At 49.3% G+C, this 59930-nt stretch overlaps 1 protein-coding gene across 5 annotated transcripts; it reads right to left on the bottom strand.

The window, feature by feature from the left end:
- Window positions 1–866: 866 nt before the first annotated feature.
- TRPV4 (transient receptor potential cation channel subfamily V member 4) lies at window positions 867–49764 on the bottom strand. 5 transcript variants are annotated; one of them, XR_014541269.1, is made up of 17 exons: window positions 49657–49764; window positions 46278–46576; window positions 29612–30026; window positions 26717–26889; window positions 24442–24594; window positions 23109–23249; window positions 18373–18671; window positions 17092–17271; window positions 16819–16977; window positions 14089–14181; window positions 12280–12353; window positions 11597–11762; window positions 10251–10317; window positions 7205–7521; window positions 6189–6266; window positions 2630–2751; window positions 867–1680 (listed from the first exon to the last, which is right to left on the bottom strand). XR_014541269.1 is itself a non-coding variant. In XM_083583831.1 (17 exons), exons 3-17 carry the CDS (start codon window positions 29986–29988, stop codon window positions 1523–1525), a joined length of 2607 nt encoding a protein of 868 aa, XP_083439957.1. In that variant the 5' UTR covers window positions 29989–30026; window positions 46278–46576; window positions 49657–49762; the 3' UTR covers window positions 867–1522. The 5 variants fall into 5 exon arrangements, 4 of the variants coding, with proteins under 4 accessions (XP_083439957.1, XP_083439960.1, XP_083439958.1 ...); XM_083583831.1 differs by having other exon boundaries at window positions 6189–6316; window positions 49657–49762; XM_083583834.1 differs by lacking the exon at window positions 46278–46576 and adding an exon at window positions 49140–49219 and having other exon boundaries at window positions 6189–6316; window positions 49657–49721.
- Window positions 49765–59930: the final 10166 nt, after the last annotated feature.

Below are 59930 nucleotides of genomic sequence, written 5' to 3'. Positions count from 1 at the left end.
TTGTTTTCCCCTGCTCTGGAGGTGAGGATCCAAACCAGTGGAATCCACTTACAAGAAAGGAGATTCTGACTAAGCATTAAGGAGAGTAAGAGCTGTTCAAGAGTGGAACAGACTCCCTGGGAAGGTGGAGGACTCTCTTTCCTTGGAGGTTTTTAAGCAGATGTTTGATGGCCGTCTGTCAGGGATTCTTTAGCTGTGATGTCCTGTATTGCAGGGAGTTGGACTAGATGACCCCCGGGGCCCTTCTAACGCCACCATTATCTGATTCTAGTATTCTGATTCTGGGAATGGCAGCATGCAGCTGAGCCCCACCACCCCATCAGCTGGACCAGGGTGGTGCAGGTCTTGCTAGAATCAACCACCTCAGAACTGCATTGTTTTAGCAGAAGCTTTTTACCAGGCAGGGTCCCAAAGTCCAGAATGCGGACGAGGAAGCCTGTAGGCCTCCTGATGTTGATGGACTGCAACGTCCACGATCCCTGACCATTGGAGTTGGGAGTCCAACAACATCTGGAGGGCCGCAGGCTCCCCACCCCTGGCACACACAAGCCCTGCACTATTTCTAAGCATAGGACCACATGATTGTGCTGCTCACACAACTCAGCAGCCGTTGGGGGGGGGCAGACTAAACAGATCTATTTGGAAGAACAGTGTCTCTGGATAAAAAATGGCACAAAGAAACTTTGGGTTTTCTGTGCAAACTGAGCAGCTGAGAGGGAGAAAGAGGCCTCCTTGGGAAGGGGCTGAGGGGCTCAACATGGGGTGAGATGCAGCAGTGTGACTTGCTCACAGTGACCCGGCAGACTCCCTGCCTGTTGCACCCTTGCACCCCTCTCTCTCCACCAGGCAAGACAAGGAGGGGCAGCTGACATACTTTGGCTTTTATTACTAAATAAATAATCAGATAAAACCTTGTGCAAAATAAAACTATTTGGAGTAAGAAATGCAGCAGCCCTTGGGCCATTTGCCCCGGCTCAGCATCACAGAAGTTAACCCTGAATTTAGAGCCCGCTTGGACGCAAAGAGCCACTCCAGGAGTCACTGGCCACTTCAAACAGCCCCCGCAAGAGTCACTGTTGCCACCCAGCCTCCTGTAACGTCAGCGCCATGGAGCTCATAGCCATGCGGCCATGGAGCCTCCATGCGGTCGCACAGGATGATGTTCCCAGTCACCAGCCTCTGCAGCTTCCACCCACTGGCGCATAATTTGGTATTGTGACAACTCTGTTTTTTGTGTTCAAAAGCAAACCCATAAAGATGTGCCTCTGCTGTCCACCTCAAGTTGATAACCTGGGGAAGGCTCCTCCCGCTGCACGCTGCTCTGGAGGAGGCAGGTGGGCCACATTCTGCAGACTACAGGCGGGACCCTCGCGTGAAGGTGCAGGAGCAAGAGGAAGCTCCCTCCACACGGGGTCCAAGCGGTGCTGTGCCCGCCAAGCGCTTGCAGTGGCAAAGAGGCCGGGCAGCTTCTTGATCCCAGTCCAGAGACCCGCTCCCTCTGCCCCTGCTCCTTGCGCATCCATTAGATGTGGGAGTCCTCCTTTCTCCAGCTCTGGGGGTAGCTGGGCTTGTGCTCATTTGCCGCAGGGGAGCGCATGCTGTCCAGGGGAACCACCACCTCATCTGGCTGCGAGTTCTTGTTCAGCTCCACCACCCGCGGCACCACGGTGGACCACCGATCTACAGGGAGAGAAAAAGAATCACAGAATCATAACACTGTAGGGTTAGTCCAATCCCCTCAATGCAGGAATCTCAACTAGATCATACATGACAGGTGGCCATCCAATCTCTGCTTAAACACCTCCAGGGAAGGAGAGTCCGAGGTTGTCCCTTCCACTGTCCAACAGCTCTCACTGTCAGAAAGTTCTCCCTAATGTTTCGTTGGGATCTCCCACTTTGCCATTTGAGTGCATTGGTTTGGGTCCCACCCTCTGGAGCAGGAGAAGACAAGTGGGCTCCATCTTCCAAGTGATGGCTCTTCAGATGATTGAAGGCAGCTATCCTATCCTGTCCGTCTTTCAGTCTCCTCCAGGCAAAACCTTCCCAAATCCCTCAGCCGTTCCCCACAAAGGAGGCTTGGCCTCCACCGTTCCACTTGGGCAGAGAAGAGAAGCCTGCCCAGCTCCCTCCCTGGGTTCTGCACAGCCTCCAGCACCAAGTGCCTCTGATTTGGGGCAGGACAGCTGCCTCTGGACTTCTTCATCCCCCCAGCAACACTTTTGCTGTTTCTACCAACCTGGTGCCTTCCAGGTGTTTAGAACTACAACTCCCAACCACCAGATCTGCTGCAGGGCTCCAGGATGGCAAAGCAGTGGATCACATCCCCCATCCAGCTGCCAGAGCCTCTGTAACCCTCATCTCCAGCAACTGGCATCGGGAATCCTTCCTGCCTCCAACTGCAGAGTCAGCGCAGCCGCTGGAAGCCTCATCCTCTTCCATGAATTTGTCCTGTCCTCTTTTGAAGCCATCCAAGTGGGGGGGCATTGCTGCCTCTTGTGGGAGCAGGTTCCTCCGTGCAGACTCTAGAAGCACCCCACTCTCCTGTGAGCAAGCTGACAACGCCTGCTTCCAGAATGCCCCCCAACCCATGACCCCTTCCAGCCCCCCTCCTGCAATCAGCAGCACCTACCTCTGCGGAGGCGGCCCACTGTGTGGGAAAAGCCATAGTACTGGTAGGTGTCGCTCTTGCCGGGGTCCTCATTGATGATGCCCAAGTTCTGGTTCCAGTGAGACCAGTTCACCTCGTCCACTCTAGGAAGGAAGCATTGTGGCATTTGAGGTATTGGCAGGGGGAGCGGGGGGAGAGAGGTCATCCTGGGCGGTCTGAAATGTTTAGCAGACCTGGTTTAGCAGACCTGGACAGTGCTATAGAGTGGTTAGAGTGCTGGACTAGGACTCCCTGCTCAACTGTAAAACTAACAGTGTGACCGTGGGACTGTCACAGTCTCTTGGCCTCACCTACCTCACTGTACCTCATTATCACAACACATAAAAAGTTGTGATAATTACTTAGACTGTAATATCTGCAAGGAGGTTAAAAGCAGGGCTTGCCCAGTAGCAAGAGCAAGCCAGAGAGAAACCAAAAAACCACTGGAGTTGATTCATGCTGATGTAACTGGTCCTTTTCCACCAAGTGTCTCCCATAACAAGTACTGTTTGATCCTAGTGGATGACTATTCTAGATTTGGCTGGGTCTATCCATTAAAGCAAAAGTCTAACGTTGCCCAAACTTTGAAGTTCTGGGTAAGAAGAGTAGAAAGGCAACTTGGCGAAAAGGTGTGCTCTATTCAGTCAGACAGGGGAGGAGAGTTTATGGCAAGCTCCCTAAGAAACTGGTTTCGTTCCCAAGGGATTAAACATAGGCTTACCAATGTGGCGACGCCTCAGGAGAACGGAGTAGCAGAGCGTAGGGGAGGTGTCTTGCAGACACAAATGAAAGCATTGTTAGCAGATGCAAATCTTCCAATTAAGTACTGGGCTGAGAGTATTAAGACCACGAATTATATTGGGAATCGCTTATGGTCAAGGGTACTAGATGACATACCCTATAAAATTCTCTATAACAAAAGTCCCAGTCTGCAACATTTGAGAATCTTTGGGACAAAGGCATGGGTTGACATACCTGTAAAAAACCGAAGAAAAGGTGGGAAAAGGGCACAGCAGTTGCTATTTCTTGGGTATGAAAGTGGTACGAAAGCCTACAGGTTTGAAGATGATAAAAATCTTTTGAGTTATAGTCGATCAGCCAGCTTTAATGAGCAAAGAAATTGGCCCAAGATACATGCAAACCTGCTGCCAGACAAAGTTTTACTGCCGAGCGTACCTGATAAGGCAGTTGAAACAAAGCTAAGAATTGGCAGCTCTCCCAGAGAAACTGAAAGGGAGGAGGTAAAGGTTGAGCATTTTTCTCCAGCTGCTAGTATGGAGCAGGGGAGAGAAGAAAGTGCAACAGGGACAGGAGGAGGTAGATCTACAGAGTCAATCCACCCCAAAAGCAGTCCTGAAGGTAGCCCAGGGGGTGAGATTAATGAACCAAGGAGGTCTACAAGAAGTAATAAAGGCCAACCTCCAGCCCGTTATGGGTTCCCAGCCACCATAAACCAGGTTTGTGTAACTGAGCCAGAAAACTTTGAAGAAGTGCAAGAGTTACCTACTCTAGAGAAAGAGGCGTGGTTAAAGGCAATGCAGGCAGAGTATAACTCTCTGCTAAACAACAATGTGTTTGTACCTACAGAATTGCCTGAAGGTAAAAAGCCCATAAGCTGTAAGTGGGTTTTTAAAGTGAAAAAGCTGGCTGATGGTAGTTGTCAGAGGAAAGCCAGGTTGGTTGCAAGGGGCTTTACACAAAGAAAAATGATACATTATGATGAAGTGTTTGCCCCAACAGCAAAGGCTGAAACAGTAAAATCAGTTTTAGCAATGACAAGTCTGAGAGGGTTAAAAGTTAATCATTTTGATGTTGCCTCAGCATATTTAAATGCTCCTATTGACGCTGAGGTGTATTTACAGCAAATACCAGGTTATGAGCTGGAAAAAGACAGCATGGTGTTAAAACTGCAAAGGGCACTATACGGTTTACACCAAAGTGCACGTCTATGGCATGAATGCATAGACACAACTTTGAAAAAAATGGGATTCAAACAAAGCCTGGCTGATTCCTGTTTATATTCAGCAATGGTGCAAGGAAATGTTTGTTATTTACTTTTGTATGTTGACGATATCTGTCTAATAACAACTGCACAAAAGCAAGTGTCTTGGTTTATAAACAGCCTAGGTAACAAATACAAACTGAAGTATTTGGGAGAGATTCAGAATTAGTTAGGAGTAGAGGTTCAGAGAAATGAAGAGGGCATCTACTCTCTGAGTCAGAAGGAAAAAATCGAAAAGTTACTGAAGACATATGGAATGGAGAGGGCAAATGAGGTTGACACTCCCATAACTACCCAATAAAAAAATGAACCAGAAGGGCAAAAATGTGAGAATGCAGCAGCGTTTCATTCTCTGTTGGGTTCTCTGTTATATTTAAGTTGTTGGACAAGACCCAACATAACACTGGCAGTGCACATGTTAAGCCAAAGAAGTGCAGTCTCCAGCAGCATCTCCAGGGAGGGCTGGGAAAGGCTCCCTCTCTGAAACTCTGGGGAGCCAGTCAGTTAGATCTGACTCTCTGCAGAAGGCAGTGCCCTGCACTCCTGTGCCAAGAAAGGGCCTGGGACCAGTGGCGTAGCGTGGGGGGTGCAGGGGGGCTGGCCGCACCGGGCGCAACATCTGGGGGGGGCGCACTCGCACTCGCATCTCTCTTCCCCTACCTGGCTCACTCGGGTTAGGGGGCGCAAATTACTTGCCTTGCCTCGGGTGCTGACAACCCAAACTACGCCACTGCCTGGGACCATCTTCCCTCAAAGCTTCAGACCTGGTTCAGGGTCTAAATTCTCACCCCACCACTCCAATGCCATCCCAAACACCCCTCACTTCTGGCTCTCCTATATTCCTTCGTTGCTCTCTCTGCACCATGAAGGGTACTGACAAAAAAACAGCTGGTTTGGGAGCACTGTCTAATTTAAAACAGGCATTGCCTGCCCTGGTCTTAAAATTATAGGGCAGAATACAAAAAAGAAAAAAGATTCCATTTTGGAGAGCACCTTCTAAATGTTGGAAAGATCTCTCTCTGCTGATGTAAGGCTTTTTGCAAAGCGTCCAGAACCCGCAGCATTTCCTGAGGCAAAAAGGAAGGCTGTGCGTGTCAGAATGGGTGCACCCGAGGCTTTTTTCAGCCAGAACTGACCAGAACTCAGTTCTGGCACCTCTCAAGGGGGCACCATTGCCATTCTAAGAGAACAAGGGAGGCGTTCATGGCAAGTTCTGGTGCCTCTTTTTCTAGAAAAATAGCACTAGGTGCACCTGTGTGCCTGTAGGAGTGCAGAAAATGTAACCCTAATCCAGGATGCAGTTCCCTGAGTATCTCAAGTGCCTAGTCCTCATGGGTGTGATGAGATGGGTGGTTGGGAGGGCATGGGCAATGCCTGCTGACACCCCAGGTGGGGGGAGGTTTTCCTTGGGGCAAAATTTGGTTTGTCACCCAGACTGGCGCAGAATTTCCAGCAGACAACTCTGGCTCAAGGGCCTAATCCAGAAATGGAAAGCATTTAGTCAACGTCTCCCTCTCCCATGGGGACTCTTGCCCTTACCTGAAACACCACCTCCGGTCCGGCGTCCCATCCAAGGACTTTCCAACGGTGACCATCTCTCCTGAGCGGAAGGCTTTCCTGACAAACACGGGGAAGAACCTCTCAATATCCAGGATGGTGGTCGCCCACTGCAAGCAGAGAAGTCAGGAGAAGTATGAGAGTCCACTCCTGACCGGGTTTCAGTGGCTCTACTGATCCAGATGTCAGTCTCAGGATGACACCCTCAGGCTACTCCAAGGGCAATTCAGGCAACCCACTTGATGCAAAGAACTTGTTAAATTATTTTTTTGAGTATTTGAATTATAGCAAGTCAAAACTATGTTGTTGGAAGTGGTCTATTGCCTCTGCAGCCTTTTTGGATGCTACCAATGCTGAGGTCATCTTAGCATGGAGCCAAACCACACAAGAAAGTCCATTTGTTGGAATCAACCTTATTCAAACTCAATTTCATACTATGCATGAAAACAGCAAAAAACAAACATCAGCAACAAATCCCCACCATAATGTCTTCTACAACTTTTGCCTACACTATAAAGCTCCAAATTTCTCAAATCATACTAATTTTTTCCAAGAAATGATAAATGAATCCCGCATTGCAAACCTGTGATTTCTTGTATTGTTTTGACAGTGCACTGCCTTTTACTAAGCCACTCCCTTACAACTGGGTTTTGTCCAGGCTTTAATTTAGATCTGAATGGGGAACCGGCGGCCCTCTTGCGGGATTCCTCTCTGCCCCAATCAAGCAGGACGGGAGTTCAAGTCTAGAAGCAATGGAAGAGATGCAAGCGTCCCATTCCCGTGCTATGAAACTTCAACCTATTACTATCATTTATTACATTTGTTACCTGCCCTTCACTAGCAGATTCCAGGGTGGGTTACAGCAGCTTAGAATTCAGAACTCAAGACAGTTAAATTGCATTGCATTCACGAGCACAGGGGGGTGTTCCAGAGCATCAAGGTGTGTTCTGGGCTCTTTGCAAGCCCACCGGCTGACTCCACCGCAGCAACTCGCCTACCTGCAGCTTCCAGATCTGCTTGCTCTCTTTGGACACCTGCCCCACGGTCTCCCCCATGAGGGCGATCAGCATGTTCAGCAAAAGGACGAAGGTGAGGATGATGTAGGTGACAAGGAGGATGACAAAGACCCCAGGGTACTTGGCGTTCTCGATCATCTCCAGGTCCCCCATTCCGATGGTCAGCTTGAAGAGGTCCAGGAGGAAATTGCTGAAGGTCTTGCTGTCCCGGCAGGAAGGGTAGGCAGGGGCTGTGCAGTTGGAGCGCTCCTCGTTGCAGGCCTCGCTGCTGGGGCAGGGGTTCAGCAGGGAGACCAGCGCTGCAGGAAAGCCAAGGAGGCACTGAGCAGTTGCACTAGCCAAGGGAGTCTCCCTGGGAGAGCTGCTAGGCCAGGAGTTACCATCCAGGGGCCCTCTGGGTGCTGCACACTGAGCACTGGCCATTGGCTGACTGGGGCTGATGGGAGCTGGGGTCTAAATGATCTGGAGGGCACCACGTCGCCTTCCTCTGGATGAGAACGTGGTGTCAAGGCTAAACAGTCCCAAATACATTCACACTTCAAAAGCTGCATTCATAGGACAGTTTAGTCCATTTTATTCTTATTGTCATTTCATCACTGAATTTATATTCCACCTTTTTTTCTCCAAGGAGCTCAAGGTGCACGGGTCTCCTCCTCCTCCTTTAACTCCCTCAACAATCCTGTGAGGTAGGTGAGGATGAGAGTCACCCAGTGAGCTTCATGGCCAAGTGGAGATTCGAACTCTGGTCTCCCAGGTTCGATCCCAACACTCTAACCACTGCGCCACACCACCTCCCATTTTCCTGAAGTTTTCCTAACTGCTCAATTTCTGCCTCATATTTGGGCTTTCACGTGATGTAAAAGCCACTGCCAGAAAACTAATGTGTTATTTGATTCCAGCAAAAAACAAAAATGGCGCCGATTGTCGGGCCTCCCCCCCCCAGCATGAATGAAATTTAGCACATATTGGTCACAAAGCCATAGTTCACAGCAACAGGCATGCCGTGCAGAAGGCTAATCAGAAAACAGGGCAGGAATTCTAACCTCAGGAAAATTTGCACAATATTCACAATGTCTGAAGGCACCCAAAGTGGTGTTGTCCCTTCTTTGAATATTTTTTTACAGCAGTGCTCCTAGTTTTAAATATTGTTGGATTTAGAAGCTGGGAGGGGGGAGAAACAAGGTTTTAAAATACCAAGCCTGTCATCAAACTCCAAATGTTTATCTATAGGAATTAAACCTGCCTGCCGACTGAGCGTCAGAAAAAGTTCAACCAATTTGAGCATGAAAATTTACTCTATTGAGCATGCAAAATTCAAATCTCAGCTTTAGGTGGGCAGAAAATAGCAACACTAGGTCATCCCATTTATTTTGAACAGAACCATTTTTAAAAATGCTTCTCCAAATGATTTTAAATATCGACCAAAATGTGGCAATGCAACACAATCCTGAGGGTGACCAGAGTGCAGAAGAAAAAGGACTCATTTGGGAAAATATGGAAAGTGTTTGTTTACTATACAATTGTAAAGGCTAAGTCTGCCCCCCACCCCGATATACTCTATCCCAGTGGCTCTCCCCTTAATTCCATAAACTCGTCCCCAGCACCCCTACCTTACCCTATAGAAAGCATTATTCAGTATAGCGGGTTGCATGACCCACCAAGGAAGGTATTAACAAAAGAAAACCCCAAACCACAACAATTAGTTGCGCCTTTATTCAAAATCCATTAAAAACTATTTTGTTTAATTACGTCAATAAATTGATGGACTTGCTGCAGTGATGGCAGCTTACGCCTCCAGCGCCCCCTGCTGCCTGCCTGCCTCTTATGTCAGGGACTGGACTGAACAGGAGGAATGGGAAGTGAGGCCTCATCTGATCGGCTCCTCTCAAAAGAGGAGGAGGAGGAGTGGGACGTTTCGACCCTGTGTCTCCAGCAGTTTCAGGAGGAGAGGGAGACAGGTTGATGTACAGATGAATGAGAAAATCCCTAGTTACAAGATGGGGGGGGGGGTTAGAGAGCAGACAGCAGAGACCTCCCTGGAGCGTCTGGGAGGCCCTCCTGGTCCAAGGGCTGGCCAGTCCCTCCGCATTCAAGAACAGAAAATGCGGGGATGTGACTCCTGCGACTTCCCGTAGGTTTCCAGGATGTTGTGGGAGACGGAAGAAGAGGGACTCAGAGAAGCCAACGTCTCCTATGCGTGGAGACATGGATCCTCTGTCTTGCAACCAGATGACTGAATAAAAAACCATAAAATACGAACTGTGTGTTCTTCTTTCCTCTGAGGCTGCTGGGGGAGGGGAGGATACTCCACGACTGACATCTTAGCACCCCTAGGAAATCCCACGGCCCCCCAGTGGGCAGGAGACCCTTTTTGGACATTCTGAGTTATCTCTCCATTTCAAAACTCCATAAAATACAGAGGAAGGAAGTTATAAGGTTGTCTAGTTATTGAGCTGCTTCAAAACTCCAACACCAGTAACTCACCCTTTGCAGTTGTCTCATTTCATTTTTAATTTGTATTTCATAACTATTCAATAAATGAATATTTTTAAAACAAACCAGCATCTGCCTGGGTGAGTAAGTTCATTCAGGAAAAGCAGTCGCAACTTGGCTGTTCAGGAATGTGGTTGGGTGACTGAAATGTTCTTTCTGTTTTGCTGCTAACCAGACTTGTTAGATTTGCTGTTTTGAGTTTTGTGGTTTCCAAATTGTAATTGATTTGTTTTAATTTATGTGCTAATTGATTGCTTGATGTCCAAGTCTCACTAATAAACATTTGGAAGCGCCATAGAGCAGCTTGTCAGAGTCAGCATCTTTTACACCTTGGAGGCTGTTTTTGAAAACCTCAAAATCCAACAGTATTTGTGTCAAGGAATGTTGCTGCCCAAGAAAAGCCTTGGCGATGCCCATTTCAAACTTTGCAGGTATGTGAGGAGCTTGCTCAGCTGAGCAGCAGGACACAGATTTTCAAATATAGGAAAACCAAGGAGCCCAGAAACCAGCACTCCGAAAAGGGCAGCCATCTTACCAGACGCGTAGCCAATCATGAAAAGCACATAGACCAGCAGGAAGCGGAAAAGGTCCTTGAACAGGATCTGCAACCAGAGAGGGAAGGCAGCCACTCAACACACCAGGCTGAACGTTTGCAGGCAAAGGCTCAAGGCAGCTGCTTCTGGGGTGAGCCCCACATTAGTCGTCTAACAGTCTGAAGCCAGAGTGAGAAATTCAAGGAGAAATGTGTCCTTCAGTGCCGCTCCCTTCGGCCCTGATTCACACCCCCGTGTTCCTTCCTGACTGGGATGTGCTCACCTGTTGCAGAGGCAGTAAAGCACACCTGGAAACTGCCTCTTGGCTATGGCCAGAGATGTTGGCAGGCCCTGGGGGGCCAAAATCTGGCCCTCTGTGCTGCTCTGTCTGGCCCTCAGAACCCTCCCCAGGGCACACCTTTCACCGGCCCCAAATGGCGGCCTGGAATGTGTCTTTGACCTCTGGTCAAGCCTCTTGTTTGCCAGGAGGGAGGGGGGCATGGGAGCATGTGTAGAAACGGAAGATAAAAATGGCATTTGTTGCTCTGCCCACTTCCGCCTCCAGCCCCACCCATCACTGCCAAGCGGCCCTTGGGAGGCTGTCCAGAAGGGAAAGTGGCCCCTGGGCTAAAAAGGGTTCCCGCTTCTGATCTGAAGGAACGTTTGCAGCAAGGAGCCAGAGCGAATCTTGAACGATTGGAGGGGTGGTGGCAACACCCCACATTCCACAAGTGTTCCACAACTTGGGGACCAAAACAGCTGCTTGACACCATCAGTCGAACCAGGGAGTGACCCTCAAGTCCTTAACCTCCAGGAATCAGCAGCTGTATATCTGAACACAGGGCATGTGCAGAGGTTTCTTTGGTCCCCCCTGTCAAGCAAGCGCAGGGTGGGGGGCGCTCCACTCTTGTTCTCCAGCAACGCTGGGGGAGGTTCTGAGGATCATGCCAGCCCCTGCGCTGCAGAGTTCAGCACTGCCCAGAGTGCGGGGGGGGGGGGGACCAAGGCTTCACAGTGCCCTTAGGATAAAGTTTGTTTGAGACTCTGTTTACTAAGGCAAGACGGTTGCCCCAGAGAAGACCCCATCAGCCACACACTCTTCTGAGCAGATTGACAGGGTGCTCTGCTGAAGCTTTTAGAGGGATGACAAAGTTAGCACAACTTGGTTTCTAAGAAACCATGAGAAATTGGTTTTGCAAGGATAAGCACACAGGAATGCAGCCTTGCTGGTCAAAACCCTCAGGCATCCCACAGTCCCTTCAGCTTTTCACCCACCTTCAAATGACCGGCCAGACCTCCAGCCCAAGGTCCTCACAGGCCCCGGACACTGCGCTCTGCTTTGGCTCACCTTCTGGATCATGATGCTGTATGTGCCAGTCAGCTTGAGGCCACGGGTGAAGTAGAGGGCATTCATCCAGCCCAAGACCAGGGCAAAGACCATGACAGCCAGGTAGGCTTCGATGCCCGCCAGGTACAGGGCAGCTGCCACTAACACCAGGACCGAGTAGATGAAGCTGGAGGCAAGAAGCATCAAAGCCCAGTCAGGGGCGGACAGGTGGGGAGCAGCGGGGCAACACTGCAACCACCAGGTAGCCTCACCCAGAAGGGCTCCCAAAATCTATGGGCAGATTCACACCTTAGTTTTCAAGCACATCTAATGTGCATTTAAAGCACATGCTACCCCTCCCATGCAAGAATTGTGGGAACAGTTGTTTAACCCCTGGCAGAGCTGCAATCTGCCAGTCCCCTTAGCAAACCACCACCCCCAGGAGTCTTTGGGGAAAGTCATGTGCTTTAAATGTGCATTGGACGTCTTTTTTGGCTCCCTCCCCCAAATGAATTGAGGGGGGAGCCAGAAAGCACCCCAGCAGATGCCCTGGAATGTGTGGCAAAGGGGCCCCCCACTCTTAAATGCAGGGGTGGCTAGCCTTTTGGCCTGAGGGCCACATTTGCCCCTGGTTGACCTGTCGGGGGCCACACACAGGCCGCAAATTTGATTCTGCTGCACTCTGGTTTCTTTCTTTTACTTACTAGAGCAACTGAAAGGAGCCATCAATGAAGAAAGAATTCACCCCGGGGCACTTCTTCATGAAGAGGTCTTTTATCTGGGGAGGAAGAGAAGACAAAATGTCCACAATGGAGAAGAGGCAGAAGCTACTCAAGGAACTTGGCATTTTTAGTCCAGCCTTCGTCCACCTGATTGCCCTCTGGACATTTTGCACAGCAACTTCCACCCATCTGAGCTTAGCCACCCAACTCACTTCCCAGGGAACTCTGGGAATTGTAGCTCTAGGAAAGTAACTGGGGTCTCCTCACAACTCTCAGCGCCCTCAACAGACTACAGCTCCCAGAATTCTTTGGGGGAAGCCATGAATGGGTGGCTTGGGGGGGGGCAGAGTATCTTTGTTGACTTTTACCATATAACCCAAAAACCAAATTGGAACTTCATGAGTCAAAAGCATAAAAGTTAAACCAGCCCAAACCAAGGTTGGCAGGGGATGTTATATTCACAAGAAGAAAAGATAAAGCTGGTTATCTGGATGTTTGCGATGAGATACAGACAGGTAAGTGGAAAGAAACATCCTAAGAAACAGGAGCTCAAGCGAGGTGGCACCAGGAGACGCCAGAGACACAGAAACATGAACGTAGGACTGAAAGAATAAAAGGCTCTCTATCACATCAAGAAATGTATCAACCAAGCAAGTTACTTATTCCAGATTTTTTGACAGATTTGTGGAAGAGACAAATGCAAATTTTCTTTCTATGTATTCAATAAAATCACACCAAAGTGAGACAAAAGAGGTTAACTTTGTTTTTCCTTTAAAAAAAAAAGGGTGCGCCAGGTAAACCAGGACTGTTTAAAGTAGTACCACAGAGCTTTAAACGCATGGTGTGGATGTAACCTTTGTTCCTTCAGTCCTGCAACTTTGTTAAGAACCAAAGCTACATTATCATCCTCAGATCCAAGCAAGGCCCCTTTGCAGTGGCCAACCAGGTGCCCCAGTGCAAGCATGCATGGTGCGCAAGACTGAGTGAGATTTGATAAATCCTATTCACACCGTGACAAGGGACGCAGGTGGCGCTGTGGATTAAACCACAGAGCCCAGGACTTGCCGATCAGAAGGTCGTCGGTTTGAATCCCCGCGGCGGGGTGAGCTCCCGTTGCTTGGTCCCTGCTCCTGCCAACCTAGCAGTTAGAAAGCACGTCAAAGTGCAAGTAGATAAATAGGTACCGCTCCGGTGGGAAGGTAAACGGCGTTTCCGTGCGCTTCTCTGGTTTGCCAGAAGCGGCTTAGTCATGCTGGACACATGACCCGGAAGCTGTACGCCAGCTCCCTCAGCCAGTAAAGCGAGATGAGCGCCGCAACCCCAGAGTCGGTCACAGCTGGACCTAACGGTCAGGGGTCCCCTTACCTTTACCTTTTATGCACACCATGAAAGTAAAGCACTCTGGCAGCCCTGCAAACAGTCATGGCTAAAGAGGGACCCCTACTTCCCGCCCCACAGAGCTACCATTTCCACAGAGGCTTAACTGTCAATCCTTCTTCCCAGGGATCTCTGAGAATCGTAGGCCTTTGAGGGGGAACAGGGACTTGCTCACCACTCAGCAACTACAGCTCCCAGAATTCTCTGGGAGAAGCCATGACTGTTTAAAGCAGTATCAAAGCACTTTAAAAGTATGATGAGAATGTGGCCTGCAAGCTCTGTAATCAGGCCACAGAATGGCAGGAGGAGCCCACAAAAAGGGAAAAAGAAAAACACATCTGCTAAATTGGCGAGGAAGAAGGGGGGAAAGGAGGAGGAGACCCCTTTGCCAAGTAACGCACGGCTCATACTTACGTTGGTGAAGAAGAAGAGGACGCCCGTGAAGAGTGTGACAATCTCCCCGGCGAGTCGCAGATAGTCGGTGGTGGTGGTGTACGGGTACGGGGGCTACAGAGGGGAAGAGACATTGCTGGGAGCTGTGCCAAAAGACACCTGCTAAGCACGCGGCAATGGCCACGCTCCAACGGGATGGCCAGCTTCAGCATGTTGCTTTCCCAACAGCAGCTGGGTAAAGAGCACCTCTGGGAAGGTCATAAGGTGATGGAAGGGACTCATGGGGTCATCTAGTCCAACCCATTGCAATGCAGGAATCTCAGCTAAAGAATCTCTGGCCACCCAACCTTTGCTTAGAAACCTCCAAGGAAGGAGAGTCCTCCACCTTCCAAGGGAGTCTGTTCTACTCTTGATCAGCTCTTACCCTCCTTAATGCTTAGTCTGAATCTCCTTTCTTGTAACTTGAAGCCATTGGTTTGAGCACCCCCCCTCCAGAGCAGGAGAAAGTGATCTCCCTCCCTCTTCCCTGGGACAGCCCTTGAGATATAGGAAGATGGCTTTTGTGATGCTCATGTGATGGAAACAGCTCCCCCTTGGATGATGGACTCAAGGGCATCCTGATCAAATTTGCAGATGACACCAAACTGGGAGGGGTGGCTAACACCCCAGAGGACAGGATCACACTTCAAAACGACCTTGACAGATTAGAGAACTGGGCCAAAACAAACAAGATGAATTTTAACAGGGAGAAATGTAAAGTATTGCATTTGGGCAAAAAAAATGAGAGGCACAAATACAAGATGGGTGACACCTGGCTTGAGAGCACTACATGTGAAAAGGATCTAGGAGGTTGACCACAAACTTGACATGAGCCAACAGTGTGACGCGGCAGCTAAAAAAGCCAATGCAATTCAGGGCTGCATCAATAGGAGTATAGCATCTAGATCAAGGGAAGTAATAGTGCCACTCAGTGGCGTAGCGTGGGTTGTCAGCACCCGGGGCAAGGCAAGTAATTTGCGCCCCCTAACCCGTGGATTTGCGCCCCCTAACCCTAACCCCCAGATGTTGCGCCCGGTGCGGCTGCCCCCCCCTGCACCCCCCACGCTACGCCACTGGTGCCACTGTATTCTGCTCTGGTCAGACCTCACCTGGAGTGCTGTGTCCAGTTCTGGGCACCACAGTTCAAGAAGGACACTGACAAACTGGAACGTGTCCAGAGGAGGGCAACCAAAATGGTCAAAGGCCTGGAAACGATGCCTTATGAGGAACGGCTAAGGGAGCTGGGCATGTTTAGCCTGGAGAAGAGGAGGTTAAGGGGTGATATGATAGCCATGTTCAAATATATAAAAGGATGTCACATAGAAGAGGGAGAAAGGTTGTTTTCTGCTGCTCCAGAGAAGCGGACACGGAGCAATGGATCCAAACTACAAGAAAGAAGATTCCACCTAAGCATTAGGAAGAACTTCCTGACAGTAAGAGCTGTTCAACAGTGGAATTTGCTGCCAAGGAGTGTGGTGGAGTCTCCTTCTTTGGAGGTCTTTAAGCAGAGGCTTGACAACCCTGCTTCACTCTCAATCCCAAGTGTCTAATCAATGGAGGTGGATTGTCTTTGAACCCGGAGGTGCCATTCTTTCCCTATCCATAGATACAATGTCTAATACAGACTTGTTTTATAAGTCAGAGTTTATTCATTGGTGATTTATTTATCTATCCTGAGCTTGACCCTCTCCAGGGAACTTACAAACTTGTGAGGTAAGTCATACACATACACACCCTCCCCGTCCCTTTGAACCCATGTCTCTCTGTGCTGGAGCTGCTGCACTAAACTAGGGTGTTTAATTAGCAAGGCCAATTAGGAGCCCGTTGCTTGCCTCCCTTAAGCCTGAGGGACTTCCTCCATTTCACTCAACTCCAATACTTCCCCCGCTCCAAGTTAAAGAAGCATTTAGAGATTGTAGACTCATAGAATGATGGAATTGTAGACTTTGAAGGAAACCCAAAGGTCCCCTAGTCCATCCAGCGGCGTAGCGTGGGTTGTCAGCACCCGGGGCAAGGCAAGTAATTTGCGCCCCCTAACCCCTAACCTGCCGCCGCTGCCAGCTTCTTCTTGCTGCTGCCTGGTCTGGTCTGGTGTGGTTCTCTCCCGTGCTCAGCGCTGCGCTGGGCGGCCGCTGCACTGTCCCTCCCCCAGATAGTCCCTCGCTCTCTCTCCGCACCACATGCCTGCCACCCACCCCCTCCACAGTGGGCGGCAACCCGGCGGCTCGGATCGGATTCGCACAGCCAGCACTGCAGTGAGAGAGAGTGAGTGAGCCAGGTAGGGGCAGAGAGCTGCGAGTGCGAGCGCGCCCCCCCAAGATGTTGCGCCCGGTGCGGCCGGCCCCCCTGCACCCCCCACGCTACGCCACTGAGTCCATCCCCCTGAAATGCAGGGCTTTTTCACTCCCGATCACTACTTTTCTTGCGGAATTGCCAGACTGAAGTTCTGGGTATAAATAAAGCAAGCTGATAAGTCACGGCTTCCTCGTTATTTACCATGTTCAAATGCCTGAGAGGATCAAAGCAAATCACCGCACGTTTACCAATCTCTTACCAGCCCCAGCACAGCACAGAAGTTTTTTGCTAGGGCATCATGGGAACTGAAAATGGGAGGCTGCGCCCCAAACCTCAGAACCCTAATTTAAATCACAGCCACTCTGCCCCGCTCGGCAGCCTTCGTGAGCTCCATGGTGGAGTGGGTGCAGTACTCACAGTGCCCTCCAGGGGGCGGTAGTAGGCCACCATGGTGAAGATGATCATGGCACAGAGGTAGGAGACCACGCTGATGTAGAATGAAACGGCCCCAAACTTCCGCCACTTGTCCCGAAGCAGCTCGTTGATGGGCTCCACGGCCAACATCTCGTGGCGGTTCTGCGGGGAGAGGGGCCCGGTGAACAAAGATGGCGGCAGCCCCCGCTTGCCCCATCAAAGGCCCAGCACCATCAACCCAAGCTGCCTTGATCTGCAGCTTCCTTCTCTGCCCACCTCCATCTTGCTGTTGTACACCAGGATCTCCAGCACGGAGACCTCCTCCCCACACGTGTCCAGCGAGGAGAGGTCGTAGAGGGAGGAGTAGACAGGGCCATAGGCCCAGTCCTTGAACTTGCGGGAGAGGTGCCGAGCATCTTCGTCTTTGATCTCCCGCCGGATGATGTGCTGGAAGGTCTGCAAGACAAGGGGGGAGCCGGGTCAGGCAGATGACGGGAAGGCCCTCCCCTCGCAGCGCAGAGCTGAACTGCGGAACTCCCTTCTGCAGGAGGCAGCCATGTCCACCAATGTGGAAAGGCACCCCAATTGCAGGGCATCCTCTGGGACCTGAAACGGAAGATTCAGGACAGTGAAAGAAAGGGCTCCTTCACCATGCAGTGCATAGTTAAGCTCTGGAGCTCGCTTCTGCAGGAGACCACGGTGGCTTTGGAAGGGGAGTGGAAAAATCCATGGGAGAGAAAGCTATGGAGGGCAATCAGCTGGGAAAGCCAGTTGGAAGAAAAATGTCTTCAGCTGTTTCCAGAAAGTGGGAGCCTGTCCTGCCTCGACAGGGATGCTGTTCTAGAGAACAAGAGCAGCCACACGACAAGTCCTGCCCCCGGTCACATGACGGCTAGGGCTGATGGGAATTGTGTTTGAAGGGTGCCTGGGGTGGAAGGCAGAGACTCCACAGGGTCTCTGGCCGAAAGAGGCCCCTTTCTTTCACCCGCCCGCTCAGAAGCTCCTCTTCCCTAGAGATGCTGCCTGGGCAGCCCACCTGCTCCCCTGTGGAGCATGACTCCTCCCTACACCCTCTAAGTCGCTCGGGACTTTCGGCATGGCTCCCCCCATGATTATTTTAATTTAATTTATTTATTTCATAAAAGTTATATACCCCATGACTGTCAAAGCAAACCCTCAAAGTGGTTTACAAAAAGAATGAAACAAAAAAATTAACAGGAAAAGGATTTAAATACAGCAGATTTAAATATTCAAAAAGTAATTAAAATCAGTGATAAGCTGAAAAACAAACAAACCAGATGGCAACATTCCCCATATCCAAGGAGACTTGTCTAAACACAAATATTTTTGTCAGGAGCTGAAAGAGTGGTGTGAAGAAGCCTCCTGGAATCCATAGTCAGGCAGTTCCAAAGCGGCCACTTCTTACATTCCTATCCTCACAACAACCCTGTGAGGTTGTTCGCCCTGGAGCACCTGGTTTGCCCCCGGGCCTTGGGCCAACAGGGCTGGTTTTTTTCCAAGCAGCTCCCTCCCCCCACCCCCAGGGAGGGATCTCACCCCAATCTTGCCCGTCTTGGCAGCCATCATCAGCGGCGACAGACCGTCGTTGTTCAGCAGAGCCTCCAGGTTGGTGTCTGGGAAGAGCTTGGCGCATTTGATGAGGAGCAGGTCATACATCTTGGTGACAAACTTGGTGTTCTCACGAGTGTTGTCTGCGATGGCCACCAGGGCGTGGAGCACCGTGTTGCCACGAGAGTCCTGGCGCCGCAGGTCGGCCTGCTTGTGGGCGTTCTCCGTCAGGTAGTGGACGATGTGCGGCTGGTTGGTGCAAGCCGCCAAGGAGAGGGGCAGCTCACCTGGGCAGGAGGGCGGAAGGAAAGAGGGAAGATGGAAGACGGAAGATGGAGCAAGCTGGTTTTCTGCTGCTCCAGAGCAGGGGACCGGAGCCAACAGAGTCCAATAACCAGAAAGGAGATTCCGACAAGCCGTTAGGAATAACTTTCTGGTGGTCAGACTGTTGCACAGTGGAACAGACCCCCCCCCAGAAAGGGGTGGGCTCTCCTTCCTTGGAAGCTTTTTAACAGAGGTTGGGTGACTGTTGGTCAGCAATTCTTTAGCAGTGACTCCCGCACTGCACGGTTTGGGCTAGACGACCCTTAGGGTCCCCCTTCCAACTCTATAATTGTATGATTCTATAGTACTATAGAGTCTTGAAAGATTGGTTAATTCGACCACTAATGGAGGTATGCAATGAGATACTAGAGGGGAAAAAGGCGCCGGAGTCGTGGCAGGAAGCCTATATTACACTTATACCAAAAACTGAGTCTGAAAAGACGCAACTTAAGAACTACCGCCCCATATCCCTTCTTAATGTGGATTACAAAATATTTGCGGACATTTTGGCAAATAGACTAAAGAAAGTACTACTGGAAGAGATTCATAAGGACCAAGCGGGCTTTCTCCCGGGTAGACACTTGTCGGACAATACAAGGAACATAATCAATATCTTGGAGAAGTTGCAAGTGAATATAAACACCAAAGCAGTTTTAATCTTTATAGATGCGGAGAAAGCCTTTGACAACATTTCTTGGAGTTTTATGAAGAAAAATCTTCAGGGGATGGGGGTGGGTCAAGGGTTTGAAAATGGTATAAGTGCAATTTACTCAGAACAAAAGGCTAAATTAATTGTGAATAATATGGTGACAGAGGGATTTAAGATAGAGAAAGGTACACGACAAGGCTGCCCAATTTCCCCATTGTTATTTATCACAGTCCTGGAGGTATTATTGAATATGATTAGAAGGGACCGTTTGATAAAAGGCATTCAGGTCGGAGCTAAGCAATATAAATTGAAAGCTTTTGCAGATGACTTAGTTTTAACATTACAGGAGCCAGAATCTAGTTCGAAAAGAGTTTTGGAAGTGATCCAAGAATTTGGGCAGATGGCTGGTTTTAAGCTGAATAAATCTAAAACAAAAGTTCTTGAGAAAAATTTAACACCGATTGAGAAGGACAGGTTTCAGAAGGAGACAGGCCTAACAATAGTAAAGAAGGTTAAATATTTGGGGGTTAATATGACTGCTAAGAATCTAAACTTGTTTAAAGATAACTATGAGAAATGTTGGCTAGAAGTGAAGAAAGATCTAGAGATATGGTCAAACTTGAAGCTTTCCTTGTTGGGAAGAATTGCGGCTATAAAGATGAATGTACTGCCAAGGATGTTATTTCTGTTTCAATCTTTGCAAATTGTGGACAAGATGGATTGTTTCAAGAAGTGGCAGAAGGATATTTCTAGATTTGTCTGGCAGGGCAAGAAGCCAAGAATAAAATTTAAAATACTAACCGATGTAAGAGAAAGAGGAGGTTTCGCCCTGCCAGACCTGAAACTCTATTATGAATCGGCCGCATTTTGCTGGCTGAAAGAATGGCTGCTTCTTGAAAACACAGACATTTTGGATTTAGAAGGTTTTAATAATGTCTTTGGGTGGCATGCATATCTGTGGTACGACAAGGTCAAAGCTCATAAAGCATTTAAAAATCATATTGTCAGGAAAGCATTGTTTAACGTCTGGTTAAGATATAAAGACTTACTGGAGAACAAAACCCCAAGGTGGTTGTCACCAATGGAGGCAAAGGCACTTAAAAAGTCCAATATGGAGGCCAAATGGCCGAAATATTGGGAAATACTGGAACAAGAAGGAGATAAATTGAAATTGCAGAGTTTTGAGAAATTAAAAGATAAGGTGCGAGATTGGCTGCACTATTTTCAAATAAGAGAAGCCTATAACATGGATAAAAAAATAGGTTTCCAGGTGGAAAAATCAAAATTGGAAACTGAGTTGTTAGAACCCAAAACTAAAATACTTTCAAGAATGTATAACTTGCTGCTAAAATGGAATACGCAGGATGAAACAGTTAAATCTGCTATGATTAAATGGGCACAAGATGTTGGTCATAACATCATGTTTGCTGACTGGGACCGGTTGTGGACCACAGGTATGAAATTTACGGCATGTAATGCCCTAAGAGAGAATATTATGAAAATGATATACAGGTGGTACATGACACCAGTCAAGCTTGCAAAAATCTACCATTTGCCTGACAATAAATGTTGGAAGTGTAAAGAAAGTGAAGGAACATTCTTTCACCTTTGGTGGACATGCCCAAAGATTAAGGCTTTCTGGGAGATGATATATAACGAAATGAAAAAAATCTTTAGATATACATTCCTTAAGAAGCCAGAGGCCTTTCTCTTGGGCATGGTGGGCCAATTGGTGCCAAAGAAAGATAGAAATTTCTTTATGTACGCAACAACAGCAGCAAGAATTCTCATCGCAAAGTATTGGAAGACACAAGAGCTACCCACCCTGGAAGAATGGCAGATGAAGCTGATAGACTATATGGAATTGGCGGAAATGACTGACAGAATCCGAGACCTGGGAGAAGAGTTGGTGGAAGAAGACTGGAAGAAATTCAAAGACTATCTTCAGAAATATTATAAAATTAATGAGTGTTAAAAATGTGCTTGGATGGGTAATAAGTGGTAATTAGTGATAAAAGTTATTAAGACTATGCAAAAAAGGTATTGATAATTGGTTGAAAAATAGGGATATAGTATATGTTATGGTACAAAGTTTAAACATTTGACAAAGGGTAAGAATTTGCTGAATTAAATATTTGAATGGGAATACAAAAAGGGGAAGGTGCGAGGAGGTCAAGAACATAAGCATATGAAATTGAGGCTATTGGAAAAATGGAATGGTTTTATTTTTTCTTTGTTTAAATGTAATTTTTCTTAATTAGTTGTGCTTTTCTTTCTGTATTTTTTTCCTTTTTTTCTTTTTTGTGTGTTTCTTTTTTCTGTAATTTATGGTTTTTTATTCTGTGAATTTCTATTTTTCTTTTTTGTAAAACTTTAATAAAAATCTTTAAAAAAAAATAATATATAATTGTATGATTCTATGGAAAAGAGGTTGGACGCAGGTGGCGCTGTGGGTTAAACCACAGAGCCTAGGACTTGCCAATCAGAAGGTCGGTGGTTCAAATCCCTGCCACGGGGTGAGCTCCCGTTGCTCGGTCCCTGCTTCTGCCAATCTAGCAGTTAGAAAGCACGTCAAAGTGCAAGTAGATAAATAGGTACCACTCTGGCGGGAAGGTAAACGGCATTTCCGTGCGCTGCTCTGGTTCACCAGAAACGGCTTAGTCATGCTGGCCACATGACCCGGGAGCTGTTCACCGGCTCCCTCGGCCAATAAAGCAAGATGAGCGCCGCAAGCCCAGAGTCAGTCACGACTGGACCTAATGGTCAGGGGTCCCTTTACCTTTATATGGAAAAGAGAAAGACAACCAAATCAGTCACAGAGCAGTCTGTTTCCAGGGCTGCTGGATGGATGTGTCTCCACAAAGCCTGGGTGGAAAAGGGACCCCTGGCCTTTGGGTGTTGCAATGCACAGAGGCTCCGCCACTCTTGCAAGAGCCAACTGACTTTTATGGGGGGGGGGGAGATGCCTGTTTCTTAAAATTCTCACTCACTAAATGCACTCCCTCCTTGAATGCTTACAAGGGCGCACTTGAGGTCTTTCCCTGACACCCATAAATCTTCTGAAATCATTCCCTTTGCTCCCTTGGTGGTGAGAGGGTGATCTTCCCACTCCTAAACACAAGAGCATCAGCAGAGTCTGCTGGACCAGCCAAAGGAGGCTCATCTGGGCCAGCACCTGTCCTCACAGTGGCCGACCAGATGCCTCTTCTGGACCCAAGGACAAGAGCCCCCTGCCCACTGCTATGGAGAAGCATGGCTGGCGCTGGCTCCAGCTGTGGAGGCAGAGCAGAGCCACTGGGTCTAGGAGCCATCAAGAGCCATTGCCTCCAAGAATGTGTCTAATCCCCTTTCACAGCCATCCAAGTTGGTGGCCGTCACCGACTCCGATGGCAGGGAGTTCCCTAGTTGACGGATCCAATGGCACTTGCTTAAAATCCAAATGTGCCCATGGCAAAACTTGTCCTCGGTGCCCCTGTCTGCCTCCAGATCTCCTGTCTCCAGGCACCTAAATGCACCTCCATCTCCTGTTAACCCAACCTACAACATCTGTAGCTGTGGTTTGTTCTCCTCATTCTGCCATGCCTTTCCCTCTGTTGTGTTCTCTGCTGGAAAAATAATCAGATTGCAAGATCCTCTTTTATACGCTTTTGAAAAAAGAACAACATTCATGAGGCAGCAGCAGCAGCGGCTACTGGCAGAGAATCGGGACAGACCCCACGGAGGGATCTCAAGGCTTCCCTGTCCCGCTCACCGAAGTAGAAGTAGCCGCCCTCATCCTTGGGTTGGAAGAAGCGCCCCCGGGCTTGTGCGTGGACGTCTGCCCCCTTCTCCACCAGCAGCTCCACGTAGTGCTTGCAGCGCCGCTCAATCGCAATGTGCAGTGCAGTCTGGCCTGGAGGGGACACACAACCCGAACCACCATTCAGGCATAAGCCACTAGGCTTCACCACTAGGCTTGCCAGCCAATCTCCCATCTAGTTGCTGCCAAGCCTGTGGCCCCTCTAACATGTTTTCTTGCGATTCCGCCACAAATCAGACCAGAGTGCCACCGCCTGGTCAATTCAGCTCACTTGGAATCTCGCCTGCCAGCGGTAGGTGTGGCCAGAGGGGAAAGTGGGTGGAGCATGAGGTGTGACCCCCCTGCCTTTGTTTATATGGCTCAGTACCCCAGTACCTCAAGTACCGGCTCAGTTCATGCAAACCAGCCCAGAGCCTGTGCTCATCACCTGAGGCCCTGCTCCGTGTGGCAAGACAGGAACGGGGTCTTTTCAGTGGTTGCTCCCTCCTTGCAGAATGCTCTCCCTGGGGAGGCTTGCCTGGCGCCATCCAAGGCATTCCTCTTTCATCAGGCCTTCCTGCCTGGGTGGGATGTTTTAGCGTAGACTGGAGTTTGTTTTTTGATGCTGGCTTTAATGTATATATGTGCTTGTTTTTTGCTTAAAATATTATAAGTCGGTTTGAGTTTCTGTGGCAAGAAAAGTGATTGATAAATTTAATAAATACAGTGGTACCTCGGGTTAAGTACTTAATTTGTTCTGGAGGTCCGTTCTTAACCTGAAACTGTTCTTAACCTGAAGCACCACTTTAGGTAATGGGGCCTCCTGCTGCCGCCGTGCCACCGGAGCACGATTTCTGTTCTCATCCTGAAGCAAAGTTCTTAACCTGAAAAACTATTTCTGGGTTAGCGGAGTCTGTAACCTGAAGTGTATGTAACCTGAAGCGCCTGTAACCCAAGGAACCACTGTAATAATAATGGTGTTCATTTAAAAACAAACAAACAAGTTTCTGGCCCTCAGGACTGAGAAGCCCAGAAAGAAGTGCCTGGTGGGATCTCAGGGCTGGGCGTTCAGCTCTTTCCCACTCTCCTTGGATAGCAGAACCAAAGTAAAAAGATGGGGGAAAGGAGCCTGTAGAGAACTGGCTTGACCAGGACTCAAGGATGGGACTGAGGCCCCTTGGACAATCATTTCAAGGTGGGATTGAGGCCAAGCTCACCCCAGTCGCCAGGCACAGTCCCCAGTGCCCCACCTTGGAGCAGCTGCCTTCCCCCCCCCAAACTGCTCCTGCCAGAGTCCCCCTCCCACCTCGGTAGTAGACATCCCGGAAGGGCGAGTTGATGAACTCCCGCATGCTGCCTGTCTTCTCCGCGATGTCCAGCAGGAATGGGATGGTGTCGTTCTTGCCATTGTTGAGGTTCAGCAGGGCCTTGGGGAGGCAGGTCTTGCCAGTGGAGGGCTCTGGGGTGGGAGCAGGGAGGGAGGGACAGAACAGGATGTTGCATCACAGACAAGGAGCTCAGCAATTACTACTTTACAATGTTCACCTCTCAACGTTTCACCCAGGAGCTCAGGCAGTGTATGTTGTTACCCCCCACCTTCTATTTTTAACTTCACAACAGACCTGTGAGGTAGTCTGAGAGACAGTGGCTGGCCCTTTGAGTCTGAGTGGGGGTTTTGAACCCAGGTCTCTCCAACCCTCATCAGGAACTGTAGACACTCTCCAGTCGCTTTCTAGCAGTAAGAGCCATTTGACAGTGGAATGGTCTCCCTAGGAGGTTTTCAAACAGAGGTGGGATAGCTATCCATCAGGGATTCTTTAGCTGTGATTTCTGCATTGCAGGGGGTCGGACTCTACAATTCCAGCTCTACAATTCTATGGTTCTATATGTGCATTTGCATCACCCTCTGCTGACAAACTGAGGTCCATTCCCCGTCTCTTCTGCATCCTCCCCTATGCACTGAGCATGTGCAAAGCACGATGTTCCAGTGCCTTGGCTGCACATCATCAATAATGCTGGGCACGAGCAATTAAGTGCATTCTGAGCCATATTTTTGTGTTTTAAAGCTGCTTTCTACAGCCTATTTTAAAGAGAGAAACCTAAAGCTGGACAGAATCTTGGGCTCAGGACGGACTGTGGCTGTGAAGTGAGCTGAGGGATTGAACAGCACGATAAGGTATTTGTCAATCGTTTTGCTTTTTAAGAATTCTGATCCACCTGAGGAAATCTCATTGGAATGCTCTAAGAACAGCATGGAAGCCCTGGCTGGTGCGGCCAGTGGGGGCCCATCTCGTCCTGTTTGCACAGTGGCCACCAGGATGCCCCCAATGGGAAGCCCCCAAGCAGCAGCAGCAGCAGCAGCGGAGCGCAAGAGCATCTCTGCCCTCCTGCGCCTTCCGCGAGTGGCATTCCTAGCGTCCGCCGCCTCAGACTGCCAGGGGGCTAGGAGCCATGATCCAGTAGGCTGGGTCTCTTTCTCTCCCCCCCCCCCCCCCCGCTGCTGGAGAAAGGTCTTTTAAAACAAAACGAAAAACCTGCATAAACAGGGGAAGTGTCACAGACACACAGACACAGACGTCTTCTGCCCCACTGTAGTCTGTGGCCAAGCAGATTTTGAAACAATTAAAAAAACAAAACAAAAACCTGGCCAACCTGTTGGGCTACAGGGACAAAAGCCCGAGGAGCCTCCACAACACAATCCACAATTGATATTTGAAACGCCAGCCATGCTCTGGAAAAGCTCCTGCCCATCTCAAGCGGAGGAGGAGAACTGAGCAAGACTCCCAGCATCCAGTAGGCGGGAAAGAGCCAGTGTGCTGTCATGTCAGTTGAGGACCCAGGGACCCGGGTTCAAAACCTCCGCTTGGTCATGAAGCTCCCTGGGTGGCCTTGGGTGTCCGTCACTGCCTCTCGCCCAGACACACCGCACAGGGAGGGGGAGAAGAGCCACCTTGAGCTCCTTGGAGAACACAGGGGGATACAAGTCCCTGCCTCGCGGGCAATTCGACAAGGGCCCCTTTGGGTGCCTTTCCACACTGCAATCCTGGGATTCTATGAAATGCAATAAAATAAACAATCCTGCAACGTGTACCTCAAGGACAGGGATACCCTGCTGCCCCCCTTTCCCTGCCCTTGCCTGGGGCTCATCTACACTCATGGTTTATCATGTTAAGGAAGGGTTAAGGATTGGTTTTCGTAACACAGATGGACACACTACATTCTGCTTGTAAGATTCATAATGCATTATTAAAATGAGACACCAGAGGGCGCTGCAGAGGAACCAAGAACAGACAGTAGGAAAACTGTGATTTTATGGAGAAAACAAGAAATGCTTTTCATTTACCCGTATGCCCTGTGACATTTTAGAATGATATATCTAATTTCATCCTAATAACATTAAACAGGTCAGTGTAGATTCAGCCCTCGTCAGGCTAAAGAAGCAAGTCTGCATTTGCAGAATTCATGCCAGCTACAGGTCCCCTGCCCAGGGAGCACCCAGCTCCCCTGGCAGCACACCTCAGCCACTGGCTGCTCAACACCCTCCTTCACCCATGGGTGCCCCTGCCTCTCGTCCCCCTCACCTCGAAACTCCTCGTCTGTCAGGCGCTTCTTGTGGGTCAGCAGGAAGGGCAGGAGCCCGTCCAGGCCAGCGGTGGAGCCCCGGGAGACGATGTCGAAGAGGATGGGCCGGTTGAACACCTTGAGGATGGGGGGCGGGTGGGGGGCAGGCCCCTTGGTGCTGGGGGGTTTCTTCCTGGGGATGGAGCAAGCTGGTGAGCAAACCTCCGTGTGCTCTGGGCCAAACAAGCCTCAGAGGTGGCAGGCAACACAGCCGCCTGGAGGAATTGAAGTCCACTGCAAAGTTGCCAGGATTTATCACACCCTGCAGAGTTGACGCCTCAGCTTCCAGTCCTAGATGTGGGAGGGGCAGCTTTGGTTGTTGGGGGCTGCAAAAGGGCACTGTAACCCATATTCCAGGCCTTGCAAATAGGTTTTGGGGCTGATCTCTGGCCTCTGTGTTTGTTTATATACACCCTGTACTTATAGATTGGGAGGGTCAGTCTGGACGATACCTGTGGGTTCCTTCCAAATCCATGATTCTGTATCCGGTAAGGTTTACAGTCTAGCAGAACAAGCCTCTAAATCAGCCGCACAATTTTTGTTGCAAGGTAATGGCCTTGGCTGGTCAGGATAGTATCATCATTTACCTATTTGAAGGGGTTGCCATAGAGACAAGTGGGCAGGCCTTCTCCCCACCTCACTGAGTTGGATGCCTCCTCATCCTAGGATGGGGAATAACAGGCCAAGGAGTTTGTGTGAGAGAGTTTTTGGCAGATGCTTGAAGCTGGAGACACAGAGGCTGGACTTACTCTGTGCTAGACCCCAAAGCTGTGCCTTGGGGCTTCCCTGAAACCCTAAAGGAGAGGCAAGATCTGCTGGGGTCTTGATGCTCTTGAGTCCCTCCTTCCTCTGTTAAGGTTGTATAGAGGTGCAAATAAAACACCCCAGTTTCTCCATCGGCCTTCATTCCCAGGAAACCAAACCTGGGAAAGCACAGGCACCCTTGGAGTTTCTTGGCACAGAGGAGCAAAAGGTATATCTATCGCTTCCCACAATGAATGCCCCCTTTCTCCACCTCATCCATCTTCTGTCTCCAAAGCAGCCTGGAGGAGGGATGGGGCTGGGCCTCAGAGAGAGAGAGAGAGAGAGAGAGAGAGAGAGAGAGAGAGAGAGAGAGAGAGAGAGAGTGTGAGAGGGAGGTGCAGTGTGCCCACCCCAGGCCTCCTGGCACCTTGTGGGGTTCTTGGCACCCACGTGCCCCTGTTCCTCAAGCAGCCCATTCATCTAGCTGGTGCAACCCTGCCTCCCCCCCCCAGGCCCATCCACAGCCAAGGCAGGAGGGCTCAACAGAGGACTCTTTGACCAGGCGCCACTCCTGCCACACCTGCCCCAAAGAGCCATGTGGGAACAAGATGCTCTCCCTAGCTGGGGAGGGGAAGGAGCCTTTGCTGGGTTTCAACAGGGAGGGCTATCCAATCCAGGTGAGGTGAGGTGAGGTGAGGTGAGGAGAGAGAGAGAGAGAGAGAGAGAGAGAGAGAGAGAGAGAGAGAGAGAGAGGCATTCTTCACATGCTCAAGGATCCTCTCTTTATCATCGCATCACCAATTACAGGGACCTACTCTTGTGGGCTCCAGTATCGCTTCCTAAAACCAATTCTCCCTCTTGCTTTTTTTCCTCTGTTACCAAAATGACCTCACAACAGGGTACATTTTTAGTGTCAGAATTTGAAGGAGGGGGGAATGAAACACCCTTTTTCACCCTGAATTTGATGTCCTGCCCAGTCAGTGCACACACTTCCTTTTGCAATACGTCCCACCAGAGCCTACACTCTGCCAATTGTTTGCTTAGGTGATAAATGGCCCCCATGGGAATGTATCCCACCACCCAAGGCATTCATTTGGAGAAACAGTCTTGCAAAAATGCCCTTTCGTGGTGAATCCTGCAAAATGCTTGTTTTCTAGTGGTGTTTCAAAACTGTGTTAGCGGTCATTCCTCGCTCCCTTCCTCCCACCCCCAATTTTCAACTTGTTCAGGAAATTAACTGCAAAAAGTGGGAAGGTCCAGACAGAAATACAGAACTCCAGGGATCTTCCTTAGAAATTATGCATCTCATACCCAGGACAGACTTTTCAGACATTACAGATACTCTGTTTGTATTTTTATGTTGTGAACCACCCTGTGATCTTCAGAAGGAGGGGGGTATAAAAAATTAATAAGAATAGAAGAACAATAATAATAATTTAAGAGCCACCCTTCAGTGTAAGCTCCCAGGGGCAGCATATAGTTGCTGCTCAGCAGCCAGATTACTGGCCGGGGTTCCCTTTAGATTTTGTACAACCCCAGTTTGTTTCTGGGCCCAAATCAAGGTGTTTGTGTTTAAAGCTGTAAAGGACTCAGGTCAGCCCAGCTCCTTCCCTACAGACCCTCTTTTTAACTCGTCCTGAGACCTGCGGGGGAAGGGTGAATCATCATTGCGCTTTTTTCTGACTGCTCCCCTTTTCTGGGTTTTAAAAAAATGTTCTTTGGGATATATTCTGCAGATGAAAGGAGATTATGACTAAATATTAGGAAGAACTAAAGCTTAACATTATGCAGAACATTCTGACAGTAAGAGCCGTTTGACAATGGAATGGGCTCCCTCAGGAGGCTGTGGAGACTCCTTCCTTGGAGGTTTCTAAGCAGAGCTTGGCTGTCCACCGGTCACGGATTCTTTAGCTGTGACCCCTGTATTGCAGGAGTCCTGGACTAGATGGCCCTTCGGCTCCCTTCCACCCCTGCAGTTCTGCATCCTACATTCTATATTCTGAGGCTGAACGGCTTGCCCCGACCCAGCACCAGCCAACGGAGTTCAGCTCCCAGCCCCTTTGCAGCCCAAGAAGACGCCACCATCCAGCCGGACCAGCCGCCATACTCACTCCAGGGCCTTCTTGCGCCTCCGCTTGTTGTCACTCGGGTGATGGCGGTAAGTGCCATAGTCAAAGAGGGAGTCCATGGGGGCTTTCTTGGGTCCTGGCACAACCGAAGACTCATAGATGGTGGACTCCAGCAGGTCCATGGGGTTCGGAACACCCTTGCGGAAAGCCCCATGGAATTTCATCCGGAGGTTCTGCTTTCCATCCCCGGCTCCTGGGGGGCTTCGCGCAGCCTCGGCCGAGGGGGCTCCCTCCTCATTCTCAAACAGGTTGGCCAGTGAGGAGAGTGGGAAGGAGTCGTTCTGTGGGGAAAGCTCCTCACTCGGACTCTCGGCAGACTCGCTGGGGCTGGCGTGGGCCGCGTCTTCCAGATTTGCCATGAGGGCTGTGGCGAGGGGCAGAGAGGGTCACACCTGGTCTGGGAGAGGGAAAAGGAATGGAATAAAATACAGAACAGAAGGGAGCCACAATTTTTGCAAATCTTTCTTAACATTGTTAACAACCCAAAAGGGCAATAGCAGGAGATTATGTCATACGGTATATACAAAGCAAGCAAGCAATAAATAATAAGAGAAAGAAAAGGTGGCATGTCAATATAAATTGAGACATCCGGATGTAGAGTGTGGGACATCTAAGTCCAAAGTCTTGTGGGTTCTCCACCCCCCTGGAAATGTGCGGCTTGTGTGCATTTTCCCCCAAATTAGCCAAAGTCCATAAGTTATATATATATTACACAGCCAAATGCAGATTTCTCAAGCTTTTCAAGGTTCAGAAAAGGGCCACTAAAAGGATCCTACGAAGAAAGGTTGCGGCATTTGGGACTTTTTAGTTTAGAGACAAAGTGAGTGAGAAGCTTCCCCCCCCCCCCATAACAGCTCCTGGACATCCCACGAAGCTGAATGTTGGAGGATTCAGCCAGGATATAAAAGAAAGTCCTTCTTCATGCAGCGCAGAGTTGAACTGGGGAACTCCCTCCCACAGGAGGCTGCGAGGGACACCAGCCTGGATGACTTTAGAAGAGGAGAGGGCTATCGAGGGCTGTGAGTCACCATGGCTCTGCTCTGCCTCCACAGTCTCTGGAAACCAGAGGAGCACAGGAAGCCCTTGGCAAATCCTGTCAGAACAGGAGGCTGGGCGAGATGGCCTCTGCCTCTTCTTATGTCCCATTGACAAGCTGTTGAAATCCTAGCTGCATCCTCACATCCGTGTCCAAAGACCTTTAGCGCATCCAAGCTTTCATGTTGTGTGCTCACATATTTAGTAATGACAGTTGGGGGCGGGGCGTGGTCCTAGGAAGGACTCTGTAAGCTCAGGGAATCCCTTGTCTTCATTTTTTGAAGACATATTCCAGACAAACATAGTCCTGCCTATGGCCCAAATGGCAAAATTTGGATACATCAAAAAAGAAACAAAGGGTCAGTTCCTGTAGTCCCTACGGAATCCCTATGGGATTTCTGCCACAGTCACCAAAATGTCTTGAAATCATTTCTACTAAAAGTGTACACTGGGGGGAGGGCGAGAGCCTGTAAATCTGTATGGAACTGCAGTGCCAACTGCAGGTAGACTAATCTGCTTAAATTAAATTGATTTCACTTTTAAAACTTTCAGCGAACTCCCCCCCCCCCAGCAACAAGGGCTTGTCAATCACCTTGGAACTCTGTGGCGGGAGCAGTTTTAACTCTTACCAAGCCATTAGGGCAAAACAACACCTGTTTGTGCCTCCAGAACGAAGAGGACTAGAAACTTGCTGTGTTGGGTTCCTTTGGCTGTTTTAAATGAAAGCTGAACGTGCCGAGGGCCATAGCTCAGTGGCGCAGCACCTGCCTTGCATGCAGAGGAGCCTGGGTTCAATCCCAGGCATTACCACTAAAAGGGATCAGGAAGCGATGGCAAAGACCACTGGTTGCCTGAAACCCCCGAGGGCTGCTGCCAGTCAGTGTAGACACCAGGGGTCTGACTCAGGAAAAGTCAGCTCCTGTGTTCCTGTGCCAAGAAAGGGTCTGGAAGATGCCTGCAAAGGCAAGGACCCCCCACCCCAGCCTAACTTCAGACCTGGCTCTGGGTGCAAATCCCCATCCCACCTGAAACTCTAATTGCGTTCCAAATACCACCCACCTTGGGCTCTCGAGTGCAAAGAAGCTGGATTTGCCTGGCGCTCGTCCTCCTGGGCTGAAGCGGCAACAATTTCCATGTGCCAGATGTGCTCCGCAGGCACACAGGAGAGTGATGTGGGGAGGAACTGGGGAAAGGAGGGCGGCTGGAGGAGCTCTACGCTGCTGCTGCTGCTGCTCCGTCCCATCTGCCAGCCGCCCCACCAGGGCCTGCTTCAAAGAGCACTGTGGGGAGGACGGTGGGGCTGGCCACCAGCCTACCCACGCCCAGATGTGGTTGCTCTACGGCACAGACGCCAGCAGGGCAAGGAAACAAGGGCAGCTTTCACCAGCCCAACCCCACCCAAAGCCCAGCTTCCTCGGGATGTAGAAAGGCAGGAGGATTTGAAGTTTCAGGGGGCCCTGAGCTGCTCCGTCACCAAGGCAAAGATTTCTGGAACAGCAAATTGTGTGCCAAGGAAGAAAAGGCTGCCTCTGAGCACATTCTGACAGAGGCAGATTTAGGGGGGCATGGCCAGCTCAGCTGCACTGGGCGCAAAGTATTGGAGGCATCACAGCCACTATTTAGAATGAAGTGTGAGAGGCAGCGGGCGGCACATTTGAGGCCCAAAGTCCAGCTCTGGTTCTGAGCCCAGGGATTTGTTTTCAGGACCAGAAAGGAACTGATCCTACCATCCTTTCCCACCAGAGTCAACTTCTGGCTTAGCTCTCTTCATTTCACCAGCCTAATCCGGAGCAGGGGAAGTCATTTTGAGGCTGAGGCTGTTAAAACCTTCCTGCAAGTTGCCCAGAGATCTACCATTACTTCCCAATCCACCTGCTGCTAACCTGTGTTCTCTGGTGGATGCTCTGAGACTGAGTGAGCACCTCTACCCATCTCTGCTCAGGGCCCACTCCCACAGAGCTGAAAGAGGCCAACTCCCAGGTATTGCAGCTGCCGTCACAAACACCCCCGGGCAGCCTCCCCAGCTCAGGAAGCCTCCCCAATCAGCAACATGTGACCAATGATACTACTACTACTACTAATAATAGAAATAGTTGTGATTCCTGCATTGCAGGGGGTTGGACTAGATGATGCTTTGGGTCCAGACTTCTGCAAAGGAAGCAGGCTAAATAATTAGAATCACAGAATAGTAGGAAGGTACCCCAAGGGGTCATCTAGTCCAGCCCCCTGCAATGCAGGATTCTCAACTGAAGAATCCCTGACAGATGGCCGTCCAACCTCTGCTTAAAAACCTCTAATGAATTAATAAAGCACTTTCAGAGCGTTCAAAACACTTCACTCTAGAGTAAATCCAAGGTGGTGCTTTTAATTTTAACCACTGCTATGGTAATGAGGTCTGAATCCTTGCTAAGAAGTGAAACCTGTTTCAGTGATGTAGCGGTGATGGGAAGGCCCTCTGCACATGCTTCTGATCTAGTAACTAAGCACCAGGATTGTAAACAAACTTCAGGGCTGAAACTAGAAATCTCCCCCCCCCCCCGGGGGGGGGGTAGGAGAGAGAAGGAGTTTTGCCCTCCAACAGTTGGAGCCGCAAGTCTGACAGTCACAATAAAAGGTGAAGGTGTCTGCCAAAGGGCCAAGCCTTCTGCCTCTTCTCTTCCGCGTGTGATCAAGGCAAATGCAGTTCTGTGCAGCCTTTGCTCCAAGTTCTGGCAGGACAAGGAAGTGGGGCGGGGGGGCGGGGGGGGGCGGGGGGAGACCTGCAAAAGCCACCATCCCCCTGTGATTTTCTACTTGGCGGCAGCCTTGTCTGACAAGCTCTCCCATGGGAGAGGCTGGCTTTGCATACTTCTCATTACGCGGCCTGTCATTACACTTGGTGGCTGCCAAGTCCCACCCAGTCCACTTGCCCAAGGGCTCTGCTCATCTGGGGTGGGGGCAGCCTGGGATCCCCACTCCTTTTCACAGGGTGTTGTTTAGGGGTGTTGTAACAGGAGGAGAAGCTGCAGCCCCCCGCAGCAGCCTTTTTCAACTCCCATCACCCCAATCAGCTGGGGAGCACCAGTTTAGCAAAAAGGCTTCTCTCACACAGCCCTCCAGTTTTTCTTGAAAAAAATGCACATTTGAGTGTGCCATGAAGCAGATCTGCAAAACAAAGCACCTTTTCCTTTTGGCAGGTGTGATCTTATTCGATACACATTCACAAGCTTTCCAACAATGAGGGGGAAGGGGGCAAATTCTAGAGGTCAGAAACAACCCGCCATGCAAGGTTGTCGTAGGAGCAAACAACCTGAGAATAAGCCCTGAATCCGACCAAAGGGGCATCTCCTGCCATGGACAGCCAAGGACCTCTTGGGAAGCCCTCACGCTTGGGGGGGGGGACCTAGAGAGGGGAAAGAGGGACTTGGAATCACAGAATTGTGGAGTTGGGAGGGACTACCAAGGGCCATTTAGTCCATCACTGCTGCAAAGCAGGAATCCCTGACAGGTGGACACGCGACCTCTGCGTAAAATCCTCCAATGACTTGATGCAGCAAAGAAATGAGAGTGAGAAGCAGGTTCTCTGCAGAGTCTGGCAGGTTTTGGAAAAGCAGTTCTCTTCTTAGGGGGAAACCTGGGAAAACTCCAGGGCAGCAGTGGGGAACCTGTACCCGCCCCTCCGGAGGCTGTGGGGCCACACAGCTCCATCACCAGCAACCTCTGGCCACGCTGGCTTGGGGGGGAGGAAATAGTCAAGTTAAGACAAGTTTATTGCATGCAGCCAAGATCCTTTACAATATATAAAATATAATATTTTCAAAGCAATATGTGAATTGGTCTGGTTGGCCCCTGTGAGAACCGGATGCTGGACTAGATGCGCCATTGGCCTGATCCAGCAGCCTCTTCTGATGCTCTAAACTACGGGAGAAATTTGTTGTGGAAAGACACAGGACTTCCTGCTATGTCTGCTGCCCTTCAGGGATAACAAAACACTGAATTAAAACCTTATTATAATTCTTGATATGGCAAGAATGCAAAATTATTTATTATTAGTTATTATGATGACGTTTTCATTCCATTCCTATGCCACCTTTTCCTCCACGGAGCTCAAGGTAGCACACCTGGCCCTCCCTCTCCTCACTGAATCCCCACAACAACCTTGCGAGGGAGGTCGGGCTGAGAGGCAGTGAGAGGCTTCTGGGTCGCTCCATGAGCCTCATTGCCAAGTGCACATTTGAACCCTGATCTCCCAGGTCCCAGTCTGATACACCACACTGGCTGTCCAAATTTAGCCACCAAATGCACAAAGGGTGGGAAATGGAGGCAGCCCTGCCTCTAGGGAGATGCCAGGCCGTGAGCTCAGCCGGAAGGCACACAGAGGCCTGTTTGTTCCCGTTCCGTTGGTTTGCTGGCCACTGAAATTTGGGGCCACCCACTGGCCATGCTCCCGTTTGCTTTTCAGACACACCTGAAGCACCGATGATTCATTTCCCCTGCCTGACTGGAAGAGGCCGCAAGGACGCTGCCTCTGGATGACGGAGGGTTTGTGATTTCGAGGGCAGCAGCAAATGCCAAGGCCTCTCCAGCTGCCCAGTCTTACTAAGAATAAAAATGTTAGTTCTTTGTCGAGGGCTGAGAAAACGAGGTGCTGTTCAGAAGGCATCAGAGGCCTGGTCCAAACAGGCCAAGTTACAGTGGAATATAAGCAACATGGAGTTATTCAAAGGTGGTGGAGGCCACAGCTGTCTGCAAAAGACGGCCTGGAGACGAAACAAAGCTCTCCATCCCTAAGACCTTCCATGGGCCAGAAATGGAAGACACCAAAGGGATTAAACCTCTCATTGTGGTACCAGAATATGTGGACACTGGCTATGGCAGAGAAATGAACACACAAATTACGTGTCTCTGGGGGTAAGGAAGGCATTTCTATGCTGTTTGTTGGAATTTCATTTCTTATGCATCCAGTTGTTTTCGCTGAAATTCCTGCATTGCAGGGGGTTGGTCTAGATGACCCTCGGGATCCCTTCTAACTCTACAATTCTATGATTCGATGAGGTTCAGAAACACAAAATGTTCTTTCCTCCACTGAAATGGAGAAATTTGGCTTTCACAATGTGATTTGCTGCATTTATTTTTCTACACGATCTTCCCTCTATTTATGTGGAAAACACAGCTTTTGTGCAGCTCTTACATCATACAGCTTTGATTGTTTTCTTCCTAGTAGTTCTGATGCAACATCATCATCATCATTATTATTATTTAAAAAACCTATTATGTATATTTAACGTAAGGTGGCCCTTTGAGTCCAGCATCCTGTGGCCCTCCGGGTGCCCCGATGGGAAGCCCCCAAACAGGGCAGGAGTGCAAGAGCAGCTACCCTCCCCACACCTGTGCTGCCCCCCCCCCATGGCTAGTCACTGTGGGGACCTCTCCTCCACAAGCCCTTTCCCAGCTCAAGGTGTTTTGGTGCTCAGAGTGGAACACACAGGGCTTCAGAGGGGCCCAATCCACCAAGTCGTTCTCACTGAAACCCCTGGCCATTCTTCACCACCCAGCCAAAAACGCAGGTGCCTGTCAGGTTGGGCAAGCAGCCCTCTCTCCCTGCACTGGATGACTTTGGGGGATCCTCCCAGCTCTGCAGGTCCCTGTGTTCTGAGCTCAGTCCCTTTCTCTCCGACACAAAGACCGGAGTGGGTGGGGTGCAAAACATGCTGCCTTCCTGCACTGCGTCACGGCTTCCCCCACCTCTGTCCCTAAATCTGGGATGCCCTTTGTACCCTGTGCCCAGGGGGCGGGCGGAGTCCCCTGCGGACGCCAGACACAAAGCAGCCGCCTATTGTGACTTTCAAGATTAATGTCCTGCCAGAAACTTCCAGGCTTCCGGTCGTGTTTCCATTCAGAAGGCCTTTGCGGGTCTGAAGTGAACAGCTGTGGACCTCTTCCCCCCTCACCTGGCTAGATGCCACATCCTCCTAGGAGGGAGAATCTGAGGCCCAGCGGGGCATGCATGGGAGAGGCCTGCGCATTTGGGCTGAGGAGACACAGGCATGACTTGCTCTGCGCTTGACCTCAAAGCTGTCCACTGAGGAAGCAAGAGCTGCTGGGCTGTGGATGCTGTGAGCCCCTCGTGAAGGACAGCTGAGCCAGAGCAGGGGCTGGGGCTGCAGTTCCTCAGAACTCCACCAGAGGGCTGGAGCCTCTCTCTGATTGGCTACCAAGACAGCTAGTCAGAGGGGGTGGAGCCAGCACTTTGAGAAGGAGTATAAAAGGACTCATTTCTGAGAAAGAGCTCAGATGGAGGGATGGTTGAAGAGAGAGCCGGAGGGAGAGAAGGAGAGCTGGGCCTGGTCTGTGTGGAACAACCGCGCTCAGGAAAATATCTACAGCTAGAAGAAGGAGCCTCTGAGCTTAGACTGGAAGACAGTGTGTAATGTCTAGGGAAAGTATTCAGACAGGAGTGAACTGGAGGGCTGAGTCTGAGCCAGGAGAAGTAGAGCTGTGAGGATAGCATCTCCTTGGGTCTCCTGTCAGTCATGAGGGGAGAGAAGAATCCCAAGCCAGTGAAGAGGGATGAGGGGACCCCCTGGGTCTGTTATACTGCTAGAAGTACCCCAGGTGTGTGATAGGTTGCCAACCCCTGACCTACGCAATTAAGTTTAAGAAACTGAAGTAACAAAATTGGAAATAAGCTAAGCATTTACCATCTAAAACCTAAAAACCTGTAAAATTTACCTGAAGTGAAATAACTGAACAGCAGCTGAAGTTTAAAAGAAGCTGTGTTTGATTAGAAGCCTGTCACCTCCTTTTGATTTAATACAATTATTAATAGGTTAACTGTTTCCTGAAAGAACATTGCCTCCTGGTGTGTGCTGTGTTTTATCAACTTTGTTCTATAAAATCTTTCTTAATTAGTTCAACCTCTGTCTCAGTCTCCAAGTACCAAAGTTTTCCTTCACACAAAATCCAAAAAGATAACTTGCAGTGTTTATTAGAGTGTGTATGCAGTTTGGATCCGCCACAATTGGTGTACGTAGATGGGATCCGCTACACAATTGATGGTAGCTATGGAATCCACTACATTTTTGGTATACAGAGGTGGGATCTGCTATACCCCTCCATCCTGTCCTCAGATTGTATATGTGTAAATAAAATCATGTTCACCTTCTTTCCAAGGAAACCCAACCCTGGGGAAAGTGCAGGAACTCTTGGAGTCTCTCAGCACTCGGAGATTGGCGTGCTGCAATAGTATTTTATTTTTGTATTGAGGGGTGGGGAGGGCTCTGGAGAGCAGGAAAGCAGGCAAGTTGTGCTTTCCCCTGCGCTCCATCCTTAATATTCCACAGATCTTAGAAGTCACTGAACATGGGTCTTTGCTGGGCAGTTTTAGGGGTTTAAAATATATATTTAGGAAGCAATATATGCCTAGACACTCCCACAGCATGCAGAAATCCCTACTATATTTATGGGCTGCCTGTTTCCCCCCCCCCCCATCAGATGTTTTAAAAATTCTGCTGCTTGAGAATGGAATAAGTGCAACAGTGCATGTAAGCACACAGTTCTCTCTCTTTATCTCAGTCTTGCTGCTGTTTTTACATATCCTTAACTTGAAATTAGCAGTTGAAGCCAAATATCGGAAATTTGATGGAAACTGAGCGATTCAGGCTCATTGGACGATCACTTGGAGAGTTTTTCGCCACCAGCCTTTTCCAGGACTGCTTCCCGACCTGCCTGACACGGGGTCCTGACCGCACACAGGCCCCTCCCCATATTTGTCTGGTGAAAAGAGGCACGGAGCCCTCCCCATGCCACCTCTGGGGCCAGGGGTCGGTGACCATTGTTCCAGTGTCAGTTCTGATCTGGTGACAAAGAGTCACATAAGTTTAATACCGGGTTGTTCTGCTTTCAGTTGGAGTGTTTCTGGGAATCTGTTATATATTCTTGCTCAGAATTTGAGAAGAGGCTTCGTCCTGTTTCTCCGAGAACACACTTTGTCCCTGTGACTGCGTAGTTCCTCTCCTGGGTTCCCAGACTAAGCTGCCTTCCTCCCAGTTTCGATCTAATAATTCCTCCTTTGCAACTATGCATTCCACTTGGCAAGAGCCTGCTCTGTTTTTTCACATTTTACTGTTGTCCAAAAAAACTAAATACAGTAATGATACTGAGTTTACATTAAATGGATTTGGGGGCCTTCTACCTACCCCAATTTTGTGACTTTTGTTGCAAAAAAAGTCCACTGAAGCGGTCATACCAGGTGGACCACTTTAGCCTTGCACAGACACACAGTATTTTGGAGAGTGGGCTTCTGGATAACTCAAGAGATGGCCACGGGCAGCTAAGGTGTTGCCACAGATACTAAATGGCTGGAGATCCTTCCAGAAGCAGGCATGTCTGGAGAAGAATGGCTGGCAATCTTGAAAAAACAGGCCCAAACCAGGCAGTGGCCTGACTTGCCCTCTGAAACTTGCTCTCTGCAACAAGTCGTGGTGTTGAGGGTAGAGCAGGATCAATTAGGAGTGTTGATGCTATTGAACCTTCCATCTCAAGCACAGCCTGGATAGATATGCAAATAATGCCTAATATCACAGAAACAGCCTCCAGTCACCTTCCTTCCAAGGACACCAAAGTCAAGGCACACGCCGCCGCCGCTCAGACACCTCACCACTTAGAAACAGGAGTGCATGGTGACCATATTTTGGTTTGGGCATAGAAACTGTAAGGAAGTAAGAAGAGCCCTCTGGAGCAGGCCAGTTTGGCACTCTGTTCTCATAGGGCCAGCCAGATGGAAAGCAGGATTCGAGCACAAGAGCAGACTCCCCCCAGAAGCATTGCTGGAGGCAGACCACAGCCCTTGTGGCCAGGCGCCACTGAGAGCCCCCGACCCCATGTCCAGTCTGGTGGCCCAACGCTGCTGTGAGTTCCATGGTTAAGCTAGACACTTTACTTTATCTGCCCTGAATCTTTCAACATTCGACTTCATGGGATGCCCACAAGTTCTAGAGTTAGGGGGGGGGGACTTCTCTCTCTCAAATCTCTCCAGGGCATCATTTTATAAACTATCAAGGTGGAGTGCATAGTTCTCCTCCTCTCCGCTTTGTCTAAAAAAATGTGTTTCATTGATTTTTAAGAAGGTATATTAATTCCAATAAATGCCCCCTCCCCTTCCCCTTCAGGACAGGGAATTTAGGGAAAGTGCCACCCCACATTGCTAGATGTGACTCTGGGGGATGCCCCCCTCCTCCCCGGTTTATCCTCACAACAGCCCTGTGAGGTCTGCTAGGCTGAGAGGCAATGGCCAGCCCAAGGACACTCCGTGAGCTTCGTGGCTGAGTGGGATTCGAACCCTGGCCTCCCAGCCCTTAGTCTGCCACTCAAACCACTACACCACACGGGCTTTATTGCGGGACAGAGATTTCTGTGCTATTTTTCCTGCTGGTGATAGCCTAGAAGCACACATGGGGGGGTTGGTTAACGGCAGCCTGCAGCTGGGCCTCCACCACGTGTCACTATAGAAAGCAGTCCAGAAAACAGACAGGGCTGCCAATGGTCAGATGGGAGGCGGCTCCCTCCATTCAGCCCACAGAACCACATCAGAGGGAGCCCCGCGGTCTCAGGACACAGGCCAGGAGGAGCGCAGCCGCTTATTTCCAGCCTGGCTCTGGGGCTGGGCCATGGCGGAGCCTAATAGCGTGGTACAGCTAACAACGTTCTGGACTGGCTGTCCCTCGGCTGGAAGAAGTCGGCGTCCCCATGGTGGGAGGGGACAGCTTTTGTAGGAGGCAAAGCCCCTGCCTCAGGGCTGGTGCTCCGCAGCTCGTTCCGATATTTTGAATTACCATGACTTTATTGAATTGCATTAACTGTTCCAATGAATGTGCTGTTGTTGTCTGCTTTGTTTTTATGCTACCCTGCTTGCAATGTTTGCTGCTTTTTGCTGCTGTTGTGACTATTGGGAGCCACTTTAATAATAATAATAATTTTATTATTTGTATGCTGCCCATCTGACTGGGTTGCCCCAGCCACTCTGGGCAGCTCCCAACAGAATATTAAAAACACGATAAAACATCAAACATTAAACAAGGAAAAGCGGAATCCAAATATTTAATCAAATCAAAAGAAATAGTAAGGTTTATGATGGATCCTTCACCAGAGCCCTGAAAACAGCCTGCAACTCCCAGCCCTTCAGTCTCTGCCTGGGGATCATCTTCCCTAGAGAGTTTCTGTTTGAGAATGGAGGGCATGGAAAGATGGAGGGTGGGGCTGCTGGACCAATGCTGCCAAAAAGTGGCGTAGTATTCAGCATGTCAGACTAGGGCCTGGGAGAGACCAGGATTCGAAAGCCCCTTCAACCTGAAGCTCAGGCCAGCCACTGCCCCCCTTCGCCTCACCGGCCCCACAGGATCAGGGAGAACCATGTACACTACCTTGTGCTCCTTGGAGAAAATAGGCAGGATACAAATACAATCATTAAAGCAGAATCACAGAACTGTAGTTGGAAGGGGGACCTCAAGGGTCATCTAATCCAACCCCCAGCCATGCAGGAATCACAGCTGAATAAACCAATAAGAAGTAGGGGCTTTCAGATGCCCTGAAAATGGAATCCTACCCCAGTGTCAATTCAGACATGACCTTCTGCCCTTATCTTTTCTTTCTTTCTTTCTTTTTATAAAAGCGGAAACAGACTACAAAACTCAAAACCAAGCACCCTGGGCACTTAAAGGCAGGCAGCCTGTCTATATCGGCCACCCCCAACCTGGCAGAAGTTTTGAGCAGCAATCAACTGTGATCCCTGCATGACAAGGGGCTGGACTGAATGACCCTTGGGGTCCCACCCAACTCACTATGTTGCCCTCAGCCCCAGCGTCATCTGGGTGCTGGGGTGCTACTGCTAGGAGCCATCTCCCAAAGCAGCTTGAGGACACCAGGTGTGGGAAGGCGGGTGTGTATCTGAGGCCACACCCTCCAGTGCGAGGGACGGGGAGGGCTGAGGTGGGGCAGGCAGCATCTCAGTGGAGTGGTCAAAGTCCCAGAGAAGTGGCCTGCTCCAGAGGGAGGCAGTGATTGGAGCGCTGCCCCAGGCGGAGTTTGCCTGCTCAGCCCCATAGGCAGGAGGGCCGGCCTGCTGAGGTGACGGCAGCACAAGGGCCTGATTCAGTTTGGCCTCCCCGTCCCCCTCTCCCCTCCTCCTGACCATCCTGTTTGCTTAAGCCGTTTGTAGAATTTCACAGGTTTGGGGATTCAGGCCTCATGTCCAGCTGCACAGAGCCAGGCTCTGTTCTCCAGCTCCAGGACAGCAGCGTGGAGGGAGGGAGGGAGGCAACGGCCCAGAGCAAACAGGGAGGTTCTGAGCTCCGCCAGGGAGTCACCATAGGCAGTGACTTCATCGGGGCTGAACGTCTGGCAGCACAGGATGGGAGAAGCAGCAGAAATCTATTCATCAGAGGATGGGGGGTCCTAATGCACCCCTGCAGGAGTCCCTGGCCAGCCAGCCTGGAAGGCTGCTTCCACTGGGCCTGGCCTGGATGGCTAAGCCAAAGAAGACTGAGAGGTGACAGGATGGATAGCCACCTTCACCTACCTGAAGCGTTGTCTCATGGAGGAAGGAGCAAGCTTGTTTTCTCCTGCTCTGGAAGGTGGGACCTGAACCAGTGGATTCAAGTTACAAGAAAGGAGATTCTGACTAAACCTTAGGGAGAACTTTCTGAGAGTAAGAGCTGTTCCACAGTGGAATGGACACAGTGGAATGTGGCAGACTCTCCTTCTTGGAGGTTTTTGAACCGATTTCTAGCGTTATGAGAGAAGGAGAAAACTATCCACTTCCTTCCTGCCAGGCATCATTTTATCAGCGTCTATCCTGCCACCTCTTTCATTTGCCATCCCAAGCTGGTGCTCAGCCCCCAAGCTGCAGCCCTCACTCATCTTCGCCAGCTTGGGCCCCTCCAGATGTTTTGGGCTGCAACTCTGGGTGTAGCTTGAAATGTCTGGAGGGCACTAAGCTGGCCACAGATGCTCCACAATGTTTCCTACACAGAGGTCATTTCTGCAGAGGAAAAACGTAACTTTTGTGCAGCTGCCTAAATCAAGTGTCAGAAGTGGAGTTAGATGGAAAAGAGGCAACTTAACATGGGAAACATTGAGAGGAATACCAACCAACCTCGTATTGAACTTTCTGCAATAGTGAATGCCCAGCCCAATGAACTAGAGTTTACTTATTATGGCGCCAGCCACCCTTAATCCTTCTTCAAACCCTGAGGAATGCAATAAAATGTGTGCGCAAATTCCAGGTGCTCTGTGACCCTTCTGTGAGTGCTCTTTCAAACTCCTCACTGAAAGTCCTGCCTGCCTGCTTGTATACACCAAACTTGGAACTGAGGGGACCTGGGTTCAGGTCCTGACTTTTTGGAATTCACAGTGCACACTTCCCCATCTGTAAAATGGTTATAGCTGTAACCGGCCTGTGGGGCTGTGGTGATGGGTGTGACATTAAATCTAGTTTTAAGCACTTAAGGTCATGATTTGACATATGGGAAGGGGTGTCAAAAGTATGGATGAGCAGATCTGTCCACTTCCTCTGTTCCTCATTTTGCCCATCTGAAATTCAGTTGCATATTATTATTTTTTAAGTCCTCATGAAAATTCAACAGCATTTTACTGCAAATTTATCCTAATAAACTCATTTTTGTATGCACTTCTATCTAATATACACATTTCTGAAGCAATTTCCCCTTAAATAATACAATTTTTGCATGCTATTTTCACCAACATACATACATGCATATTTTACCGATATAGACATTTTGGTACACGCTGCTTTGCTGGAGAACTGCACTGTGATCATTGTGATCATTTCAGAAATTGTGAATTAGGTAGGTTCACCGCTAAATGTGAACTGATTCGAATCCCCCTCCCCTCATCAAGAGAGAACGGAATGTCCCACCCCCCACAGCCCCTAGGCTGGTGTGCTCTGTTTTTTTGAATAAGTTCATTCTGTATAACTCATTCACAACCATCAATGGCAAAAGGTAGAATCCACCATTTTACAAATTCAGACACTCAAAACACTGTGGAAAAGCTTGACGAGTATGGGGCAGGGATGTCCTATCCCCCAAATATTGCACAGGCAGGTTATTCTCTCATGGATATAAACAAACATTAATTATTAACAACCACTTATCCGTTTGTGTGTGTTTGAAGCATTTCCACAAATTTCTTATGATTTAAATAAGCTATTGGGGGTGGGGGGCTGAGGTAGGTGCAAAGCTTCTGCCGGGTCACCTCATGAGTTGGGGAAGGACTTTGCTCCTTGTTAGAGCCTCCGTTTGCCTGCAGGAAGAAGCCCCAGCATCTCCGAGAGAACCCTGCTGGACACCCTGGAGAGCTGCTGCCAGCCAGTGCAGGAAGTACTGAGCTGGAGGGAGCAGTGTCTCACTCAGTGCAAGGCAGGTTCCTAGGAGTTTTGGCAGAGGTGAGATTTCAACTGGAGGTCTCCCAATTCACAGCTTGTGATCTTTGCTACACCAGCTGTAGTGATGGGGGAACAGGAGGCCAAGCAGAGCTGGCAGCGAAGCTCAAGCCCAGCTCTCCTAGAATCATAGAATTGTGGAGTTGGAATAGACACCGAGGGTCATCTATCATAGAATCATAGAGTTGGAAGAGACCACAAGGGCCATCGAGTCCAACCCCCTGCCAAGCAGGAAACACCATCAGAGCACTCCTGACATATGGTTGTCAAGCCTCTGCTTAAAGACCTCCAAAGAAGGAGACTCCACCACACTCCTTGGCAGCAAATTCCACTGTCAAACAGCTCTTACTGTCAGGAAGTTCTTCCTAATGTTTAGGTGGAATCTTCTTTCTTGTAGTTTGGATCCATTGCTCCGTGTCCGCTTCTCTGGAGCAGCAGAAAACAACCTTTCTCCCTCCTCTATATGACATCCTTTTATATATTTGAACATGGCTATCATACCACCCCTTAACCTCCTCTTCTCCAGGCTAAACATGCCCAGCTCCCTTAGCCGTTCCTCATAAGGCATCGTTTCCAGGCCTTTGACCATTTTGGTTGCCCTCCTCTGGACTCGTTCCAGTTTGTCAGTGTCCTTCTTGAACTGTGGTGCCCAGAACTGGACACAGTACTCCAGGTGAGGTCTGACCAGAGCAGAATACAGTGGCACTATTACTTCCCTTGATCTAGATGCTATACTCCTATTGATGCAGCCCAGAATTGCATTGGCTTTTTTAGCTGCCGCGTCTAGTCCAACCCCCTGCAAAGAATGAGTCTCAACTAAAACATTAAACAACCTCATGGAGCACGTAGGACCAGGAGACAAGGATGGCAAGGAAACAACCACAGCGATCGCCCGTGCCATTTCTCTTCCTGCCGGAAAATGTGCAAAACTACACCTGCAGTAAACCCAAGCTGGCTGCCTTGCTGGAAGAGAAGGTGCAGCTTCCAGAAACTTGAGGCCTATCTAGCCACACTTTGACCTATTGGGTTAGATGAGGAATTTCTCAATAGAGCAGAGAGGGCTGTCCTGGAACAGCAGCGGAGGAGGGGGTGTCACTAGGGAGAAGGAAGATTGCGCCATGCAGGACATGAACCCCTGGAGGAACGTGGCGCACAGAAGTAGGACTGCCAGGAGCCATGCTGTGTCACTGGAGCTCACCTCAGACACCGCTTCTGGGCCAGATGAGCAAGGACAGTGGTTGCAGACCTCAGAACACACTGGTGTACACTTGTGAATACTTCTATGACCTGGAGCATGGAAGGCAGACTCAGAGTATATGGGTAAAATTTGTAGGAGAGGAACAACACTGACCTTACTGTGGGTGTCTGCTATAGACCTCCAAGACAGACTGCACTGATGCCTGGATGATGCCTTCCTACAGCAAACATTCATAGAATCATAGAGTTGGAAGGGACCCAAGCGTCATCTCGTCCAACCCCCTGCAATGCAGGAATCTCAGCTAAAGCATGCAGGACACAGGGCCATCCAACCTCTGCTTAAAGACCTTCAAGGTAGGAGAGTCCACCACCTCCCATGGGAGTCTGTTCCACTGCCAAATAGCTCTTACTGTCAGAAAGTTTTTCCGAATGTTTAGTCGGAATCTCCTTTCTTGTAATTTGAAGCCATTGGTTTGAGTCCTATCCTCCAGAGCAGGAGAAAACATGCTTGTGCCATCCTCCATGTGACAGCCCTTAAGATCTTTGAAGATAGCCATCATATCTTCTCTCTGTTTCCTCTTCTCCTGGCTAAATATCCCCACCTCCTTCAACTGTTCCTCATAAGGCTTGGTTTCCAGAGCCTTAATCATCTTGGTCTCCCTCTTCTGCACACGTTTCAGTTTGTCAACATCCTTCTTAAATTGTGGCACCCAGAATGGGACACAGTACTCCAGGTGTGGTCTGACCAAGGCAGAAAAGAATGGGACTATGACTTCCCTTGATCTGGACTCTACACTTCTGTTCTCAAGATTCCTTACATGGGGATGCTGGATAGCATCCAAGACTCCTGGCATGCAAGATGACTTTGCCACTTGAGATTCCATTGTTTGATAACAGTTATAGCTGACCCACCCCCATCCCATCCAGGATTCAACAGAGTCCCTCTCCCCTTCCCAAATCTGCCCCACTTGTGCTTACCTAAATGTCAGGAGGCTGGCCCCACACACCAAACAGAGATGTCTCAAGGAGCTCCACAGAGGGGTTTCCTTGCCTCAGTTTCCCTGCGGCCAAAATCTCATTCCCAAGTGCCACACAGGACCACCAAAGCCGGCTTCTTGCTAGTTGTTCTGCTGTTGCTGAATAAATGTGACTCCTGCAAGCGTCATTCCAAGGAACCAGGAATGCGTCCAAAGTGAGGGGGGGGGGAGAGAAGATTTGCCAAAGTCCCTCAGAGGAGATCAGCATTCAGCTCCAGTCCTAAGGAATGTTGACTCCACCTGCAAATGGAATCATCTGTGGCAACTCAGAGAACTCTAGACCACTCCTTGCTTCTATGGGGGCATGTAGGAACACACCGAGGGCGGCACCACCCACTTCCTGGTATGTCCCCACAGAAAAGGAGCTGCTTTCCCCACAAAGCCTACCCTGTAGCAGAAGCCCCACACCTGACCCTGACTCCTGCCGGCTCCCCCAGCAAGCCTCACTTCCTTCATACTGCCTGAACTGAAATGAAACAACCTCATGGAGCACGTAGGACCAAGAGACAAGGACGGCGAGGAAACAACCACAGCGATTGCCCGTGCCGTTTCTCTTCCTGCCGGAGAATGTGCAAAACGACACCTGCAGCAAACACAAGCTGGCTGCCTTGCTGGAAGAGAAGGTGCAGCTTCCAGAAACTGGAGGCCTGTCTATCCACACTTTGACCTACTGGCTTAGATGAGGAATTTTTCAATGGAGCAGAGAGAGCAGAGATTACCAAACATTCATAGAATCATAGAGCTGGAAGGGACCCAAGTGTCATCTAGTCCAACCCCCTGCAATGCAGGAATCTCAGCATCCATGACAGAGGGCCATCCAACCTCTGTTTAAAAACCTCCAAGGAAGAAGAGTCCACAACCTCTCGTGGGAGTCTGTTCCACTGCCGAATATCACTTACTGCTCAAATACAGCCGCAACACATGGCTAATAAGTATGGTAAATGTATTATTAGTAGAAGTTAGAATATAATCCAAAATTTACAAATCATAAACATCATTATATAATGTATGTATGAATCCATAAACAAGAAATAATCAAGGTAATGAATTGCTGCCAGGGAACACCATGACGCAGGCAGAATGCCTTTCAAGAGATAATAATGGATAACAGAACAGCTCTTACTATCAGAAAGTTTTTCTGAATGTTTAGTTGGAATCTCCTTTCTTGTAATTTTAAGCCACTGGTTTGAGTCCTATCCTCCAGAGCAGGAGAAAACAATTCTCCATATGACAGCCCTTAAGATATTTGAAGATAGCTATCATGTCTCCTCTCAGCCTCCTCTTTCGCAGGCTAAACAAACCCACCTCCTTCAACCATTCCTCATAAGACTTGGTTTCCAGACCCTTGATCATCTTAGTTGCCCTCGTCTGCACACATTCCAGCTTGTCAACATCCTTCTTAAATTGTGGTACCCAGAACTAGACACAGTACTGCCAAGGGAGAATAGAGTGGGATGATGACTTCTCTTCATTTGTCTACTGTACAAATGCAGCCTAGAGTAGCGTTAGCTTTTTTTCAAAAAGGAGTGATGTAGTAAGCATGGGAGACTTGCAACTATCCCGATATCTGTTGGAACACATACTCTGCCAAGATTCCAACAAATTCCTCCACTGCCTCACAGACAATTTCATTTCCCAGAAGGTCGAAGAAGCAACAAGGGGATCATCTATCTTGGACCTGGTCCTCACCAACAAGGAGGGACTGATGGATGAAGTGGAAGTACTTGAGAGGAAGTGACCATGTCCTCTTGGGTTTCATTATAATCTGGCATAGAATGGACTCCCTCAGGAGGCGGGGGGGGCTCTCCTTCCTTGGAGGTTTTTAAGCAGAGCTTGGGTGGCCATCTGTCAGGGATGCTTTAGTCGATATTTCTGCATTGCAGGGGGCTGAACTAAATGACCCTCAGGGTACCTTCCAACTCCACAAATCTATAATTCTATATTTCATGGCCAAAATAAAAATTGGAGAAGACCTCCCACATATTCTGAAATAATTTTTTATGATTTTAACAGAAAGCAAAACGGAAATATCAAAGCTTTTGGATCAAAAGCACACAGGATTGTTGTTTATTTAAAATATATGTATTTTTTTAAAAAAAACGTACAGAAAAAACACCACCACAATACTATGCAAACTTATTTGGAAGTAAATTTGGAGTTTATTCCTGAATGAACATGAATAAGGGAGGTCTGTGGCTCAGTGGCAGAACATCTGCTTTGTGTGCAGAAGGTCCCAGGTTCCTGCCTGAAACCCTGGACAGCCACTGCCACTCAGTGTAGACAGGGCTGGATAAGAGAGGCGAAGATTGCAAGGTGGGGTGTGAAATGTCACAGGAGCCGTCTGCGCTCCTGGGCTTGCCAGCAACTGGGATTCAGAAGCATGGCTGCCTCCAGCTGCGGAGCCATCCTGGCCACTAGGAGCCACCGGCACCGTCTCCTCCTCCATGAATTTGTCTGAGCCTCTTTTAAAGGCATCTGAGTTGGTGGCCGTCACTGCCTCCTGTGGGAGGGAGTTCCGTAGTTCCACTATGCACTGCATGAAGAATTAAAGCCATGCTTGGCTTGCAAAGGCTTCATCCCCTCCCAGGCACATGTGTGGCCCAGGGGGGTGGGATCCTTGAAAGACAGAGGCACAATCTGGACACCCAGATACCAGGCACCATTTCTCTACACAAACCATCTGCTAGTCTTCAAAACCATCTGCTAGCTGTGTACTGTGTCACAGTTAGAGGGATGGACCTGGGAGAGACCCGGATTCAAATCCTCACTCAACCCTGAAACTCCCTGAGTGACCTTCGCCTACCTGGCAGGGTCGTGGTGTGGGTTAAATGAGCCAGCCGGGTTAGCTTGGTCAGAAGAGCAGCACGTGTGAACAGGAAGACTCTAAGAAGAGCGGAGTGGGGGCCTGGATCAGAGCAGGGGTCCTCCTAGTCCTTCCCAACCGGGGGCTCCATGGATCGGCTCTCCTCCCCTTTCAAGAGCGGGTAGAGGGCTTCCCCTGGAGACGCTGCCTCTGAGCGCATGCAGAGGGCACTTGGCTCGCCATCAGCTCAGGTCCCCAGGCAGGCACGTGGCCAAGGCTCGAACGTAAAGTTTTGCGTCCGGGGATCGGGCCCTATCTCCTCCTCCAGGGCTCCCATTCACGCGCCTTCAAGGCTTGGAGAGGTTCGGGGGCGCCCAGCCCGGGAATGCGCGGTGGGGGAGGGGCAGGGGCTTGACCCCCCCACCCCACCCCCCACCCCGCCTTGGCTAAAGCAAGAGGGACCGGCTCCCCACCCCCCACGCCCCGCCGGGGGAAGGCGCTGGCCCCGATCCCCTACCTGGAGCCGCGCAGGAGGAGCCGTCGCCAGGTCTGCCCACCGCGCAGGCAGCCGGCCGGCCTGGCTGACCTTCCGCCCCCCGGACGGGCGGGCCATCCTCCTCCGGGCAGCGCCTCCTCCTCTCGGCATCCCACGTGAGCCGGGCGCGCAGGGGGGCGCCGGACGCCTGGGTCCCGTCCTCCGCCGTCGGAGCCTTTGCTCGGAAGGAAGCAAGATCCGATCCGCGACGGGGCTTCCCTGGGATGCGAGGCGGCAGCGATGGGGACTTTGCAGCTTAGGAAAGGCGAGAGGGAGGCGGCACGAGAGAAGTCCCTAAAATTCTGCCTGGCGTGGAGAACAGGAAAGCTCTCCTCCCTCTCGCATAACTCTCGAACTCGCGGACAACCAGTGGAATTGGAAGTTGGACCATTCAGGACGACAGATGAAAGAAAGTGCTAGCTAATCTGTGGAACTCGCTCCCGCAGGAGGCAGCGATGGCCAGCAGTTTGGATAGGCTGAAAAGAGGACTCGACACCTTCATGGAGGAGCGGATCTCGAGGGCTGCTGGCCAGGATGGCTCTCCCCTGGCTCCGCGGCTGGAGGCGGCGAGGCTCCTGAATCCCAGTTGCCAGAAGCTGCCGGGGGGGGCAGAGGGGGCTGGGGCTCAGGTCCTTCGAGCGCGCCTGGGGGCCACTGTGAGAACAGAAGGCTGAATCCGCAGGGCCGTTGGCTTGATCCAGCCGGGCGCCTCTTCTCTTCTTACACTGGGAGTGTCAGCCCAGTTCTCCACACTTCTTCCCTGGAAGTAAGACCCACTCAGTTCTGGCAGCTTACTCTCAGGTAAGCCTGTGTGGGATCACAGCCTCACCCACAGCACTTTATTGCCTCTTGCCAATGTTAAAAATGGGACCTGGCCTCCATTTGTTGTTGTTTTAAAAGAGGCTTGATTCTGCTTGAATTTGCAAGCTTGTCAGTTTCATAGGATTCTTTGTCAGGAGGAGGGGAAAAGAATCATAGGAAGCTGCCTTAGTGGTCCATCTGGCGCAGTGTTGTGGACACTGGCCAGCAGCGGCTTTTCAAGGTTTTAGGCATGGAGTCTTTTCCAACCCCTAACCGGAGACAGATCCTTCTGCAGCCCCAGCAGCTGCTCTACCCCTAGGCTCAGGAACATGTGAAGCCGCCTTATGCCCAGTCAGACCTCTGCTCCACCTGCACAGACCGGCAGCAACTCTCTAGGGCTTCAGGCACGAGTCTTTCCCAGCCCTGTTGGGGACTGAACACGGGGACTTCTGCAGCCCAGGCTGCTCTGCCACTGAGCTGTGGTCCGGTGGGTGAATCGGGGCACCTTGAGTGGACAGCAACTGCGGTTCTGCTTCCAGCTCCCCTTGCACTCTTCTGGGTGATGGCAGGTGCTGGGAAGCTCAGCCCTGCCTTGCCCAGTCCGATCAGCTAGTCTGATTACAGTTATCCTTCTCCTTCTGTGGTCAGTGTGGTGCAAGGCTTAGAGTGTCGGACCGGCTCCGACCATAATGCGGTGAAGATGGAGATGAAATTAACACCAATTGGTTCCTTCAGATGGAGGATGAATGACACCTTATTCAGAGATCAAGGAGTTACTAAGAAGGCCCAAAAAACCTTGAGAGACTATTTTGAGATAAACTTGAATACTACGGTTGAAAAAAAGAACAATCTGGGACGCAAGCAAAGCAGTTATGAGAGGGTTTCTGATTCAACAGAATGCAATAAAGAAAAGAACTCAAAATGAGAAAAAAGATAAAATTTTGGGGAAAATAAAAGAGGGAGAGAAGAAACTAAGAGCGAAACCAAAATCGCAAGAGATTCTGAGAGAAATTAAGTTATATCAAGTACAATATATGAAAATGATAAATCAGGAAGTGGAATGGAAAATTAAGCAGATGAGACAAAAGACATTTGAATCGGCTAATAAATGTGGGAAACTGCTAGCTTGGCAGATGAAGAAAAGACAAAAATTAAATACCATTACAAATTTGGATGTAGATGGAAAGAACATACAGAATCCATTGGAAATTAGAAAGTGTTTCCAGAGATATTTTAAACAACTATATACACAAGGGCCACAGAAAGAGACTGATTTAGACCAATTTTTAAGAACAAATGGACTACAAAAAATCTCTCAAGAAAATAAGATAATGTTGAGTCACAAAATTACAGAACAGGAGGTGGAAGGTGCCATTCAGAATATGCAGTTGGGTAAATCTCCAGGGCCAGATGGTTTAACCTCCAAATACTACAGATCTTTGAAAGATTGGTTAATTCGGCCACTAAAGGAGGTTTGCAATGAAATTTTAGAGGGGAAAAAGGCACCGGAGTCGTGGCAGGAAGCCTACATTACACTTATACCGAAAACTGAGTCTGAAAAGACGCAACTTAAGAACTACCGCCCCATATCCCTGCTCAATGTGGATTACAAAATATTTGCTGACATTTTGGCTAACAGGTTAAAAAAAGTATTAGTGGAAGAGATTCATAAGGACCAAGCTGGCTTTCTTCCAGGTAGACACTTGTCTGACAACACGAGGAATATAATTAATATTTTGGAGAAGTTGCAAGTGAACATCAATACCAAAGCAGTTTTAATTTTTATAGATGCGGAGAAAGCCTTTGACAATATTTCTTGGAGTTTTATGAAGAAAAATCTTCAGGGGATGGGGGTTGGCCAAGGGTTTGAAAATGGTATAAGTGCAATTTATTCAGAACAAAAGGCTAAACTAATTGTTAACAACGTGGTGACAGAGGAATTTAAGATAGAGAAAGGTACACGACAAGGTTGCCCAATCTCCCCACTGCTTTTTATTTCAGTCCTGGAGGTTTTGTTAAATATGATTAGAAGGGACCGTTTGATTAAAGGTATTCAGGTCGGAGCTAAACAATACAAATTGAAGGCTTTTACAGATGACCTAGTGTTAACATTACAGGAGCCAGAATCTAGTACGAAAAGAGTATTAGAGCTGATTCAAGAATTTGGTCAGGTGGCAGGATTTAAGTTGAACAAGTCAAAAACCAAAGTTCTTGAGAAAAATTTAATACCGATTGAGAAAGAGAGGTTTCAGAAGGAGACAGGTTTAACATTAGTGAAGAAAGTTAAATACTTGGGGGTTAATATGACTGCCAAGAACTTAAACTTATTTAAAGATAATTATGAGAAATGTTGGACAGAAGTGAAAAAAGACTTAGAAATATGGTCAAATTTGAAGCTTTCCTTGTTGGGCCGAATTGCAGCTATAAAGATGAATGTATTGCCAAAAATGTTGTTTTTGTTTCAATCTTTGCAAATTTTGGACAAGATGGACTGTTTCAAGAAGTGGCAGAGAGACATTTCTAGATTTGTCTGGCAGGGCAAGAAGCCCAGAATAAAATTTAAAATATTAACTGATGCAAAGGAAAGAGGCGGATTTGCCCTGCCAGACCTTAAACTTTACTATGAATCAGCAGCATTCTGCTGGTTGAAAGACTGGCTGCTTCTTGAGAACACAGACATTTTGGATTTGGAAGGTTTTAATAATGTTTTTGGGTGGCATGCATATTTGTGGTACGACAAGGTTAAAGCACATAAAGCATTTAAAAACCATATTGTCAGGAAAGTATTGTTCAATGTCTGGATAAGATACAAAGACTTATTGGAAAACAAAACCCCAAGGTGGTTGTCACCAATGGAAGCAAAGGCTCAGAAAAAGCTCAATATGGAGGCCAAATGGCCGAAATATTGGGAAATATTGGAACAAGAAGGAGACAAATTGAAATTGCAGAGTTTTGAGAAATTAAAAGATAAAGTGCGAGACTGGCTTCATTATTATCAAATAAGAGAGGCCTATAATTTGGACAAAAAAATTGGCTTTCAGGAGGAAAAATCAAAATTGGAAACAGAACTGTTAGATCCCAAAACTAAGATACTTTCAAGAATGTATAACTTGCTGTTAAAATGGAATACGCAGGATGAAACGGTTAAATCTGCAATGATTAAATGGGCACAGGATATCGGTCATAACATCATGTTTGCTGACTGGGAACAGTTGTGGACCACAGGTATGAAATTTACGGCATGTAATGCCCTAAGAGAGAATATTATGAAAATGATATACAGGTGGTACATGACCCCAGTCAAGCTTGCAAAAATATATCATTTGCCTGATAATAAATGTTGGAAATGTAAAGAAACTGAAGGTACATTCTTTCACCTTTGGTGGACGTGCCCAAGAATCAAGGCTTTCTGGGAGATGATATATAATGAAATGAAAAAGGTATTTAAATATACCTTCCTGAAGAAACCAGAGGCCTTCCTTCTGGGCATTGTCGGCCAATTGGTGCCAAAGAAGGACAGAACTTTCTTTATGTATGCAACAACAGCAGCAAGAATACTTATTGCAAAGTATTGGAAGACACAAGATCTACCCACCCTGGAAGAGTGGCAGATGAAGATGATGGACTATATGGAATTGGCGGAAATGACTGGCAGAATCCGAGACTTGGGAGAAGAGGTGGTGGAGGAAGACTGGAAGAAATTTAAAGACTATCTTCAGAAATATTGTAAAATTAATGAATGTTAAAATTATGTTTGGATTGGCAATAAGTGGTATTCAGCAACAAAAGTTAATAAGAATATGCAAAAATGAATTGATAAATGGATGAAAATATAGAGTTATAATATGTTATGATATAGAGTTAAGATAAATGAAAGAGGGTAAGGATTTGCTGAATTGATTATGTAAATGGGAATACAAAAAGGGGAGGTGTGAGGAGGTCAAGGAAACAAGCAAATGAGCTTAAAGATATCAAAAAATGGATTTGCTTTTTGTATTTTGTATTTTCTTTTTTCTCTTCTATGTATCTTTGTATTTTTTGTATTTTTCTTTTTCTTTGTTTTCTTTTCATTCTGTAAATCTCTGTTTTTTGTAAAACCCTAATAAATATCTTTTTAAAAAATAAAATAAAAAATAGAGTGTCGGACCGGGACCTGGGAGAGACCAGGGTGCAAATCCGCACTCAGTCATGAGGCTCACAGGGTGACCTTGGGGGCCAGTCACTACCTCTCAGCCTGAACTACCTCACAGGGTTGTTGTGGGGATCAAATGAGCAGTTGGAGACAACCATGTACACCACCTGGAGTTCCTTGGAGGAGAGTGGACACATGAATTAAACAAACAAACAAAATGGCCTTTGCTCAGGATGCAGGCCTGGGTGTCCCCAGTGGCGGAGCAAGCCGATTGGGCGCCTGGGGTAGTGCAAGTGCCCTGCACCCAGGGGTGGGGGCGGGGCAAGCCAGGGCAGGATGCTCTGTGGGGCCTCCAAGGAGTCTGCCTGCCTCCTCCCACTCAGTCGCCCTACAGCTGAGGGGGAGGCAGTGGGCGGACCATTTGGGCAGCATGGAGCCTGCGGGCGCCCAAGCCACCGCGTCACTCCCAGGCCCCACGGTGAGTGCTGCCCGGCATTTTGTCACCTCCCCTCAGTGGTGACACCTGGGGCAGCCCGCCCCCACCGCCCCCCTTCCTCCACCCCTGGGTGTCCCCCAGCTCTAGTTGGGGTCCGATCCCCATCCTGTCCATTGCCCAGCACGGCCAGTGGTCAGGGGTGAGCAGAGCTCTACTCCAGCCATGTTTGGGGTGGAGTCACCACAGGCTCCTCCTTCCAGGCCTATGTCTTGGGCAAGCAACCCGCCATCAGCTGGAGTAATAGGAAGTGAGGGGAGTGTCTCTGAGGACATGCAGAGTGTGTTTTCCCTCACCTCTCAGTAACCAGCACAACTGGTAGCTGCATAACTGGCCTTATTGGGTCGCTCTGGGCCTGAGACCCTGGACAGCTGCTGCCAGTCAGTGCTGGCACTGCTGAGCTTTCAGTGGACCCAGGGCCTGCGTTGCTTGGCAGAAGGCACCTGCCTGGGCTTTCCATCTCTGGCTCCGTCAGTCCACCAGGCTGCTCCCAAAGTCCCCTCTGCGGCCCCCCCAGCCCTGTTTCAGAGAGCAAAAGGCAGGGAGTTAATCCCCACTGGAATGCAGCAGCGAGAGAACAAGGATTAGGGCAGACAGGCTGGGAGTTGCTGGAGGGGGGCTGCTGGCTTCTGTCCCTGAAGTCAGTGCCCTGAAGGCTGCGGGGGAGACAAGAGGAGACTGGAGAGGAGCAGGCGGTGGGTGAAAGCGAGGGAGGCAGCAGGCAGCACCCTCTTCAGGCCCCCAACCTGCTGCCCCCCCCAGCTGCCCAGAGATCTTAGGGTTGTGGGGGATACCTCACTGAAAACATGGACTGAGGTAGCATTGTAAAAGGCAGATTTAATGGTCAATATTATTTGGAAAGAGATTGGAAATAAGGCAGCCACTATTGTAATATATTTATGTGCATCGGTGGTCAGTGTTTGAAATTCCCCGCATTTTGCTATTGTCACGGGTCCAACTGCAACTACGTGGAGATTTCTGGGCACCCGGTTGGCAACCGACATCTCCATCAAGCCGGGAAAAGGCTTGGCTCCAATGAAATGCTCTTGTGGGCACACACGCAGAGTATCCCTTGATGGTACTTTCTGAGCCAGGATGAGGTTGGGGACGGCCCTGCACTTAGCATGCAATGGGCTAGAACTCTCAAGGGAAGGATTTCTTAGTCAGCCCATGGAAGACATTGGTGAAGTAGGACAAAGCTACATAGATGATGCGATTAAGCTGGCTCACAGCTCCATTACATTAGTTTCTAATCTCTGGCAAAGAATGCAAAACGAAATGATGCGGTGTTTAAAAATAAAGATTATCAGAAGAGATCATAAAGAAAAAAGAAAAATATACAAACAAGATGAGATGTGGGAACAGCAAGATAGGACTGGATAGAATTATGAATATTATTTGGACAGATTTGTGGATATTAACGCAGCAGCAAGAAGATGATTGGAATCCCCTTCGGAACTTGAAATATGGGTCCCCTCAACAAAAAATTTAAAATTCGGCTTTGTAATTCGGAATTTATGTGATTTGATTTGATTTGATTTGATTTGATTTGATTTGATTGGTCGGTTAATAAAAATTATTTTAAATAAATAAACACAGCTTGAAAAGGTACCTGAGCAATGGACAAGTGGCGCCTGCAACAAAATGTTGCAGCGCAGTGGGCTGCTCCAATTCAGGATTCCAGGGAGGGAGGGAGGGAGGGAGGGATCTTTCTAGGTTACTCAATTCCATTTCCTCTCCACTCCCACAGCCATCCAGCATTCTGAGCAGGCTCACTGGGTTGTTCCCTCCCCCAAGTGTTAGGGAGTGTGGCATCCCTGCCCCCCTTACTTCTGCAGACCTGGGGTTCCCCCAAGCTCACTAGCAGCTAGCTACCCAAAGGGGCAGCTTCACAGTCTGGGGTGCTTCTGGATCCAGCTCAGTCATGGTAGGCTCAGGTGGACTGTGGGTAAAAGTGCCATTTTCGAACAGCAACTGGTTTGACAACTACAACCAAGTCCTGGACTGGGAGAGCCTGGCCACAGGAGTTCGTGCACTGGTTCCTTCAAGGCTGGATTACTCTATGTGGGGCTTCCCTTGCACTTGATCCGGAAGCTACAGTTTAGTGCAGGATGCTGCAGCATGATGCTGACAGGTGTGACGCCTTGCCAAGCACCCAACCCCTGTGCTCAAGAGATCTACACTGGCATTGCTGTCATATATAAAGGCCTAAATGCCTTGAGACCAGTTTGCCTGCAGGATGGCATCCCCCCATATACACCCACCTGACTGCTTTGAGCAGCAGAACTGGCACTGTGGCAGATGCCAAAGTCAGGGCTGTCTTACCCATAGGCGCTAGGGGTGTGGGGCACCCGGGCGCCAGGCTCTTAGAGGCGCCAGGCCGAGAGTCCAAGGCCCGAGAGTTGAGTCCAGGGAAGAGCCTGCCCTTTGGTCAGAGCTCCATGGCAGACTCTTCGGGGGTGACCGAGCCAGCAAGACGCTGAGGCGGCCGGCTGGCTCCGCACTCCTGTGCGCCTGGGACTGGGCAAGCTGGGGGGGGGGTGGTGCCAGGCAGATCTTTTCACCTCGGCACCGCACATGCTTAAGACAGCCCTGGCCACAGTTGTAAGAACTTGAGCTTTGAGAGTTGCAGCACCCAAACTCTGGAACTCCCTGCCTCTTGATATCAGGCAGGCGCCTTCCCTGGACTTCTATGGCACTGGCTAAAAACATTTTTTGTTTATACAAGCCTACCCAGATGTTTAGAAAGGCAACACAAGTTTTAAGCTGTTTTCAGTCTATTATTATTTTAATTTTCCAAAAGTCTTTAATAATTGTTAATCCTTCTTATTGATAATTTGTTTGTTTTATCCTTTGTAAAACTTTTTTGAGGGTTGTTTCCCACCACCCCCCACAATCAAGCATTGTATAAATTTAATGAAATAAATAGTAAGGGTCTACACCCAGCACAGAAGGGAATGATAGAATTTGTGGAACAAGTGACAGATAACAAAATGTGCTGATGCAATAAGGAAGTTCAGGCTTCAGGAATGGAGAGACATCTGCCTGCCTTGGAGATGCCACAGGGCTCTTTAAAGCAGTTTGTGGCAACCAGGTTCCTTCTAGATGTTTTGGACCGAAATCCCCAATAGCGCCAGCTCACACATCTGTGCTAGCCAGTCAGAAACATCTGGAGGGAACCCAGATGGCAAAGCCTTCCTCAGCCTTCCTCTGATTTAGAGGAAATTAGAGGAGCTCCCCAACATCTTCAGGTCTGCATAATTAAACTTTTTTGCCTTGCCTAAGGAAACAGGCAGCAGGTCAATGAATGGAATTATTTCCATGGAGAGACCAGCTCTGGATCTAGAAGCACCGAGATGCTACAATGGGCGGCAATAGGCAAGGCTTCAAAGAATGCTTGGAGAACTGCAAAGAGGACTGGTCCCTTCAGCAGTCACAGGGCCACCCTCCACATTCAGGGACAGCAGGCTTCCATGGCTGGGGCTCTCAGGTGGGAATCTCCACAAAACATGAGGCTATTTGTTGCCGGCAGACTGAATACTGCATTGAGCTAAGCAACTGTATTGAGCTAAGCTGACCCAGCAAAGGCAAAATTGTACATCACAAATTAACACAATACTCTCCCTCGGCTGTCACCTGGGGCAGCCGTTCCATCGGACGGAGAGATAGGAAGCGAGATTCATGCCATCAGCTTTGCTGAAAGCCCAGCTCCATCAGGCGCCTCCTGCCCCTGAAGTGGGCCCGCTGCTCATTATAGGAACAAAAGGCTCTTTAGAAACTGGTGCCTGAGCTTGGTTTTTCTTTTCCTCTTCCCTCCCAATCCCCTTCCCCTTGTGTGCCGTGGTTTTTTTACATTGTTAGCCTGGGGGCAGGGAGCGTCCTGTTGTAAATGTACGTAAATCATTTCCAGAGCCTTTTTGGCCAAAAACCAAATGCTCTCAATAACCATAATGGCTGGATTCTGCACCAAGGAAAGCCCAATTGTGCAGCAGGTGAGAATTACGTAAAATTTGTTTAATTTTGCATTTCTCCCTCTCCCTCTCCCTCTCTCTATTTGTATTGATTCATTTTCTGCTGGTTTTACTATTTGACATCATGCGGGTGGCGCTGTGGTCTAAACCACAGAGCCTAGGGCTCACCAATTGGAAGGTCGGCGGTTTGAATCCCCACGACGGGGTGAGCTCCCGTTGCTCGGTCCCTGCTCCTGCCAACCTAGCAGTTCGAAAGCACGTCAAAGTGCAAGTAGATAAATAGGTACCGCTCCGGCGGGAAGGTAAATGGCATTTCTGTGCGCTGCTCTGGTTTCGCCAGAAGCGGCTTAGTCATGCTGGCCACATGACCCGGAAAAACTGTCTGTGGACAAACGTCAGCTCCCTCAGCCAGTAAAGCGAGTTGAGTGCTGCAACCCCAGAGTCGTTTGCGACTGGACTTAACGGTCAGGGGTCCTTTACCTTTACCTTTACCCTGCTTTTGCCGTCGCCAAAAGTGCTAAACCCCAACCCCTAACCACTTGCAGTGTGATTCTCCCTACCCTTTTTCCTTCTAATTGGCCGAAACCTTCTCAAGCATGTCTTCCACGCTTCCACTTGCCCCCTCCCTAGAAAGCACAGGGCCAAGTGGTTTTCTGCTTGCCCCAGGCTTTCTATGCACAGCTCAGAGCAGTTTTGCCATTTCTCCAAAAATCCACTCTTTAGTGCTGCATCGGAGCAAAGGTCAATCCAGAGAAAACTAGACAGCAGTAAACAGCAGGTTTTCCCAGGGTAACGCAGAAGTGTGGGTGAGCCCTAACCGTTTAAAAAGAAAGAAAAAGACTGAGGTTCTGTCCCTCAA

The sequence above is a fragment of the Podarcis filfolensis genome, assembly GCF_964270895.1.
Source record: "Podarcis filfolensis genome assembly, chromosome: 13".
In the NCBI taxonomy this organism is placed as follows: domain Eukaryota; kingdom Metazoa; phylum Chordata; class Lepidosauria; order Squamata; family Lacertidae; genus Podarcis; species Podarcis filfolensis.
The sequence above is the reverse complement of the archived record's forward strand: the minus strand, read 5'-3'. Positions and strand labels throughout refer to the sequence as shown.

What these genes read in the sequence shown, in the direction of transcription:
- TRPV4 (XM_083583832.1), bottom strand. Translation starts at nt 29,988, where the DNA reads ATGGCAAATCTGGAAGACGCGGCCCACGCCAGCCCCAGCGAGTCTGCC. An exon ending in GACCGGAGGTGGTGTTTCAG is followed by an intron (nt 2,752 to 6,188) that starts GTAAGGGCAAGA and finishes CTTCCTTCCTAG; the next exon opens with AGTGGACGAGGTGAACTGGT. An exon ending in AGTGGGCCGCCTCCGCAGAG is followed by an intron (nt 1,681 to 2,629) that starts GTAGGTGCTGCT and finishes CTCTCCCTGTAG; the next exon opens with ATCGGTGGTCCACCGTGGTG.